This window comes from Cenococcum geophilum (assembly GCF_001692895.1).
Source record: "Cenococcum geophilum 1.58 unplaced genomic scaffold K441scaffold_58, whole genome shotgun sequence".
Classification (NCBI taxonomy): Eukaryota; Fungi; Ascomycota; class Dothideomycetes; order Gloniales; family Gloniaceae; genus Cenococcum; species Cenococcum geophilum.
In genome coordinates, this window is record NW_027137616.1 from 48,475 (window position 1) to 116,848 (window position 68,374).

The following is a 68,374-nucleotide window of genomic DNA, read 5'->3' on the forward strand; positions in this document are numbered from 1 at the left end:
CCCGTTATAGATGTTATAGATTATAAGCAGGACCTATTTGTATATATCACCACAGAACGCTATACCCCTAAGGAATTCTACGGTGTTATAATCGACATAGGCGCCTCTAAGAAGTCTACTACAGGCTACGGATAATACCTCGTATATAGGACCACCGTAAATAACAATACGGATATTAATATTATATAAACTAGGGCCGTAAACATCCAATTCGGCATTAGCTTAACTGTATTAATTAGATTAGTTACAGTTAAGACCCTAATTAGCCTAGTTAACTTCCACATAGTAAAAGCAGACACCCCTTTCTTACTTTGCCTTGCGGATATAGATAGGTTACAGGTCTACTATAATAATATTATAGACACTTTAACTAGCCCCGCAACTGCCCCAGGAAGTAAGTATATTACCCTACTAATTATATAACGATTTGGACACCCGTTCCTTATATAGGGAGAGACTTTACAGACCTACATTTAGAAATCTTTTGACTATAACCTGTGCTACCTTACCAGTACTGAAATCCACCGTTTATACCGCCGTTTCGGCTACCCGTTAGCCGAAAAGCTATATAGAGTTCTTAAATACTCTGGATATAACAACGTTGACAGGAAGGCAATCAACCACCTGACCAAATACTGCTCTTTTTGCTAGAAATACGGACGTTCCCCAGGCAGATTTAAGTTTACCCTTCATAAGGACCTTAACTTTAACCACTTAATGTACGTAGATATTATATATATTAACGGCAGCCTAGTATTACACATAATTAATGAGGCAACCTACTACTAAGCCGCCCGTTAGTTGTAAAATATATCCGTAAAGTATACTTGGGATATTTTACGGACCTACTGGATTAATACGTACGTTAGACCTCCTAAGTATATCACCCACAATGCCAGTAGGAACTTTATTAGTAAGGAATTCTAGCAGTATGCTATAGCCATAGCTATATTAATAAAAGCTGTTCTAGTTAAGGCGTATTAGTTTGTTAGGCTTATTAAGCGAGCTTACCTAGCTCTACGGAGAGCTTATTAGATTATTATAGATAAGTATAAGGATATCTAAAAGGAACTGGCTTTACAGATAGCCGTAAAAGCTATTAATAACACCGCTAGCCCTAACGGACTAGTACCTACCCTTTTGGTTTATAGAGCCTACCTAAGGATAAGCAACCTAGGCCCCCCTACCCTGTCTATTATAGAACGAGCAGCTATAATACGGAAGGCAATAGCCGAAATAGTTAAATTACGGGCTAAATAAACTATTAATAACGCCTTATACTACTGTAACGGACCTAATATAACCTTAGTATATAACCTCCCGCTTAACTCTAAAGTCCTTATATGGTGTAAAAGCGGTAATTGGAATGGACCTTACCGTCTACTAGCCGTAGAAAACGAGACGTGCTGCGTATAGCTTCCTAGCGGGCCAACTAGCTTTAGAAGCACGTCCGTAAAACCCTACTTTCGGCCCGAAAACACCCATGACGTTAAGCTAGATAAACTAGAAGCAACCGCCGAACTAGATGAACTAGAAACGACTGCCGAATTAGATAAACTAGAGGTACCCTTGCCTACCCTAGAGGTCCCCTAGAAACCCACTAAACCTACTAAACCTGCCGTAAAGCGTGGCCGAGGACGCCCCCGTAAGAATCCCGTAATAGAGAACTACCTAACCTCCGCAGATATATCTGCAAAGTAATCTCCGCCTGTAGATATATTAGTTCTAGTATAAGAAACCCCTTTTACGGATTTACGGCGTAAAGAGATTAACGGACTACTTAAAAAGGGTATCTTTATAATTATAATGGAGAGAGATATTCTGTAAGGCGTCCGTATATTTAACTTACGCTTTATTAACGAGATTAAGCACCCTAGTACTAATAAAGCCTTTAAGAAATTAAGGCTTGTTATATAAGCTTATAATAACTAAGGAAAGGACCTAGTCCTTACGCAATCGCCTATAATTTAATGGGTTAGTTAACGGATTATACTCGCACTTACGCCTGGACTATAGTAAACTAAATCCGTAGCCCTTTACTTACGGGACATTTTATAAGCCTATATGCAGTCTAATATCTACCTAAGTAGGGATATCTTTATACGACCACCCTATAAGCTTAACCTATAACTAGGAACAATTTTATGGGTTATAAAACCTCTTTACGGAGTACTAGAAGCCGGAAACCATTAGTTTAAGATATACTACTAGCACCACGTTAGTAAACTTAAAATGGAACAGTTGACCTATAACCCCTGCCTCCTATATAGCCCATTAAACGGCCTTAGTATTGTTGGACTCTAAATAGATAATACCCTCTTCTTAGCAGACCGGACATTTGCGGACGCTGAAGAGACTAAATTATAAGAAGCTAAGTTTCTAGCAAAGCCGCGAGAGTAGTTAACTGAGTAGACTCTAATTAAGTTTAACGGAGGCTTAATTATATAAAAGGGCAACTTAATTTAGCTAACTTAGGAACGCCAAGCTTAAAACCTAAAGCTTGTTATAGTAAAGCCTATAGACCTTACTAGTTCCCGCGGAGAGACCTATAAGACCGTAAATATAAAGGACTAATACGCTGTATAGCGTGTAAGAGGCGCCTATATTACTATAGTCTGCTAACCCAAATCTGCCTATAACTTATCCTTTACGGCCTAGGTAGTAAATCCGCAAGAAGAAAATATTAAGCAGCTTAATAAGCGCATTTAGTGGCAAATTAATAATGTAGTAAGGGGACTTACTTTTATACCACTAGACCTAAGTTCCCTTAGCTTACTAGCATTTATGGACGCCTCCTTTACTAATAATAAAGACCTATTATTATAAATCGGCTTTATAATTGTACTTACGGACCACAATTAGAACGCAAATATACTGCACTAGTCTTTAATTAAGTATAAATAAGTAACCTATAGTGTACTAGCTTCTAAACTATATACACTAGCTTATGGATTTAATATAGTAGCCGCAATTAAATTAACGGTTTAGAAGATTCTATAACTAAAGTAGTTACCCCTAGTTTTATACACTAATTTAAAGTCCCTTTACAACTGCCTAGTTAAACTAGGTATAATATAAGAGAAGAGGCTTATAGTCGACCTAATATGCTTACGTTAGGCCTATAAATAACGTAAGATTATGGAGGTTAAATAGATCAGCAGCGGAGATAACCTAGCGGACGCTATAACTAAGGCAAAGCCGTATCAAGTCCTTAAAACCCTAATTAACACAAATAAGCTTAACCTAAAAGTTATAGAATAGGTAGAACGGGATTAATGGAGTACCTATAGTACGCCTACGGCCCGTTAAAAGGCCGTACGGCTTATTATACGGCCTATTCTACGGACCGTAAGCTATTAGGTGGAAAAACGGTGGAAAGCTATAATAGAACTTAGTGGACTCACGTAACCTGCCAAATTCTGCTATATTCTGCCATAGTGGTCAAATCAACCAATTACAATTTTCCATGCCGGGCATAGAAAATCGCCATTAGCTCGCTTAGCACTAGCGCCTTAGCAGCCCTCAAAATCTGACTTATAGCTCGTCTACTGCCCGTTAAAAGGCCGTATGGTTTATTTTACGGACCGTAAGTAGGACTTACGGCTAGCTTAAGGTACCGTTTAAAAGACAGCCTAGACGGCACCTCGGGAGAGATTTCCTATATATTTTCCTTTATGTTCTATGGTTTTATTAAAGCAATTACGGAGGCTGTACACAGGTGGTTTCATTTTTTAAGTACTGCTAGTGTATAATTACAGCACCTATTATACTAAACGCGTGCTTACGCGTTCGGTACACCAGGTACGCGTTTACGCGTTCAGTGCACTAACCACTCGCTTACGCGTCTAGTGCACTTATAAAGCACTAACTAATTAGGGGGGAGGTGCATCAGTATATAGACCACGTAGTCTGCTTTATACAATCAACAGTCACCACCGTCTAAATAAGCATACGATACTATACGTATTTCGTGCCCCTAGACACGACTCACTTATACCATTAAATTGGTACCGACAGTAATGCTAGCTCTACCGCTATTAGAAAATCTCTAATCGCTTAGTCGCCATATATGTTTAGTAATTTAATCTTTTTACAGTCGTTATATATTTTCTCCTATTGCTATAGCCAGGCCTTGAAGTTCTGGTTCTTTAGGCCATTTTTAACCTTAGTATATTAAGTAGATAGGTATAGCTCTTATACTATATTAGTAGGGGCAACCCTCTTCTTAAGGGTTACTAGGGTGTTATATACCGAGTTAATACCTAGTATATAGGTATTAAGGTTCCTAGCTATTATACTAGTAATATAACTTTATAGGGAGGTTAAAGCTACCTTTTACTTCTTATATTCCTTCTTTACTATCTTATACCTCTTATAGAGAATTTAAAGCTTATTCTTCTTATCCTTAAAAGAAGCTATATATAAGGTTGTTCCTAACTTTATATCTTAAGGCCTAAGAAAGACTAGTTTAAGTAAATAGGGTAACTTATCCTGTTTAGTTAAGGGGTTAATATATTTCTATACATCTTCTATTTAAGCTTAAAGCCTAATAAGGTTAATCTATTCGTCTTAATTAGCTTAGTTTAATAATATTACTGTTATAATAATAGCTTAGGTAGGTTAAGAAGTTATATTAAAAGGTGCTTATAAAGACGAATAAAGTATTTAATAAGGGATACAATTAATCAAATTAAGGTGCAGTATAGTAAGTCACCTAGGCTTATAACTTGTTGGAAACATAGGGTGACTTACTAATAACGACTACTCGAGTAGGGTTATAGTGATATTGGTTAATTCTTATTAATAGGAATAAGGAAAGGGGTGAGGAACTTAAGGTTCCTTACCACGCTAGGGCCACGTTGACACGTGACGGCAATATGCTTTATGCGACGGCAACTTGCCTTATTCCCAACACTGGCAACTCTTCTTTTTATAGTTGCTATATATATATATACAAATAGACAGTATATAATAATACTAGATAATATGCAATAAAACTAAACAATATGCAATAAAACCAGATGATATACAACAATGCGGTAGTTGGTAGAATTTAGTAAATAACGCGAAGACGGGTGGGCCGCTAAGACGCTAGTAGTAAGCAAGCTAATGGCGATTTTCTATACCGGGCATGGAAAATCCTAATTGGTTGGTAGAAGTCCATACTGCTACCTAAATTAATTAGGCGTAGCGCTCTTAGTAAGGATCTAACTAATTAAATAACTTTAACCGGCGATCGAAGTTCTATAAGATCTTAACTTCTCTAAATTTCCCTCTTAACCTAACCTTTAACTTATATATGTAGAGTATTTATATTAATAAACGTCTCTAGTACCTTGTTTGGGTTTGCCTTTATTATTATATCTACTAGGTTATCTTAGCCATTAATCTATTAGATCTTAAAGAGTTTTTAACGCTTATAGGACTACCGAAGTGCTATAATATTAATTATAAGACGCTTCCCTTTTATAGTACTAAGCTTAACTAAATACTTATAGAGGGAATATAAGTCGGTATATACGATTATAGGGATAGTAGGAAGTTTAAGCTGGTCTATAATTATCTTAAGGGTAGTTCTAATTATAATTGCCATATTAACTCCACTAACTATTCTATATATCTCTAACGCTAGAACGCTTTAAGTAACGCGCTTGTTTTTAGTTAAGCTCTAATAGATAAGGTTACTATAGATTATAAAGTCATTCTCTCTAGTAGATTTATTTGCAATAATAATCTTATATCCTAACTAGGAGCTAAAATCTTTATTATTTATAAACGATCTATTAACGAATACAAAGAGCTTAGCGGTAGGAAGGTTAATAGGTATATAGAGTAGTCCCCTGTTAAGATAGTTTATTTACTAAAAAAGACGCTTATTTAGGGCAAGAACGTTATTTTTAGTTAGTTTCTAGTATTAAGCGGCAATAGAGAGATTAAAGGAAGCCTTAGGTTAACAGATAGAAGCCATATAAGCTCCGCGAGCGCGTTACTCCACGTATCCTTGCTTTAGAGAATTAATATTAATAACGTTGATCTTCTTACCTTAACCCTTCTAGCGTAGAGCAATAGAGCCCTTATTTAGGGAGAGGATACATCTATTAAAGAGTAATGGTATTACTAAGTTAAGTCTTTCCTTTAGCTTTGCTATAAGGTTTACCTTTACTAGCTTATCTTCTTTAAGAGCTAAGAATTAGTTATCTCCTAAGATGATTATATCATCCGTTTATATGCCAACAATTCTAAATAAAGTTCCTGTAGTTATAATAAGGAAGTAGGGATTAAATATAGAAGTAGTTATTAAAAGCTTCTTCTTATAGTGCTTGCTGTAGGTAGCCCACTAATAAGTTCCTACCTCTGCAATTCCATATAATGGCTTAAGTATAACTATAATCGTATCCTCAGGATATTAGTGGCAAATTTGCTCTAAAAGGTATGCTAGTATTAAGCGCTAAAGGCGCGTCTCTAATTAGGTATAGGCCTAAGTAATATCTTATAGGTAAACCGCCATCCCATTCTTTATTAAGGAGGGAGCTAGCATAATAATAACTTGTTAACTAGCTCGTTAAATTATAGGGGATTATGTAAAAATTACTTCCTTACCGTTATTATTATAACCTTAAATAACTAGCCTTAACTTCTCAAATAGGGTATTAGTAGCTTTACCTTTAATCTTATTAACCATTCTTAACTTAAATATGCGGACTCTATCGAACTTAGTAGGGTCGTATTTCTTGAATTTAAAGACTCCTCTTATAATAAGACCGTTAATCTCCTGCTTATTAGATACTTAGAAAGGAGCTCCTAAAGTTATAATATGGCCTTCCTTTTAGAGCTGTTTTACGAGTTTAAAGTCAGCCTTCTCTTTAGCTGTTATAAAGGCCATTAATAGTTTATCTCTATTCTTAATAGCGGTAATAAATTACTCTTCAAAATTAATAAGATGTTAGCAATTTTATAATCCCTTTAGGTGACCTCTACCGCGTTATAGTTGCGGTATATCTACTATAATTATATTAGAATCGCCTTCGCCTTCTAGAGTACGTTAATTGTGGTTCTCCTTTAGGGTATCCTTTAGGGCATCCTATAAAGGCTTGGAGCTATTATCCCTATAATAAGGCTTAATAATAGTTAAACGGAATTAAGTGGGTCTATAGGGCATCTAAAGAGTATAAGTTTAACTATTAATTATAATGAGTTTATATAGGCCTAACTATCCTCCCTTTTTACACTATATGCGTACCTCCGATTGGAGTAGCAGATTAAGCATAGTTAAGGTATTTAGGCCATTTCTTATTCCTAGTGCGTTATTGACCTAGCACGTGGCGTAGAGACGTCGCACCTCCTTTATTGCCTTATAAATAGCCTTAGCTTATTACGCAATAGAGGGAAATAGTGGAGAATTGTTAGTTATTTAAGGGTAGGCGCCAAAGACTAGTAATATAGGTATGAGCCCATCTAGGCCAGCGGTATTATTAATAGCCTTAATAGCCATCTATAGGATAAGCTCTTTACTAGCACCCTCTAATTCCGAAGAAATAATCTTATATGCGCGGCGTAATAGCGTATAATATTATTTTACTTTTCTGATACTATTATATACCTTAACGGGGACTTCCTTAACCTTAATTGTCATTGCCTTTGCCTATTATCGAAACTCCATAAATAAGAAGTTCTTTCCTACGTTGTAAACGATTTAATTAGGGGGTCCTAGGTAGACATTAATCTAGTATAATTAAAGAGTATTTTATGCGTTCCTAGCTAATATATCTTTTAAAAAGCGTGCGGCTTAGAAGGAGGTTAAGAAGTTAATAACTTAGAGTACTGGCTTACCGCTAAGATATATAACATCCATAATAATGTAGAAGTTAAAGTTATAGTTATCTTTAAGAGTAAACTTAAATCGGCCAGGGGACTTCTAGTTCATTTAGTAGTAGTAGCAGTACTTTATAAGATGTTTAATCACCTTAACCTTAACTTTATAACCTACTCGCTAAAGAACCCTAAGCAATTAGCAAATAGATAGGTGGCTAAAACGACGGTGTAGTTAACGTAACTCTAACTTAGTTAGGTGGCTCTAAGTAACGCTCCTTTTTAGCTGTTAAAGGAGTAACTAAGGGTAACCCCACTTGCGTACAACGGGCACCTAATTATCTCCCTAGATAAGCATATTTTTAAGGTTGTTAAGCTTAACACCTAATTTATCTATATCTTAGATGCAGAATAGGAATAGGGTGTTTGTAGGGACAATGTGGAAAGTAATATATCCTAACGGGGTTTGGACCTTAATTATACTAAGAAAGATTATAGTACCCTTGCCAAAGCAAATTGTATATTAGCCTGCTATTAATTAATTAATTTAAATAGAGCTATTAAGCTACTAAAGAGCTTAAACTTAAGGCTTTCCTGCTGTAGATACTCCTGCGGCTCTAGTATCTAGCATAATACTATAGAAGACGTTCGCTAAGTATCTGTTATTAAAGGAGAACGCGGAACTTTTCTTTAGCTTATTAAAGATATCTAACTTTATAATAGAATGGAGCGTAGATTGGTTATTAAGGATAGCAACGGTTTATGTGCCATTTACCTTACTATACTTAGTGAAGTATTAGTTAGAAGAGTAGTCCTTAATTTCTATATCCATAAGGAGCTGTTCGGCCTTATTAACCTCACCCTTAAGATCTTCTTCGCCTTTATATTGAACTAGGAAGTTTTAAAAGTAGGCCATAGTAACCTCTCGGTTTCTAACGTTTTATACGCTCTGGCGAAACCTATTATATGCCTCCTTTTGTCTATTAAGAGGGTATCTAGTTAACTAGTAATTTGGCTTCTTATAAATATAGCACTTCTTCTAATAATTGCTCCGAAGTGAACCTCTATAAGGACCTCCATAATTGCCTTATAGTTAATATTAATTATACCCTTTACTGTATCCCCTACCACGTCTACTATATATTTAATTAGTCCAGTTATAATTATGTTGGTTGGCCGGGTTGATTAAGGTAGGTTAGAGTTAGGCGTTAAATTACTGTACTTTTTAAAAGTATAGAGCGGTGCTAATAGAGGATTTTAATTAAGTATATACTCCTTTGTAAGTACTTATAGGGTTAAAAAGAGCGAGATTGCATTCTTTAATACCTTGGCATACACTAATAACTTAATCGCGTAGGCTAAGGTCCTCTTAATATAATTTAGATAAACTACGCTAAATTATCTAAAGTTAATTAAAGAGCTTTTAAAGATAATTAAGCCAAGAGACACCTGGGTTCGTAGTAATGATTCTTAAGAAGGTAGTCTCTCTCTACTCTAATATATATTGTTGCTTATTCTCTTCTATTTTAAAGTAGCATCTTATTTTATATATTATTTAGTTAAAATTATATCCTTTTCCTGCTAAACAATTATAATAGAAGGTACTAGCGCGGCCCTTAAGCATAATAGAATAGGTGTTATAATATTAGTTAGGTTTTAGTCCAACCTTTTAGTAACAGTTATAGAAGATACGCAGCTTCGAATTAAGGATGTTATATAGTTCCCCGTTAAACTTCTTCTCCTAGTCTATATAGAGCTTTATAAGCTTTATAAGCATTTTTAAGGTGCCTCTAAGTGGTATTAGACCACATTAAAATTGCATTAGAGATTAAGGTGGGGATTGCTTTATAGGCTACAATAGAGATATAGGGCTTAGTAGAACACGGCGTAGTACCTAATCTTCCTATAGTAGAGTTTAAAGGTTATTAAATCGCGAAGCAAGGGGATCTTACGCTTGCTCTTAAGGGGTAGTAGTTAACATTGCTAGTTAAATTAGTAGATCCTAGGGAGCTAGAGATAGAGGTAGAAGTGATGGATATGGAACGTAAGAACTTATGCCTAGAGCAATGGAATTAGAGCGCGTCTCTATTGGCGTATTGTTTGGATTCCATTATAAGTTAAGCTTCCTCTTAGTATATAGTTGGTGCTTAACCTCTTATAGAGTTCATTTATGCTCTTCTTTTGCGTTAATAACTTGCTCCTGGATATTATCTCTAATAGCACCCCCATCTATAGGGACAAATACTCTATTCTCCTAAAGGAAGTTACGGAAGTCTTATATAACGTCCTTCTTCGCAAGAGCCTATATTTCCTTTATCTATCTAATAAAGTCCTCCTTTATACAACACTATAGCTCGGTATTATTATATTCGCTATCTATATAGTGTACCATACAGTATACTAAGAATCCGTTTAGGTCCTATTCCTCGGCGTTTATAGGGTTAATGTCTGTATCTCACGTCTCCGGGTTAATACTTTTCTCGTACTTCTTTAGGTAGGTTAATGCTATAGTAGGTATAAAATTAATGGGGTGTTGTACGTCAAAGGTAGGTAGGGTTTTTAGCTTTGTAGAATCTCATAGGTTTACTATTAAAAGGTAGGTAATTAAGATGTTGTTAACGCGTTTCGGACATTAACTTTAGGACCATAGGTTTAGTAATACTTCTAACCTAAAGTACTTAACCAAATCTTCGTATATATAGTTGTTTAACGCGTTTCAGACGTTAATTTTAGGACCGTAGGTTTAGTAACACTTCTAACCTAAAGTACTTAACCAAATCTTTGTAAACGTGGTTATTCTATATAATAGACGCAACTTAGTATCTCCTAGTACTCAGTAACACTTCTATTACTAGTTTTCCGCAAGTCTAAGGTAGCACAGTATCGCCGGGATCCATTCCATATAAGCGTATATAGCACCCCTATACAAGACTATCTCTTCTATTCAAAAACCTAGCTGCTCTATAGTTAACTGTATATTTAACCACTAATTAGTATTAGAAACACAGGGTAACTTACCAATAACAACTACTCGAGTAGGGTTATAGTGATGTTAGTTAATTCTTATTGATAGGAATGAGGAAAGGGGTGAGGAACTTAAGGTTCCTTACCACGCTAGGGCCACGTCGACACGTGACGGCAATATGCTTCATGCGACGGCAACTTGCCTCATTCCCGACATAACTGTTAATTAGTAATCTATATACCAATAAGTAAGTAAAGAGTAAAAACTCTGTCTATTTAACTATAAAGAAAAGAAGCTATTTATATATAAGGTAGGTATCTAAAATAGGAAAGGGAGGGGGGGTATATAACTAAAACGGGGGTAGTAGTATACCCGGAATGAGAATAAGGATAGGGTAATAGGCTAAATCTAACTACTATAGTACGCTAATTATAACTTACTGGTACTATAGCTCTACCTTTTTAAGATAAGCTTTCTCTGTCTTTAGCTTAAGACGCTTTTAAACTTTAGTGCCGTCTATACCCTCCCTACTTTAGTTAGAGCCCTTTACCTTTACTATAGTAAGGAACTTATAAGGGTTCTTTTTTCTTAGCATTTTATAGAGAAATAAACAAGGTAAGTAGAAGCTAAGGTAAAGAAGAAAGGGAAGAGGAATATAAAGATAAGCTTATAGGAACGGACGGGTAAGCTATAAAGCAGTAGGTAAAAAGAGAGAGAAAAAGAGAGAGAAGATAGGATAAAAATTAAGCGGTAGGTAGGTAAAATGGAGTAAATGGACGTAACTAGAGGAGATTTTATGGCAAGAGATAAGGCACCTCCTCTTTAACCAATACCTTTGGGGGCGCTATGTTATATATAGGCGCAGCTTAGGATAGGCGAATGCTCTATTTTAAGGGGGACCCAGTTTTAGGAACCCTGTGGGCCTAAAACGCGGCCCTTAAGATTGTTATATAGAGTTAATAATTTGCATTGGTAAGGACGTAGCGCTTTTAAGGCATGATTGGTTAATAAGATGGAGGAGCAGCAACGTAACTAAGCAGCCTGAGCATAACCTGAGCAAGAGGGTGAGCAGCCTGAGCGGCGGGTGAGTCAAGGGTGCTTGGCGCCTGAGTATAGCGGCGATGCTGACTAACCGAGTCGGATTCCGCCAAGGGGAGTTTTGGTCTGTGACTACCACCAAAACCGCCCGATTCTCTAAGATAATCCAACCTCGAGACTGCCACCCGCAGAGAGGATATGGCAATTATTATCTCGAACCATACTCTACTGCCGGAATACGTGTCTGATAATCCCTCTTAAGATGAGGACAAGTCATCTTTGCTGCAGTCTAAAATGACATATCGCAATGTCTTGCAAGGAAGTCTCTATATGCTAACACTTCCCGAGCCTCTCCGTGCGCTCGGGTATTCTCTGTATGTCCATTCAATCTTAACTCGGAGATAATGTCGTAATTTTATGAGGGAGTTCCTCTACGATGACTTCATCCGGTTCCTTGGCCCTGGACTACCATGCTCTCCGTGTTAGATGGGTCGCATCGCGTCTCATCTTACAGCCCATTCTCAGCCCTCTGGCATATTTGCATGTATCATCTTATATCTCGGTGCCTTCCCCGAGGCATTCGGTCTTCCCTGCTTGTGCTGTGTCGCAATCTTACCCTTTCAAACACAATGGTCGCCTGCGTTTGTTCTTCCTCTGGGTTCCTAATCTATCTTTTGTTGGGGTCTTAATCCTCCCTTTAAGTAAACTTCTTTATCATTCTATGAAAGTTCGATTGCTATGGAAGCCTCTGGCACTGAGATAAAACCATCGCCGAAACCAGGGAAATGGCAAAATCGCTAATACATTCACACTTCAAACGAAAGAAGTGAACTACAACATCTTTAATGAGATCTGGCAAAGTAAGTGAACTGAACTTTGCTTTCAGGTCTGAACTCGCACTCCTTCATCTTCCTCTGCTTTCAACTTCCAACCCACCCTCTCACCTCACCCCCTCGCAAACCTTTCGTCCTGGACGCGATTCCATTTTGCTTCATCTAAATCACCAAGCAATTTACAAGACCCTTCACAGCAAAATACAGGACAACTACCCACCGCCTCGCTTTAGTCGCTTTCAATCAGTCGCCTCACGCCTCGCGCCTCACAACGTGCATTCTCGACTTCTCTGAATTATGCCATCAGATGATGATGCCATATCTATCTCTGACGATGAGGACGCCATTTATATATCAGATGATGAGGATGGGTTTCAGAGTCCACGTAAGTCGCAATCATCCTTATGTGCAGCTTCTTGGTGACCACTATCAATCACGAAACAGAATTTCAAGATAAAAATCTCATTTGCCCTTTCTGGGGAGTTGAGTATTCGTCCAAGTAGAAGCTAAAAGTTCTGTAATTCCTCAGCAAAAAAAAAAAACAGAAAGCGATCTTTGTACATCTTAAGAGCTTTTGTTGACTCTAGCGTTTTATCTCCTTACACTTGGCCCATGACCTTAGCTCGTTCTATATCTTGTACACACTAGAACGCATTGAGCTCGTTCAACGATCCAGCTTGATACCAATCACTATAGCGAGGAAACTAGATCTTCGGTTCTAACCTTTCGCTAGCAAACCTCGATCCTCTCTCCATCCATGACACGATCACTTTATCCGACGACGAAGACAACGAGCTCGGATATGAAAGTGATTTAGAAGAGTTGACTAAGGAGTGTTATAACGATCGCATTGCACGCGCTAAAATCGGTGAATCTCTACCTGCAGTAATCGGCCAGCATTCTTCCACCCCGAGATCTGCATCTACAGGTTCCCAGGCCCGCAACTTGCCTCCCTGGTATCCCTTCGTCGAATGCTTCACGCACAGGCTAGATAATGGTGTGGAGTTGAGAGTGGGCGAAACGGTGGAACTAAAGCGAGGTGGGCAGGTGCCTTCAAGTCAACAACACAGTGGAGACTTCATTCGGATAAAACATATAATTCGAAACTTAGAGACGGATCAAGTTACCCTCCGCGGACAGCGATTTCGTCGAGCTAAGTACTTGGGTCAGATTTTTGACTGGAAACTCAACGAGGTTGTAATGGTGCTTAATGTTGATGAAGATGACCCACGGCCCGCTTTAGTACAAGGGATGGAAGATATCCAAACTAGTGAAGTTGTTGGCAAGAGAGATCTGATAGTCACGAACGAGGAGTACCCAAGGCTGAGCTTCCGTGAGGACCCTCAGTCCAAAACCGAACGTGCCGTGGACCTCAAAGAACGTATCTTCAACCACGGAAAGCTTGTCTGTCGATGGGTTGAAATCTCATCATGGAGGACAAGGGCTACTCGACAGACCAGAGGGCAAAAGGCGTACGGTGGAATAGTAAGAAGAGTCTATTATACCGAAGCAGATAGGACTGGCAAGCGTGTTAGTGGTAGGTCAGATGCCTCTGTAGGCTCTCATTTTAACCCCATACACCTTGAAAATCAAGACGTTCAAGCCATGTCCTCGTCTTCTCGGAAACGCGCGCTGCACCGGTCTCCGTTAGTCGAACTCCTCGACCAAGCCGAATCGCCACCAAAACGTCACCGTGCCACATTTGGTCGCAAGTATAAATACCTCTTTGCAGATGGTTTTCATGGAGCAGGAGGCGCATCTCGTGGGGCAAGAATGGCTGGTCTACATATCGCGTGGGGCTTCGATAAGGAACCATTGCCATGCGAGGCATACAGACCAAATTTTCCGAACGCGAAAAGCTTTCAAATAGGAGCAGCTGACTTCCCTCCGCCGTCATTTAATCCTCTATGTCCTTGTATCGGCATTCTCCATCTTTCTCCTCCGTGCTGCTTTTTCTCGCCAGCACATACTACAGCAGGTCCGAACGACCAAGACAACCATGACGCTTTATTCACTGTTGGCCCACTTCTCAGAAAATGCAATCCGCGTATTGCGACATTGGAGCAGACGTATGGCTTGCTGGAGCATCACCGGCACAGCTTCAGAAGGCTCGCTCACGATATAATCACAGCTGGGTACAATTTTCGTTATCGGAAAGTCAACTGTGCAGAATACGGTCTTGCTCAAAAACGAAAACGTTTGATCATTATTGCGGCACGCCAGGATATTCCATTGCCTCCGTTCCCTGAACGCACTCACGGGCATTCAGGAACTGGGCTGAAGCGGTTTACTTCCGTCTACGATGCTCTCGAGCCCCTCAGGACGAATCCGAGAACCTGGGACCCGTACCATGAGCCCGAAAGCAAGAAACCACTAGATAAACCGCCTTACGACGCAAGAAACAGTCTACTGCCTGGATGCATCACTGGAGGTGGAGGACAAAATTTCCACTATAGTGGTAAACGTCGCTTTACCGTTAGAGAATATTCGCTTCTTCAAGGTTTCCCTATGTCCCATGAGTTCGCTGGTAGCAGCAAAGCTGCCATGCTACAAGTCGGCAATGCCTTCCCACCAGTTGTTGCTTCAAAGTTCTTCGAGCAATGCGTGAAGACACTTGAAGACTTCGACAATGGCCTCATAACTGCTCATGATCCTGTCATCTCGGAGGACCTACCAGAACCATCCCAAATCACTCTTCCCAGACGTTCTTCGGCCACAACGCCTAAAAAGGAGAAGCCGAATGAGGCTCTTCTCCACCGCTTTTCTACACCGAGACGCAATGCCGCCTCACGCCACGCCATCGAGCCAGCAAGTCTAACGCGCTCAGTTAGGGCGGTTACAAACGCCCGAGCGCTGCGTCAGCAGCTGACAGAACGCGAGATCATCGACCTGACGGACTAAACGGCCCGTTCCCGGTCTCGGGAGACCCCTGCTGCCATCAAGGATCATTTCAACATCTTCGCTTGAGGATTGCTGACAGTGTCGGTCCCTGTAAGACCTCGCCATCGTTTGTCGCTTGATTTCCCGTTTCTCACCGATCACGTATGGAATGCACCGTGTTTTCCGAGAGATTGGAGGATCCTGCTTACCGCTATCCGCGCCCAACCCTTCTCGTTCGTCCACCACACGCGGCACTGCATGAACGTCGTGTTAACCTTTTGCCTATTCGATTTCCCTTGCTCCTTTGATTCGGAAATAGTCCTACTGATCCCCGCATTACGCTACAGCCTCCTGTTCTATTTCCGGAGCTGACCCAGCAAGCCGCTCTCGCGGTACACACCTTTTTCTTTTCGTAGCATTGAGCGTTATGCATATCCACTAGGTGCAGCGCTTAACGCAGATCTCACTCAGTAGCTTCTGGCATTTGGGCACATTGTTAGGCATCCCCTTGTTGGAAGCGCCGCTCAGGATACCCCAGCGTTCTTCTGGCTAGACAGCACAGTGAATAGCATATACAACATATCGTTTCGTGGACAAGGAGCTTAGTGGAAGCAACACGTACGACATAATAGATATTGAAATATTCATCCATCCATCAAGGAAGTGAAAAACGCAAAGAACCATGCCACGAAACCTCCCGAAACTCCACACGCCATACGTATCAAAATGAGACAATTGTCCAAAGGAATGTGTGGACAACGCAAGAATTCCCATAAAAGACTTCGAGGATAGTAACCAGATCTCTCTAGTGCTGCTGTAGAAGGATAATTTGTCCCAGCCATGTCTCAACACGTCTCACCTTTCAAATATAGATTAGCATATCTAAGCTCCCTCCCCCACCGATTCGGCTTGTTTCACATCCTGATTCTTCAAAATCCTGTGCATTCTTAGAACCTGTGACGTGTTAGAATACTCACGTGCCCAAGGACCTTGCTAGAACGCCCTATAGTAAAATGCAGAGTAACTTATTAATATCTTGCATGCCTTATTTCTTGTAAGCGATCTAGACGCCTAGCCGGGCCCGCTGTCATACCTGAACTCGGCCCTAGTGCCGTGGCTAAGAGCTTCGCTCGAAACACAGCGCGGTGTTGGCGGATGGGGGTATTTTTGGAATCTTCGTTTCTGTTTGGGAGACTGTCAGAATGGAAGCATAGGCGCGAGAACTGGGTTGTTGCATGGGTCGTAGTCGGTCGCATTGAAGTTCCGATTTGAGATAGAGACAAGTTGTAATAGGCTTTGGTGTAGACCGGCGGTGCTTCTGATTACCAGTAATGTGCGTCGCCGTGAAAGGATGTTGTTTGATGATGCAGGGATGGGACATGATGGAATTATCCTTCGTGGTTCGTGTTGCTTAATTCTAATTGCCAAAGAGCGCGTGACATCGATCGTCATGTAGTTCGAGGAGGTGTATGCCAAGCTCTAGCTGTCCAAATGTGATAGTTTCCATTGTAGGGATGAAAACATCGCGAAGAATAGTGACAGCACATGAATATGTCGTGAACGCTGTGTTATAGAGTGAATTGTTGCACCTCCTGGAATGAAGGCATACCATGGTGTTCTCCTTGATAGAGGAGAATATAGTCTAGCCTGTGGTTGATTGTGAGTGTAGTAAAAAAATTAGAATGATCTTAGTGGGGTGTGATTGGTCCAAATTAACTCGCTACCGGCCGCGCTACTGCCGCACCGCATACACCGCCTCTTACCTGTTGATGTTGGCGATCAAACAGCATAATTTCATACGTTTTTAAGTACCAAGCACGACCATTTTAACGTATTTTTAACGTATTTCTACCTATTTTAGGTACAATCCTATACAGAAATGGTATAATTCCGCGCAATTTGATCAGCACAATCAACACGCATTTACAACGAGATCAGTACTGTTAAGGTAGCCGTTGACCGCTAACTGGCACCAAAAGGACCAGTCCTTTTGGCAGCGCCAATTAGGACAATATATAGCCTCAAATTCCGGTCAACAGTAGCTCCTCTCATCTAGACCCTGATTGAGACGAAAGATGACCCAGTCAGAATATCTTTCCTTGTTCTTAAGCTCGGCGTAGAGTTTGTTGCACACCTCTTCCATTTCCCCCGTCAATTTCAGTGGTAAATCTTCGTATTGGCCACAGGTAAAGTCCAGCTTCTCCGCTAGGTCACCGAGCTCGCTGTCTACAATGTCACGGTCTTGCTCCAGCCCTACGGTCACATCCTTCAACAAGAGGTCACGGTTCTCGTTATTTTCAAGCCGTTGCCTCGTCCGACGAGCATGCTGGATTAGGCTGGCAGAGGAAAAGATTCTGTTCCCTCTCTGAAGCAGTTAGCGTGTAGATCTGTAGCTTTTCCGAGAGTTGTTTCTGCAGTTCGGTAGACGTGATGGGTTTAGGGAACGACGATGGGCGTTTGGGTTGACCTGTAGGAACAAGGATCAAGCAAATGTGACTACTGTGTCAGAGAACGAACGGGGGCGTGGCTTGGTGTCTATGGATGCAGCGGTACAGGCAAAAATATGCCACGGGGAGAGGAAGGGGATTTTATAAGGATTCAACTAATCCCAATAGATTGTCATAAATGACCAGCCAGAGGGCGTTTTTAACTCGAGATGGCTAATATTCCATTGTGTGCTGCGAAGTTTTGGCGCGAGGACGATGCAATGCTGAATATCTCTGTCGAGCTTCTTGGGACATACTTCGGCGGCGTGATGCAATTTGAATTTAAGACAACCAAGTAACGAAATGACGCAGAGCCAGATAATCGAGACACGAGTTGTGAAGCAAACTGGTGAAGCAATTTTCAACAGGGAAAGAGATGCCGAAGGAGGAAGTATGTCGTTGGGTTTGCCTACTTTGGAAGTAGGTTTCAAAGTAACTAGGAATCGAAAACTTTAATTTTGCTTTTGATAGCGTGGATAGCATGGACACATATTGACCATCGTCTATCGCCTCATTTAATTCGAGTAGTTCATTGGCTAAGTTTCCTCAACCCACCTGCGTATGCCACGGCCATTTCTAGAGAAGGTATGGAAACCGGCCATGATTTTTTTTGGACAGTTCGAGACCATTGACGAATGCTGCCATGAAGAGAAGATATCTCATCGCTGGGATTGGACAGCCTAGGCTAGCGATAAACTTTGTTGTTCTTACAATGCCTCTTCTGAGTCAGTACACGAACTTGGGCGGTGGGAAGTTCCGCTGGTTGGTGTGGTCTGGGACGTGGTTGGTATAGGTATGGATGACGGAGGACGAGTGGCAAGCATTGAGGATGCTTTCCTCAGGGAAGGCACCTGATCAACGCATCCTAGTATAGTCAATGAGGCGTCTCAAGAATGTGGATGTCTTATGGGTCTGCTTCCAATGTTCCAGCCAAAAGCCTCTCCAACGCATAATCCTCACCGCTGTGACTTGGACAAAATAGGCAGGTATATGTAAAAAATTTATATAGTGCGGCGCATATTCGCTGTTCGCAGTTCACATTCTTGTGCTTTATAACGTTAAAAAATCGATATCAGACAGCCACCCAACCGAGACATTATAAGAAAGAAGGGGCACGACACAAAATTGTAAAAATCGCAAGATATAGCCAGTTGACACCATCGTCACCACCCCAACCACTCCATTCCGATCCACGACACAAACCCTTGTATGGAGCATGAAACAGATCTCCACCGGCTCCACCGTAGCCAATCTAAAAAGGCAACGCTCCACCACCAACCAGAGCATGCAAGCCACACGGAAAGATGGAGGATAAAAAGACCAGTAAGACCCCAGGGATGCATCCGCGCTTGAAAAAAAAAAGATCTCCGCCACCAGTTTTTCGCCCCTTCCGCCAAAAGCACGCCACCCAAAATTAACCATGTGAATGGTAAGAAAACCGGTGAAGTAAGCGAGCTGACGAAGGACCCCAGCTCAGCGACGCCAGCGCATTACAAGCAGTTCCTCACAGCCTCACCCCAACTGGGGAAAAGAGTCCGTGAGGAGATAGATATAACGGGATAAACGAGTAAAGTACCAAATTAAGCAAGCAATGCGCAAAACAATAGAAGTCTCATGTAGACTTGGCGGCCGTGTGATGCAAGTGTTGTGAGTGGTGAGGGCGGATGAGGCGGGCCTGCATTCGTGTTTCGAAACAAGAACACGGCAAACGAAACTTAAATCCTATCCTTGCACATGTGCCACCAAAATGCTTGTTTGGTTCACTCGAGCGTTGATTTTGACTGGGAGGGAAAAGACAGACGAGTGAAATTCGAGGAATTTTGAAAGTAAAGAAAGGGACATGCATAAAAATCGCTGCAGATATACCACCCACCCACGTGCACCAGCCATCCACGAACCCCAAAAAGGCATGATTGAGGCGAGGCGAAAAAATTCCAAATAGCAAAGAAAAAGCAATGTAGCCACACCGTACCGGGCATTTCTGGGCAGCTCCAACTGTGGCCGTGAATTTTTTGGCGGAGATCTTGCACTTCGCCTTCTCTTTTCGTCAAACGCAACCCTGAGCCTCAATCTGCCTCACCAGAGATCCAGCTCTGGAAAAATCGCCCGGCTTTTTTCGCACATTTCGTTCAGTACCCTCCCCTTCGCACCTCACGTGCTCCATTAGAAAATCCCCCCTCATTTTTACATTGGTCTCCTATTTAGGGCGTTGAGCATATCACTGTCAGTCGAGCTTCTTTCTATATCCCCGCTCACAATGTCAGTGATACGCATGCCCGGTCTGCTGCTTGGCTGTGACGTTGGAGGAGGTGGAGTCCTCCCTTCGGAACGAACCGGAAGTGGACGGAGAGCACTGTCGGCGGGGAAAGCCGGGTAAGGAGCTGACCCCGGCGTACTCGGAGCACCTTGCGTGTTCGGGGACGACGAGGTGCGACTCGGGTCATAGGAATACGCGCTCTGCGGCGAAGAGCGGCGGGGTGGTTGTGCAGAGTAGTACGGTTGGGCTTGCGGTGGCGGGGCAGAGTGGTATGACGCAGAAGAGGACGCTGGAGACACAGCGGCGGGTGTTAGAGCGGTTGGGTCAGGATAAGTGTAATCCGGGCCGGGGCCTCGATGAGCGGGGAGCTGTGACGCTGAAGCAGGATTTGGCGGGGGAAGAGTAGGAGTGTGCGGCTCGGCGATGGGCCGCTTCCTGCTATTGTGCGCATCACGGCTACTCCAGTCATCGTAGGCACCGCCCAAAGGAGATGCGTATACAGGGCCAGGACCTGAAGCAGAAGCAGAATACGGACCTGTCGGGCTGGGCAAAGGATAGCCCTGCTGGCGCGGTGCAGGAGGGGCATATGCGTCCTGTTGATGTTGATGTGAGGCAGGCGGGAGTGGTTGCCCGTATGCGCCATACAACGTTGGAGGAGCTTGCCCGCCTCCACGCCAGACAGTGTGCGCGGGCACAAATGCTTGAGTCTGAGCTGAAACTGGGGTGAAGATGCACTCTTGCGCAAAACGAACGCAGTTTGTGCAACGCCCATCGTCTGAGGCCTCAAATCCAGAACAGCGGATCTAGGAAGTTTTTCTATAAGCTAAAAAACACCCCTTTGAAAGCTCAAAAAAAACCCGAAAAATCAGAAAAATCATCACTCACTTTGCGTCTTCTGCAGTAGCGGCAAGCTATGGCGGTTCTCTGCCGCGGTGCGGGCTGCTGGGCATAAGCCATGTGAGGAGGGCCAGGTCTATATGGGTCTGGAGGTGGAGCAGCACGGCTCCATTCGTGCGGAGCGGGAAGACGGTAGGGAGGTTGAGGTTGTAGAGCCGTCATGTCGGGTCGTGGTTCTGCCGGAGGAGGGAGTGAGGTGGTAATCTAGATGAAGTGAACGTGAGTCAGCATGAGAAGAAGGTAGCAGGCGGCGCAGCAGGTCCGGGAGACGCGTGACCTAAGACGTACATGAGAATGCGGCGGATATGTGCCGTTTGTGGGTTGTGAGGATGTTGGAGGCTGGGAATTCCAGTGAGAAGGAAGCTGACCTTGGCCGCCTGGGTGGTGTGGGAACATTTGCAAGTGTATATGGGCCGTGAGTTGCCGCCACCGCCGCCGTGCCTAAATTTCCACCTTACAGCTTTGACAATGCAGCGTCAATCATAGCCCTAGGCTGAGTGAGAATTGGGAGAGAGGGTCTTGGAGGAGGTGGAGGTGCGGTGGTGGTGATTCGATGGGCGGCGTTGTATGGTTGCACAAAACCGGACGGGCCGCACGACAGGCGGGATGCAGGTCAAAGAGGCAGTGCACCGATGCAGGAGCGCCAAGCTCGAACAGGGAGGCGGTCGGTGGAGAGGGAGTGGGGTAGGAGGGAGGATATTATGCAGCGGACCGGGCTGAGGCTGCTGGAGGGCTGGGAGGCTGGAAGGCTTCTCGAAAGGAACCGCGAGAGCGTCGGCGGTGCGAATGGAGACTCGTCGAGGATACCGGGGGAAAGGAGGCGAACGACGATCCAGCAGAAAGGTCCTTGGGTTTTGGGGGAGACGGTAGCGTCCACTAACTAGAACCCCCAAGAAAAAGGGCTCCCGTCTGTTATTATTAACGGTGCTCGTCACACTCCGCCTGCCCCCGAGCGGAACCACCAGAAGAGCAGCACCATCTGTGCTCTGGCTCGCCTGGCAACACTGGCAGCACTGGCGAGCACTGGCTCCCTCGCGCCCTCGCACGCCCGCAGCCTCCCTGGCCTTCCCTGTCACGCTTGAGGCGATCCCAGCCCGTCACCCGGAACGCCGCCGCGGATTCGCGGACAGAGCCAGCTCTAGCGGGCTTGTATTGCGTTGGCGCCGCGCCGTGTGCTGAGCGTCGGACGGGGGCGCTGCTCCTGCTGAGGGTGCTGGAGCCTTGCTGGCGCAGGTGATGGCTGATGGTGTTGGCGAGCGGTCAGCTTGGGATCATCGCAAGGGCGAAATGCTCAAATGCAAGGCTAAGGGAGAAGGCCCGTAACGGCACGCGGTAATGCCCGCATGCACAGCCAGGGCTTTGCCACGAGGAACTCTGCAGGCGCCCACAAGCGACTGATCTCCACCCCCAGGCCACCCCTCAAATCTCTGGCTGCAATAAAAAGGCCTGGCAGCCAGCAGCTGCTGGGCTTTTGCCGGCCAACGCTGTGCCGCACTCGCAGCGCTGTGCCCGACCGACCCGAACCATGTAGCGCTCATCCACCCCACAACGGCTTTGGAAGGTGGAGGATTGCCTTTCGGGCTGCGGGCCAGCAACCAAGCAAGCACCAAGCACTAAGCAGCACCAACATCAGCACCAGCACCAGCACCAGCACCAACACCAGCGCCAGTACCAGCAGCAGTACCAGTACCATCAGAGCACCAGCTAGCAACCAGCTATTTTGTGCGCGCTCCAACGGCACCGCGCGCTCTGACCGCAAAATGGAGCGGCTTTCCGTCCCACTGTTGTTGGCGCAAACCCTATCACGGTTTCACTACCATTCGACGAACCAGCGTGACAACCACGGGACGACGCGGTGGCTAGATTTCCGGTTTGACCGGTCCTGAGCTCTTGACACACCTTTTGCTCCTCTCCAGCGCTGCCGGCTCGGCTCTGTTCAGCTGCTGCCCGCCCTTTGCTCGCCCTTCGCCCGCGTCTCGACCCGCAAAAACGGGCACAGAGGCGACTATGCGAACCAAAGAACTCCCCAGCACGTTTCGAGTCTCAGACTCACTTCCGTCCGTGACCCTGGTAAGCGGGTTTTGGCCCAAGGTAGCAGGGGTACCTCGGGCTTGGGCGCTCGTTTGGCTGTGTTGCTCGGTCTGACGCCGAGATTTGACAGACGTCCCATGCAGGTAGGGCTGCCGCTCGTGCAGGCCTTGAAAGCGGCCGCGGCCACCAATCCTGGGGAGCTAAAATACCCTGGTCGCGTTGGTGTTGCTCGTCCAGCCAGTGAGGAGCCTCCGCCGGGCTGATCAGGCAACTTTGTCGTCAGCGAAGGAGCTGAGCGGCCTTCTCGAAAAGGGTACACTATGCAAAATAGTGCCGACGACGGCCCGCATGCGTCTTTATTGAACAGGGGAGATGACGTACAGATCTGGAGTCGGGCTCGAATCACTACTGAATCTCACGGCTGGCTGGCGTCTTAACTGCTCGTTTAGCATCAAGTGGCACCGGGGCTGGTCCGATTCAGAAGCCTTGGAGTGCCAACCCCTCGAGCAATGATTCGTCGCTGGTCCTGAGAGAACCCCCAAAAATGCTCTATAATAGTGCCGGCCTTCCCGTCGCTGCACGCTTTTTCGCGATGGATGGCGAGGAATGCTTGGGGCGAATCTTGGCCGGGTGGGTGTGGACTTGGCTCTCCTGTCGTTCTGCGGGAAGAGATGGATCGGGATCTTGACAATCAATGATATTAAGGCGAAGGTACCCACAGCCGTTGGAAGTTACGGGGCCGCTTACTCTGACGGGCAAGTTTCCTTGCTGCGGCGGTAATAAGAAACCAATACGGACGCCGATGCTCTGCAATTATCGGGCTGTGGGTGTCAATACTGGCAAGTCGAGGTCATAAGATCACTGGGCTCCGTCAGACTCGAGCACTATCCTGAGCTCATCCGTGCTGACCGCGACCTCGTATGCACTGTGCCACCAATCAGCAAGAATTAGTTTCAGCAATGCGGTCCGCCTCTCGATGGTGAAGCCGAGGTAATGGCGTATTGCGAGGCAGGGCGCGCGTTGGAGCTTCTTTGGGGTAACAAGATGAGTGTGTTTTTGAGTCACGGCTAGCGATGGTTTGAGATTGAACATGGGACGGCTGTTATAAGTATAGAAGCGCTTATGGAAGTTTGTCTGCTCTTTCCCCAACGAGACATCATAGAGCACGCAGGCAAGGATGGGTCCAAGTTAGAATTTGTACGGCTTCATTTGATACAGCGCCGAAGCATGGGATGCACGCCCCGGGAACCAGTGCTGAAACTGGTGTGCCACAAGATATGGCGGAACGGGTAGAGATTTCACGTTGCATAGATGCAGCCTACATAGGTGCGGTAAATAAAGGGCTAGTGTCGCACCGCAGCATCAAACGAGAATCTTCCGGTGCCTCTCTTTGGCCGTGTTGAAAGAGCCAATATGAGCAGTCGATCTGGCTAAAGGTACCCTAATTCCCGGGCAATCTACGCACTGGGTGCCTGAAAGCGCGAGTATAGTACATGTTCCTGCCTTGGTGGCACATCTCACGATGCTGCAATCTACGCGCCTTCGCGAAGTCGCGGTTCCCTTCCGCCCTTAATTCACTAGATCCTTAGTGATAGATTATTCAGGATTACCTTCAAAACGCCTGCCTACAACGCCGCTAATGGCTTATTTTCAAACCTGGTTCGTTGCCCTGTGTGAGATTGACATTTAGGTCTTGTGACGCCATCTTCGGTCTGTGTTTGGGCCTGCCTTTCGGGGCCTGCTTGTTTTCCTGTGCCTCGATATCGCCGAACCGCGTTTGCCCTCACCAATGCAAGGAACTCTGGATGCAGTAGTGCATCATACTCATGTGCAGCAATAAGGCGAAAGACGATGGGGCTTACCGGGCCCGTAATTGGGTCGGACAAATGTTGGGTTCGAAATGATGCACGAGATCCCCGCCTTTATCAGCTGCGGGTAGGCACATGTCTCCCATGCTGTCACCTAGCCTTCGTTTGCATCATCGTTCTCTTTCAATCAAGACAGTCCATGGACCAGGGCTTCATGCACAGCGGGACGATCTTGAACGAGTGACAGTCGGAGCGGCACCACCTTCTCGCGACGGCGACGGAAGCGAGGATGGATGCAACAACTTGGACGTTGGTCAGGGGCGATGGGGGGGGGGGGGAAATTGCAGTGCGCGGTGCGCGGTTGGGGATGGGGGCGGTTGGGACATGGTGTTTGGTGAGAATTGACAGACGAAGCGCCCGGGATGCATTAATAGAAACAAAACTCACCGCTCAACGCTGACTTGATGCTAGACGCCGCACACTACTCAACGGCCGGTCGCTAATTCTGGCGATGCTGGCGATAGCGCAGTGGAGGAGCCAGTTGCAGAACAGATGCAACGAAGGGCCGGCAATAAATTCATCAGCACGAAATGCGGCCCGTCCCTCATACGGTGTCACGTCCTCAGGAAGCCCTTCGTTCCGGGTGAGCCGAGAGGGGTAAGACGATGTGGAGAGTTGGAATGGTTCAGCCGACCCCTGCTGCAGGCTGACAGGGAGGCCGGCGAGCGTGTCAAGAGGCTGACAACGGTGGTGCTGCGAGGGCGAGGTTGCGATGCGCACTCCGCACGCTGCACGGCACATCATTGCATCAAGGACCTGAGAGGTGCACACACAAAAGCAAAAGGCGCAAAAAAGGTGCTGGAGAGGGCTTGGGACATGCCCATCGCCAGCACCCACTCGCACCGCTGGCCTCACTGCTGGGCTTGCTGACCTTCCCCATTCACGCCCACTACTGATCCCAGGGAGACAGCTGTGGACGGCAAGGCCCGCTAGTTCGATCCGCCCCGGTCTCTGGGTCTCCACTCCGACGCCGGCAGAAATCCTGATCCCTGACGCCCGGCGAGGCGGACTAAATCACATGAGCAAAGAGCGATGCGGCGCTAAGAACTTTCTGCAGATAATGTGCGCCACATCCGCGGCGGCCGCGGTAATTGGCCGAGGGCTGCAATGTGAATGCGCCTAGGAGGTGCACTGGCGTGGACTGGCATAGCCCATCGCCACGACCGCGACACAGTCCAGCTGCCATGATTCGGTTGCATTGACCACACCACTGCGAAATTTGGCCTCTGCTCCACCCCCGGGTCCCAACAAGAGAATTTCAAAGTGACAAGTCATATTTGCTAGCCGCTGCGCCGCAATCCTTGCATCCCGGCTCAACCCTCATGTTCCTCCGCTCCACTGCTCTCGCCGTCCTCGTCGTCGTCGCTGGATGCACTGGGCCCGTCGTCGGGCATGACAACGCTGTTGAGATAGGTGATCTGCGCTCCTCGCCTCAGTTAGCGACCACTTCTTCAATTCCTGCATGTAATGCGCCGTGCTTGGAGATGAGTTGGCCAGCTTCCCCCGCCCGAAAGAAGCCGGAGCAGGGTCTAAAATGGCTCCATTCGATGGCTGCACTGCCAACGCACCAAACGCCAACAATGAAGGATTCGTTTGACCTAGCATCTCGAGGGATTCCGGTCAAACTGTCTGCGTTTCTTCTCCATAAACACGAGCTATGACCTGACCTGGATCGAACGAAATAAAGAAATACTCACGAACGGTAGCATGCATGAGATCTGTTCAGCAATGCGGCCCAGGCCCTTAGCTCCGATTACTTCGTCATCAGCCAGCTTTCTGCCGATAGTGTAATTCCTGAGGCGAAGGAGGTCGATATTTTGGTGGTCGTTTTCGTATCCCTGGTTGTTACATTTTTGTTAGCTTCTTTTCCATCGATTGGAATAATTTGCGAGCGCCGTCTTCTTTCTCTCTGGAGAGCCTGTATTATCTGCGACTGTTTAGAGCATGTGGAGTTATGATAACTTCTGGCGTTCTGGAGCATCAAGATTGGGAGGTGAAGTCCAAAAATACTATTCGCCGTTCTCCCCCTTTTTTTGGCATTAGGAGAATAGGTGGCCTCTTAGTAGAACAATATCAACTTCGTCTTTTTGTCCGCTTCTGTGGTCCTCTCCATGTAGAATGTTGAGACATTGGTCTTGGCATGTATATCTAGTACGTAAGAAGTTGGCAGTGGTATCTGGAACCGCTCCGCTGGGACAGGCAAACCAACATCATTATCAATTTTCAAGTCTCTCAATCTCATGATTTCACTTTAAGGGAGTGACGCGATTGGTGACGCGCCCTCTTACCCGCCGAATTTAAAGAAACAGCAGCCAATGGCCTTAGGGAGGATTCCAGCAGGCTTTATCATCTGGCGGTAATCGCATACTGTTCTGGTAGTAATGAAAGGAGATGAGACAGACTAACCTTAGGTTTTGTCTTCAGGGCGTTCCCAGCATTCTGGCCAACAAATGCCTGCACAACCATCTTCTCATTTTCGGCGACTCCTCCAAAGAAAGCCTCACGAATCCGCGCATCTGTGAGAACACGCTTGATCTTGTGCGGTTTTCGATCGATGTCGCGTCTCAAGAGACTCAGTGGCTCTGCAGCTGGACACCACAGTCCTCCTCCTTTTAGAAACAGTGCGTCAGTAAAGGCTCAATAAACAGTAAATGACTCCAAAAAAAACACGTATTGGCTTTGTCTTCATGGCAAGCCTATCAATTCCTAAGATGTGTCGCCGGGAAACCTTTGGTCGTCTGTTGGCTGATCCAATCGCAACGCGTTAAGGATACCAAGCATAACTGGTGAGAGTAATTTGCATCGAGAAACCTCTACAGGTATTCAGAGCTGATTCGAGAATTCCTCCGCCAGTTTGGTGATAACCGATGCCTGTTGTTGATGTAAAGACGTGTTGACCTTGTTGGCAGCAGCCTTCTGCGCGATCGGAGAACGCACCAGAGCGGGATCTACCATAGTACACAACCCAAAGCGTGACTAACGGTACAGCCTCTAGAATCACTCCATTACATGCAGAATATGAGGCACAACTAAGAGTCAGACGTTGGTTACACAACGAAGGCCGCTTGGGACACCACCAACCAGCTCCGCATACAACAACACCCCAAGTATGACCCTCTGCATCTCGGTGCACAATACGAGCGCCTCTATGAATTCGAACCCAACTACTGGGCAGCGGATGAACTGCAAGAATTCCGCCGCGCCATGGTGACGGCAATGTAAGGACTACACCGTACGGATTCCAACCCTATCCCTTCGCACGTTGGTTTGCGTCCTACGGTATCGATAAGGGCCTGGCCAATAAGAGGCGCCCGTTGGGCGCCCGTGTGTACGATGTTCCTAGGCTTGGCGCCAAGTGTAGGACTCCAACGTGCGAAGGGATAGGATAGATCCAGGACTCGGCTCCGGTCGACAGTGAGGCTAGTGATTTGTACAGGCCCACTCGTGATATGCGTGGACCAGGTTGATTTGCGTAACATTAATCGCGCCGGTGCCGCAGGGGACTACTATATTTTGCCGCATGCAGAGTGCTTCAGGGGCCTTTGCGTAGATGTATGGCTTCATATGCCATTGCACCAGTATGGCGAACACTTTTAAGAAATTAAACTTACCAACGAAGCTCTTACCAGGGGCTATCTGTACATAGTATGCTGCATATGGGCCCTTTCGGCCGGTACGTGACCTGTGTGATATTTAATTGCTGCAAACTTAGCGAATCTATGCTGTCCTTACCAGGCCGCTGAGAAATGAGTCTAGTGATAATGATTAGTAAAACCCTGTGCAAATATGGGATATCGAAAAGTGCTAGCCTTATATGGAGTTGGGTCAGAGGTGAAACGAATATCTCGGTATATTCGGAAGATCTAGCTTAGTGTTAAAAGCGAGGAGCCTTGTGGATAGGAAAGTAAGAGGTACTATGTCTTTTACGGGAAGTTCGGGAATGGTCTCGTCGGCTTCAACCACCTTCTGTGTGAGACACTCAACGAATGAGGTGAAGTCTTTGAGAGATGTGCGATAGTCTGGATCATGCACTAAAGGACAAAAATATCGTTAGCTGCAGGCTAATGTGAGTGCTCTCTCTTGCATTGCAGTAGACTTAGAAAAGCACTTCTTTCCAAAATACGTGTCTCCTTGGCTGCGCATATAATACGGTCTGGACGCTGGTGATGCAATTACGGGAAGTCTTACTTTTAAGCCATTCTCGATCGTTGTTGGCCGCCAGGTCTTTGAGAAATAGCATCGTGTTTGGATGTATTGTATCGTCTGCATACGGCGTGGCTCCGGCTTCCCTAGCTTTCGGCTTCTTGATGATGAACTGGATTCCTGGAGGGAGCTTTGCACCAGGCCTCTGTAGTTCCTTGTCCTTAGTCTCCCCACGGACTGCTACCGCGGTTTCTTTCTTCGGTATGCCTTTCTTGCCTTTCTTCCGTGGCCTAACATCCTCTTCACTGCTAACTACCTCGTTATCAGATTCAGAAGCAGGTGATGATAAATTACTGCTCGCGGCTTCTTCTTCATATCCAGACTCTTTCTCAGTATCATCCTTTTCTTCGTTATCGGAATCGTGCTCAGAATATGCGCTTTTTGCAGAGGTAGCTTTGGCACGCTTCGATTGTCGCGTAGGGGTAGTCTTCGCGGGTGCTGGTCGCTTCGAAGAGTTTCGAGGGGCTGAAGCTACCGATTGTCTTGTAGATTTTCTAGCCATTGTTTCCAAAACGTTGTCTCGGGTTCCCCAGTGTGCGAGAGTGGTGTTGTAGATAGCTTGGAATGTAAGACGGAGGTGTTTGTTCCTTGAACCGTGTCCGTGCTCAATGACGACGTTTCGCGTTTCTCACGAAATTCAATCTTTAGCCACAGCAAGCAGAATTTGCCCGAGCCATGCCGTCTCAGTTCGAGGCGAAAAGGATTAGGATCCTCCGGCAGCTTGAACTACCCACCAAGGAATATAGTGACCTTTCTCCTAAAGGATCGATCGATGAGGGAATCCGCGACCTCATCGAAGAGATCAATCGCTGTGATGAACTTGTAACAACGAGCAGCTGTGCGGGAAGAATTAGCGTGTTCCTAGAAGGCAAGAAAAAAGATATTTCTGGGATAGAAACGCTTGATGGGAAAGACGCGCCTCTTGCTGGTCCAGGTGGTAAAGGAGGGGGCGCGTGGCTTTTTATTTCTCACTCTCCGGTTGCAATACCAAAAAATATATCAGACTCCAATTTCTTGTCTACGTTTGACTTGGAATTTCCTAGTAAAGTGGATGATCCAGACCATGAAAAAGGTCGAAGATATATACATATAAAATTTGAGGCTATGGTAACTCCCAGATAACCATCAAAATGTGCGTGAGCTGACGTTTGACTAGATATTACATGTTCTTACTGCTTCATTGGAAGGTGCCCAACGAACCCTCTCCGCCGCGTTGAGTGCTGGTTTTCGAGAAAGCGGTGCAGTGGGTCTGTCTTCTTCTGGTCAAGCGGAAGTGAATCCAATGGTGGCAGTGCGATCCGCCGGCCTTGCCTTCGATTCGATTATTGGCTACCAAAATGAGGAAGGGTTAAATGTTTCCATGGTTGATGAAAGGCACCTCCGAATGCTCATGGGTATTGCAAATGAGAGATTCAGGATCAACACAGAACGAATAGAGAGATTCCGCTCCGCTCTACTTAGTCAATTCAAACCGCCCCAAACAAATGTTACTAAGTTCTTACCCCTAAAGCCTATCAAGGCTGGATACGAGGATCCTGAGGCTAGAAGACAGCGCAAGAAAATGGAGGGCATAAGTCGACAGGAGGCAATGCGAATCGAGAAGGCTAGTACGAACTACCCGAAAGAATCGGACAGTAATCTAAGTCGTGAGATCAACGGCATATTTGATTGATCTGAATGGAGATTTTCTTCCAACCATGTGGCATACAAGAGTCAAGTAGGACAAAATATTGTGTCAAACGTCAGCTGAAGCTTTATTGAGAGGAGGACATTTAAAAACTCTCCGGAACTTTTCAGTGGACTTACAAGTATTCTATTTTATACCCGAAACGACCAATGGGAGCGTTCCTCCAAATGTCTCCGAAAAAGAAGACTGGACCGGGGAGTTTCACCAATACTGATTCCTCTATTTATAAGACAGAATTTTGGCCCAATGTTCTCAATTATCATAAGCCTTTCAATCAAAAATATTTCTTTATCGCTTTTAGGCCTTTTTTCGGTCTCAACTTTTCCGACTGCTTCCGCCAAAAACCTAGCAGCTATCACTATGGCTCTTGCCGAGGCAAATCGGAAATTCTTCGAGTAAGGTGATTTATTAAATACCACTTCATCACTAAAGTCTGCAATAGTAGCTTGACAGATACGTATGATGACGCTCCATGGAGAGCCAAGGCCATCACTCAGATCACCGACGCTGTTCGCGAACACCTCAATTGGATTGGTGTCAACTGGGCAAAACCGGAACCCAACGCCGGAGTTGAAGAGGCTGAAAAAGTTCGGCTTCTTGATTATGCCTGTGGCACTGGTTTGATTTCCCGCGTAATTCTCCTTCCTATTCTCTTTCCCAATCCATCCTATTAGCAATGCTAAACCCATGCTTAGGCCCTCGGTCCGTATGTAACCACCACTACTGGCATTGACATCTCCCCGAACATGGTCTCCGCTTTCAACAAGCGCGCCACTGATGTTGGTATTCCCCAATCCCAAGTGTCCGCTGTCGTCGGCAACCTGTTCACACCTGAGTCATCGGACGCTCTCGCCGAGCCTGAGTACTTCAACTTCGACATCGTCGCTGTAGGGTCCGCCTATCATCACTTCGAAGACGTTACGCTAGCTACCAAGCGCCTTGTAGAGCGTCTCAAACCCGGCGGTGTCCTTTTCATCATAGACTTCATCCAAGGAGCCGGAATGGATCATTCCCACGAGCACGGGCATCATGGGTATGTACACCACGGTCCGAACAACGACCACGGCCATGGCCATGCACATCACGCTCATCACGGATACAGTCACACTGATATTCCTGAAGACGTGTTAAAGGAACTCCCGAAAGAAATGATCGATTCCATCAAAGTTACCGACTTTGACGAGGCGCACGTGCGCGCGTTCTTTGAGGAGGCTGGCCTTGTGGAATTTGCCATCTCCGTGCTGGATGAGAAGTTGTACATGGAGTATAGTGGAAGGAGTATGGAACGGACTGTTTTCTTTGCTAAGGGAATGAAGCCAGTTGCACAGGATATCTAAGTGTGTCGGCGGACAAAATAGGATTGAACACAGAGTGGCCCGAGTTGTGTCTGCTTGAGAGCGTCAAGGAATTTCAGGGCAAGTAATTCTATTGATTTCTCAGTTGATATTAGTTTAGTGGCGGGGATCCTACACCACCAATTTAGAAGTCTTTGTAGCACTCCCTGTTTAGCGCATGTATGAGCCTCAAAGCACTTTCACCACTTTGCACTACAATCCGAACTTACCACCTAGGGGACTCCAAACCTCACTCTTTCTCAATCTCGTAGCATAGAGCTCCCCATCCCTTCTCCATTTCTTCGCTCAACTCTCAAAGCTCCTCAGCAGTACCCCCACACACTCGCGATCTCACAAAGCTTCTCAAACTTAGTTTGCAATGGAGCCTCGTAATCATAAAACAAATTACTTTTATCATACCTAGGTACTCATACCGCAAGGCCAAGATGACCATTGCAATGCTGCAATCGCTAAAGTGCTATGTACAAGAAGATCCTCACAAATTGACTGTCACCTTCTCCCTCCCCGCCGCTGCTCCCGAAATATACGGCGCGGCAGTGATCCCAACACCCACCCAACTGATTCCTTCCAAACGCTCAGTAGAACCCCCAAATATCCTGAACCACATATCACTCCCAACCTCCTCAAAGCACCGTTGAAGAAACTTCCACTCTGCATACTTAATAAGGAATACCATCATACTCACCATACCCAAGCGCCAGGTTCATATTCTGCAGGCACTGCGTGGCAGCGCCTTTGAGCAGGTTATCAATGGTGGCGTTGACCACGACTCTCTTGCCGCTCGAATGCACCGCGAAACCGCCGATCTCGACGCCGTGCTTCCCGGAAATGTTTTTCACAAGCGGGGACTCGCCGACGACCTTGACGAGCTTCTCGCCGGCGTAGCGGTCTTGGTAGAGGTTGCGGATGTCGCGCGATGTCATGTTTTGTGACAGCGGGATGCTGATTGTGTGCTGTTTTGAAGGTTAGCTCCAGCCAGTGTAGTGATCAAGAGAGGAGCTTTTTCCGCGGCGACCTAACTTACATGAATGCCCTGGAACCAAACAGCTACATGCGGGATGAACGCCACGTCAAGACCCAGCTGGTTCGAGATCTCCCGCTCGTGGATGTGATCTGTTAAGCTATATGGAATCAGGTTGTTCTCCAGGTTCTTAACGTCGTTCTTCGGGCTAGGTTTCGTGCCCGCACCAGAATATCCCGAGACACCAAAGACAGTTGGCTGGCCACCGATGAATTTGAGGAGCGGTGCAATACCCAGCTGCGCAGCAGTTGCATAACAGCCAGGGTTAGAGATGCGAGTAGCGTTAGCAATATTGCGACGGTCAACAAGCTCTGGGAGACCGTATGTCCAGGCGGGATCAAAGCGGTAGTCAGCGCTCAGATCGACGATTACAGTATCTGGCTTGCCGGCTTCATTAACAGCGTCAACGAAGGGTTTGCACACGCCGTTGGGGAGCGCCATCACCCAGCAATCGACTTCGTCCTTCTCGGCCATGCGTTTCACGTCATCAGGGGTGAGGTTCTCGTAGGTGATGCTACGCTTGGTGTAACCTTCAAGCTTCTTGCCCGCAAGCTCGCGCGAGGAAACGTGGCGAAGATCCATGTTGGGGTGTTTGTTAAGGAGATCGATGAGGGCCCGACCAGTGTAGCCTCGGGCGCCAATGAGGGCGATTTTGGAAGGCCAGTTTTTGCTCTTGAACTTGATGCCGTACGGAGGGTTAGGGTTGGTAGTCGTGGCAGTCGAGGCGGCTGAGGCATATCCTCGAGAGGGTGACGGTTGGAGCCTTGCGGATCTGAAGGCTGGTCTCGTGGATGACCCCATTGTACGAGCGCTGGTGGCGCTTGTAGAGTAATTACGCACCTGCTGTTGGTTCTTCAAACTGGCAGCATAATCAGCAGCGCGACGGAGCTGTGCTTCAAGGTTGTGGTCGCCGAACATGCGTCGGCCATGAAGAGAGAATTCGTTCATAAGCGCGACAACTTCTGTTGGGTTAGCAGGGCCCCAGAAGCAAAATACTTCGCCGTCACGGCGTAGAGTACCATCAGCTTTGTCCTTGAACCAGCCAATGTTCTCATCCTGCGCATCCACTGTCCAATATAATCGAGGATATTTCTCCTTCAGATGTTGGAAGATGTTGTCCGAAACATTTGAAAGCCACGCATTCTTCGTACATGTGAAGGTTGAAAGCTGTGCCATGCTTTCGCCTTCCTGCGGTGGGAAAACGACACCTAGGGCACCCATCTTCTCATCAAAGAATGCCTCGAAGGGGCGAGTCTTCAGGCTCTCAACGTAGCGATCAATCACGGCTGCTGAGTCCAGACTCTCCCGGTCTCTTAGAAGAGCTTCCTTGAGCATATCAATATCCTCGAAATCCTCAAACTTGGACGCTGTCTGGACTCTTTGTCCTCGTCGGATCAAAGTTCCAGCTCCAGTATGACTGAACAGCTCTTTCTCTAGATACTGCGGATGAATAATGGCGACACTTGATGTTCTCGGCAGGTCATCCAGAAGTTGCTTTACCTCTTTGATTTTTAATCTTGTACCATACTTGACCCATGGTTGCTTCATAAGGTGATCATACTCTTCGTCGAGATTGATAGCAGAAATCAATTTCCCGGTGTTACCATCAAATAGGCCACCCTTCTCCGACAAATATACTATCTTCAGTGGCTCCAGCGCACGCGCTAGATCTCCAGCTACGACATCTGCATTGACATTGAGGATTTGACCGTCTTCGGTTTCTGCCATGGAACAAAGAACTGGTACTTCCCCTGCCCTTATAGCATCATCAATAGGCCTCGTGTGGACATCCGTGATTTTCCCAACGTATTGCCATTTGTCTCTGTCCAGATAGTCTGCCGTGAGCACTCCAGCCGTGATAGGCCGAGCTGGAACACCCCAGTCTTGCCTCAATCTCAACACCAGGTCCATGTTGGCCTTAAGGAAGAGCTTTCGAGCAATTCCCAATGTCTTCGGGTCGGTAACTCGGATACCCTCCTCGAACTGTGGCTCGACACCTGCATCTTCAAGAATCTTGTTCAATTGAGGGCCCGCCCCATGAACGACGACAGGGTACAACCCCATCAAATAGAGATTGCGCAATGCCCTGCAGAGAATTTCTGCATGGTCGGTGAGAATGGCTCCTCCAACCTTGACAACGGCAAACTGTTGCGACGAAACGGATTTGAATTGGGAGAGGTATTGTTCAATCTCCCTCCTGGAGCTTACACTTCCGAGCAAATTGAGGAATGCTGAACGTGTAGAAGCAGTATCCCGACTGTCCGAGATAGAGGCGTACGACCGTCTGCGGGTGGATATGAGAGCGGCGGAGAGGCATCGAGGACCTCCAGCTAGAGAGGTGACTCTGCGTGAGGATCGTGCTGCCAATCGAGCACCGGATCGCACAACGCCCTGCATTTTGTCGGCGGGCCGCTTCGGGGATTGAATCACTCCTGGAGGTGAATTGGGGGATTTGAAAGGCTAGCAGGCAGTTTTGAGGTGGACCTCTGGCTCACTCTAAGGTATTTTTCTGCGTGGCCGTTATCGCAGCCTTGGCAGCTCCCCACAGTCACCCGGAAGCGGCGCTGGGGTCATAAGGCTTGATTGGCCCGCAACTTTGAGAGAATTTTCTGCATGGTCTCACCCAACAACAGAAATTTTGATACACGCATGATCCGCTGTGACTTTCCCCCGCCAAATCCATGTCCATTACTCTCCCCAATTGCGAATATCCTTGCTGAAGATGTGCGGTTGCGTGCCCATGCACCTTACCACTGCCTCTCTCCGCAGTCATTTCGTGTCAATCTCTATACGCAAACGCATATGTAGTTACTCTCAATTGCAGCCATTTCTTCGGAACGACACTCAACGAGTTTCTGTGCGTATGACGCAGATCTCCCGAGAAAAAAGGTCTGAATTATTGTGCCTTTCGAAACAGGCCTAGATCGATAAGGGCGCAAGAGGTCCTTCTGGACTGCCTTGAATGATGAACCCAGTATTCTCCAGAAAAACCAGAGGTCCTCATCGTGCTTACTTTACACAATTGTGTTGGCTAACTCTAGGCGCTTTGCAATCGAAAAATGGGCTTGCTGTTCCTATACTTACCTTTAGTGCTTAACCTCATGACAACTCTTTTTCCCAATTGCGACTCTTATATTGTAAGGAATCTAGAGTCACTTTAAACCTTCACTAGAGCAGCCAGTGTACGGAGAACCTTGACTTCAAAACTACCCAAGGCGACACTGGCCTTCAGGACCTCTAACCCGGAAGCAAAAGACAAGGAGCACGACCCAACTTCCACGAGCAGAAGACTGGGAATCGGTTGTTACAAGAATTATTCCCATCACTACAAGCCGAACATGAATGCAGGGAATGACAAAAGGAAATGGAAAAACCCAACGCTCCCAATTTCGCCGAGAACGTAAAGCTTACAATAACTTCCGGGTTGCTAATAGCCCAGGAGTTTATCATCGACCAGCAGCCTGTGCAACACCCCACGAATGGACTATGTAACACTCCTACTTTCTCCCCCTTTGTGAACCACTTCGTTTAAGTTGATTGTGAAAGTGCTTAATGTTTGGTAGCAACGACTGTAGGAGCCGATTTGTTAGTTGCATTGTCCACCGAATGGGTGTGCTTTGGGAGAATAAAGACTTACCGGACGGAACAATAATAACAACGAGTAGGATGATGATGCCCACGATGAGGCACATGCGCATCTTCATGTCCTTCCACCACATCTGCTTCCGCACTCGGTTTGCGCCGCGTCGGAAGCCCTGGGCTGATACTGCGAGGTTGTCGGTTTTGTCTTGCAGAGAATCTAGTCGGGCTCCTCGTTCGGAGACCTTGTTGATATTATCGCGCATAATTCCGACAGTGCTGTCGATTTCCTGTAGATATACGTCAGCTGAGTGGCTTGGCAATATAGCTCAGGTTGCCATAGTTTGGTTCTGCGGAAGCCAGTCTCTGGATCCGTCTCGATGCTGAGCTCCTTTGAGAAAAGCAATACGCTGTGGGGTATTGATAGTACTGGAGACCTTATCAACTGTAGTAGGATGCCTCAAGACTTTCGGTTGCCGCAGAACATCCTCGAACGCATTATTCCCCTTTCCATGCCACAAAAACAGGCCAACAACAATGAAGCTCGGTGTCTGAAAGCGGCTTGGATAGGGACCGGGCGTGTGAGGGAAGACGTTGTGAGGTAGAGTTATCGCAGTCGCAATGTCGTTGGACGTCTCAAAACGTTGGAGGTATCGCAATGTCCGTCTAGCCCAAGAAACGCTCCACAGTGCCTCTCATAACAAAAATGCATGTCAAAACCTACCGCTTGAAGTGCCGCTGTGCGATGGTTGCCATTCTGGCCAGCACCGCCGGCGTTGGCGTTGTTGGCGCCTCCAGAGGGAATGTACGGATCGTAGGGCTGCTCACGGTCGGCCATAGCTGCTGTTCGGTGTAGACGGAATGGAGTGACGGAGGTGTTGAGTTCAGTCGATGATGAATCTGGATGCGCGACTTTTGATGGATAGTAAGGTTGGCTAGCGGATGGGTCGTGCGGGTAAGAGTTATCCGGCGAAAGCAAAGTTGCAGGTGTTTGGCGAGCGAGGTGGTTTGTAACTTCTTTGGTATGGGTGAGGTTTGAGCTGAGGCTGAATGTTGAGGGCTAAGTCCAATCTCTGCAAAATTGCGCTTGGGCCTCGAGCGAGAATTCGTGTTCACAACAGAAGCACGACTTTGTGTTTAAAATAATGCCTCTGTCGCTCGAGAAGGTACTCCGTTGCCACTTTCCGAGCAGATCACGTGGTCTGAGCCTCTCTCATAGTACGTACGGTGTTCCGGGCGTGCCGTCACTTGAAGGCAGGTAGATGTGGCAATGGTGCACGCTTACGCAGCGCCGAGCTTCTAATTCTAGCCGTCGGTTGGTCACAAGCTGCTCGCAGATTGTGGGCTTGGAAGGACTGAAGCACCACTTGAGACAGTTAACGCAGCAATCAACCCACTGTAACATTGTGTAAAGAACGAGATTTGCATTGCTGCTATGACGAAATGCCTCGTATTCATCCCTTTTACAGTATAGCGGACGCTGACAGAGTCTTTCAGAAAGCTCAAAACAGCTCGTGTCCAGCTTTGTATACGCCGACTTGGCAGGTCCTTGGCGACAAGAAGATTGCTTCCCCCATCTCCCCTGGATTTCAAAACCCATACAACTAATCCAAGTACCAAATGTACACTTCAGCACCGAGAACACTCGCTCAACCCCCAACTTCGCAGCTTTCGCATTTCTAATACCACTTTTGGCGGTGCCGTCGAACTTTCCACACCACTCCCCGCCTGGCCATCTCTGCCGCTCGCCGTGCCAACTTTGTCGCTCGTTTCGATCGTGATCAGTCTTTGTTCGCGTAGCAGGATCTCCTCGTTTGACGACTGAAATAGGATTGGGAGGAGAACCTGATTATATCCATCAAAGAACAATAAACACTTTCGTTACGGACCTGTCCGGCGCTGCGCGTTGACAGCGTCATCGATCCGTCGGTTTCTCGATTTTAAAGGTTAGATACGTGGGTTGAGGGTTGAGTCCTCACATTTTAATACCGGCATAATGAAGTTCTCAACATCGGCCTCTGGGGCCCTTGGTGCTTTGATACTTTCTGCGTCGGGTGTACATGCCATAGATTTGGATATTACCTCTCGTGGTATGATTCCTTCCGAGAATCCTTATTTTAACCTCTGAAAGCTAATGTTTTTATGCAACACTCAGATTCAATCAAATCAGCGGCTACCCAGATAGCATATGGTATGGTAAAGTGGTACACTGGTAACAACACAGGAGATGTCCCTGGCAATCTTCCTTCTCCGTACTACTGGTGGGAGGCAGGCGCCATGTTTGGATCACTAGTCGATTACTGGTATTACACTGGAGACTCAACATACAACGACATTACCACACAGGCTATGTTGTTCCAAGTTGGACCGGACGATGATTATATGCCCCCAAATCAAACCAAAACTGAGGGTAATGACGATCAGGCTTTCTGGGCCATGGCGGCAATGTCCGCTGCAGAGGTGAAATTCCCGGATCCTCCCGCAGATAAGCCTTCATGGCTTTCCCTTGCTCAGGCAGTTTTCAATTTACAAGCCAACCGATGGGACAACTCGACCTGCGGCGGCGGTCTGCGATGGCAGATCTTTACGTTCAACAACGGTTACAATTACAAAAATACAATTTCGAACGGATGCTTCTTCAATATTGCTGCCCGTCTTGGGAAGTATACGGGCAACTCGACCTACACCAATTGGGCAGAGACCATGTGGAATTGGGTCGAATCTATTGGTCTCATGAGCGAGGACTATCATTTCTATGACGGCTCCGATGATACGATCAACTGCACACAAGTCAACCACATTCAATGGACGTACAATGCGGGCGTGTTCATGCTTGGGGCTGCCACGATGTGGAACATTGTAAGTCTATTCGCATTATTTGCAGTTCAACAGCTGACATGAGCCAGACCGGTAACGATATATGGAAGACGCGCACTGCGGGTATCATCAATGGAACTTCAGTCTTCTTCTCGAATGACGTGCCAGACGTCATGTACGAAGTAGCTTGTGAGACAAACGGAAAATGTAACGTCGATCAACGATCTTTCAAAGCATATCTCGCACGCTGGATGGCTGCCACCACCAAAGTTGCGCCTTGGACGCATGATCTAATTATGCCAAAACTGAAGGCATCTGCTCAAGCTGCTGCAAAGCAGTGTAGCGGTGGCACAGATGGCAAGACATGCGGTCTGAAATGGACAACTAACGGGGTCTGGGATGGCAGCTACGGTGTTGGCGAGCAGATGAGTGCGTTGGAAGTTATTCAATCGCTTCTTATTGACCAGGTATCCGGTCCACTCACAAACGAAACTGGCGGCACCAGCAAAAGCAATCCATCTGCTGGATCTCACGGTGAAACAAACCCATTAATCCACTCTCTGACGACCACGGGCGACAAAGTTGGAGCAGGCTTCCTCACAACGATCATTTTGATTACGATACTTGGCGGCGCGTGGTGGATGGTTGCTTGATTGCTTCGAGAAACCAATTTTACTCCCATTGAACTCACGGTGCGTTTTCTTCTTGACTTTAACCGGCCTAGCATTCATACATGGTTATTGGGTAGCCCACACAGGAGTGGGCTCTGGTGTTAATGTACTCTTTTTCCTGTGACTCTCATCCCTGCCTGATGCCAGCTGCGTTGACCGGGTGTCTTACTATATCTAAACTGAGTGACCGACATCTAACGTCATACACTTCCTTGCCGGGGTTGTCGAATCAAGCAACATGTGGAATTATAACGGAACTAAATTTGTCACGCTCGTTCAAAGTCTTATCCACTTCGCAACGGGCCCTCTTAGAATGTTCCAAGATGAAAAATAGAGCGTTAAATTGACCTGATGGCTCTTTTATACAACCAATCAGGTCTCATCATGCTCTGACATACTTTCATTCATCCTTTTTTTATTTCCAAATACAAGCTATGGATGCGACCTTTGCTTCTACAATCTGGGGCCTATTCAATGTGCACACCCAAAGCCTTCAAAACGACTTTCCTGCTATTCCGCCAAATGGCTTTGAAATGAGTTCCACGCTTCTCAGATGTTCCTGCTTATCCAGATGTCTTTCTCCAATCATAGCTTACCTCGACAGAATTATTCTTTCCAACTGTCCCGTGAATGAAACTAAACAAAACACATCGAAACGATACTCAAGCTCTCAGGAAGCACTCGCATGGAAGAGTAGCAGAGAGTCGTGTAGTGCAGCCATGCGCAACAGCACAAGGTAAGAGCTTAAATTAAAGCTCTCCCAGCTTCCATGCAGTTCCTTTACTATACTAAATTACTTCCATTAAAATCAAAAATTTAAATCATTCGAGATTTCTTATAAATGGTTGCAAAGCATGTTTAGCATACGGGCTCATTACTGCATTACCAAAGGCAGATTAGTTTATCTTGACTTCAATCACCTTCCTCCCTGCCATCCCATGATGCATTGTTCTCACCGACCTTTGAATTGTTTACACCAAAGTATGAGCTGTCCATGGCTCTCGGCTACAAAACGATCGATCTGCTCCGTCAGATTCTTTTTCCGCACCTTCATCACCATCTTCATCTGCAAAACGATTCGCGTTGGCAACATCTCTATCCCCTGCATCGATTATTCGGCTGCCTGCTAATGGGCCTTCTTCACCGTCCATCAGACCCCATTGAAGAATCCTAGCTTGAAGCTTGAAGAAGGTTATCTCGCTCTCATCAACCTGCCTTCTGAGCCCTCCTTTCCACCGATCTTCTCGGCAAAGAAACTTCACAAACTCTAGGCGGCTCTTGAAGACACTCTCAATCAAGTTACCCACGGAGAGACTCTACTCTCTGATATCTACGATCATCACTCTACAAGGTACTCCGTCACCGATCCACACTACGCAGATCAGGCACAAGAGGAGACGAAGTTGCGTTCAGCCGTCTCTCCCTTCACGCATGTGCGGATATCCACGCACTACTGGGGTATCAAGCTCACCTTCAGCGACGAGCACGCAAGCAAGCGAGAGCCCTTCTTCGCCTGCAATTGAAGCGCTCTTCGCGCAATCAATAGGATATCCACATCCCGAGCTTTGGGCAGCCCAAACCGCCGCCAGGATCTTCGTCCAAGGCTTCCTCATCGGGTGTCTCATCAGTGCCACCGTCTGTATTGTTGCCGGTCTCTAGTGGTTCTTTTAGGGTGGAAGAACGCTTTGGAATGCAATCAAACAGTGCTGCTCTACAACCTACGGTTGCTGTCAGCAGCCGAGACATCCGTAGCGCAGGCCACGCCAGCGCAAGACAAACTATCCAGGATCTCGACGACGACCCAAACGTCATCGAACTCACTGGTATACAATCACCTAGTACCGACTCACAATTCGATTCCAGTTGAGTCTACTGCGCTCTACCCTTGTCAACGGCATCCCTTGGGGTCTATTGCTACTCAAGGGTTGTCGAAAGCCATACCTTGGCATCTCTCGAACAAGGTCGCAGGACAAGTGTCTTCCTCCGACACCCCAACGTCCATCCTCCAGTCAATCACCCTCAATTGCGTTAACTATACCTGTTGAGATGTCAACCACCACAACATCTCCGGCTACGATTTCACCTACTTGCCACATTACAACCGCACCTGCTATGGATGCTCTCTATACGACGATGACGGCCGCCCTTTGTCAGGATTCCCCGAGAAAATTGAACAACCATCGCATGCGAAACTTTTGGCCCAGGAGCCAATATCCCAAAATATATATTTATCATCGCCCTTGCCATCGCTGCCCTACTTTCTATTTATGTGCTGCTTCGTCTGCCTTAGAAAACGGAGACAGAGACCGCTCATCATCACTGGACGGGGCTGGAAGCACCCACAACATCCCAGGAACTGCCCCAGTCCAAAGTCCAGAAGTCAGAAGTATCGAGCGTCCAGCAGGGGTTCCTGTTGAACTATTAGACGGCGGAACTGCCTATCGTCCAGGAGAAGCCTCGGCTCCCGCCTAACCTGAGCAGGGAGGTGGGAGCACCATTCGCATTCGCAGACGTACCTTGGAAAGTGGAAGCGGAAATGTCATCCACGAAGAATAATGCTCAGCCCGACATCCAGCAGCAGTTATACCAGGAGGCAGAAAAAAATTCACTACTCTAAGATCAATCTCGAAATTCTCCTCCTGTCCGCCTGGGGTACTCGAACTTGCTTCTTTTTCGTCATCCTTCTCCTACAACTTTTTTTCCGGAATATGGTTGCTCTGGTGTGAAAACGTCTCGTTATCATCATCCATTCACCAGCGAAGCGTCGTCTCCACCGTCCACTTCTGATACTGTTTCCAAATATTCTGAGATGAAGATTGAAAGGGAAGGAAGTAAGCTCCACTGGTGGGGGAACCGTCGTAGATCTTCTGGATTAGGAACTAGGCATAGTTCAGATGGTTCAGCAATTCACTGGTCGTCATCTCCACAAAATACTCCCACCATCAAGGGCACATCCACGCAAGAACAAAAGGAACCCCCAAAATCGAAGCACAAGGAGAGGAAATAAATGTTTATGGCATTAGTGCTTGGCCACCAGATGCAGATAATCACCTTGTTCAGGCGCCTATCCCGGAGGCCATTCTATTTAAGCCACACGCCCCAGCCCCCCGCACACGCCATAACCTAGCTATTCAGGCTGCTTGTTCCGTATACCCAACACCGCTTCCGGTACCTGTACCACTGCGAAAGCCACTCTGTATGTAGCGGAAATTCAGTGTCTATCAGCCACTCTTTGTGAATTCAACATCACAGCAAAGTCCTGCCCGAAATGAGTCTTCCGAGCAAGCAGATTCATATTCGTCATCAAAATTGTCATGCATTCCCGAAAGTGAGGATCAAATTTCTACTCCAGATCCTACGCTGTTGCAGACACAACCTCATTCCATCACTCAACCTCTGCTACAGCTAGTTGTATCCGTAAAGATAGTCGTTCTTACTCTTGTCGCTATCCTACAACTATTGTTGGATCTCTTGCTTATAGTCATCCGTTACTTCACACCACGCACAAAATAGTACGGGGCGAAGGCATAGCCATGAGGGCCGCAGTACAATCTTGAGTGAGTCGAAGCATGGAATGAGGCACGGAACCACTTCTAAAGTGTTCAGAGAGTGGTACACTATGTATTATTCTTTTTTTGTTTACGTTTTGTATCGCGTTGCCTTATTTAAACCTTCAAATACGAATACGAGGCTTTATTCGAATGCTTTTTAAATGATGACTTCCATGGTGAAATCTGCAACTACGAAAATGTCTTTGAAATGTGCGGCTCAGATCTGGTTGTCGTCAATCCAATGGCCATCAGACCAAGCGATTAACTCTCCAATGAAACACAAAGTAAACCTCATGCCAACTACCCCTAAGGCATTTCCGTCGAACGGTAATTAAATGGCATAGTTAACACGATCCAACAGTTTTGCTAGCGTGTGCAACTATAAATCACGAATCTACAAATCGAGACGTTTCTTAAGAAACGTTACAATGTCATCAAATTCCTCCGGTTCTTTTACCCAATGCCCATCTCTTTCAGCGCCCGAGTACTCCTTCCAGTCAACCCGAACGCCAATGCTACTAAGAATATCACTTGCCTGACGGCCAAGCGAGATATCGATCGCTTCGTCGTCCGTACCATGGCCGATGAATACTGGAGTGGATTGGACCGAATGGACATTGGATTCTGCCTGTAGGGGTTCTTTGATACCAAGAATTTCCCGGAAAGAGCGGATAATATCCTGAGCGCGCATATCCGGAAGATCTTGTCCATCATTCATGCAATTAGCCTTCTCTACCTTATTTGCAAAGGGCAACCAAGGGCTGAATCCGAGGAAAGCTCCCAGCCTTCCCTTATTCGTAGCCACCCCGCTCAAAAGCGTGCACAACGAAGTAGCGCCTCCCTGGCTAAACCCGCCCAGTGCCACCTTTTCGGATTTCCCTTCTAACCTATCTACTTCGTCTTCCACGACTCCCTTTATGAACAACACGGACTCTTTCAGTCCGGGTTCCTGCAGGTCCTGTCGCTTGTTCGTATCCGTCAGGGAATAGAGATCGAACCAAGCGGATTTTTTCTCTTCAGATGCTGTGCACCATCGTTGACCAGCAGATGGAAAGACCCAGCGACAGGTTGGCAGAGAGGAAGCGAGGTTCTTACCTGCATCGGAGGTGTGGTGGGAGAAGATGTCGGATGCGAACTGGGTCGCGGTGCTGCTGCGTCCGTGCAGAAGGATGATAGTGTGCGTGTGCGGGTGACCTGGCTGGGCATCGACAATGTGGAGAGGTGGGAAAGGCATGTTAGTTGAAGACTCGAAGTTTTGGATTCTTTGAATAGTAAGAATGGTTAAGTTTGAAAAGTCCCTAAAATCAATGATAGTTCGACATTTATATTTATTTACGCGCTCTATTGTCAATAATTAGGCAACCGTATTCGTTACTATCGTATTCATGCTTATACGACTGAATGCGAAGAACTGCCCCTCTCAGCTACAATAAGATGGTAACTAGCTCTGGTCATTGGAGAATAAACCAAATTTCATCTCATATTGGCTTCTAGTGCTGTTCCAAGAAAAATCTGTTATAGTCGCAACTAGTCCCAAAGTTTATGGGTGGTGTTTCACAATTAATATTATCGACCTATTACTTACTACCCTCTTTATTGCCTGCACCTATATATAGTCTCTTTCCCTTCATATATCAATCGACACACAAGTTCCTGATCTGGTATTTCTAGTCAATAAATACCAAATGCATTAGAGTTGCTTGCCAAGACCTGCTCACTTAGTCATGTATAGAGTTGGACTTTGATTGACTTACCTCAGCGAGCTCAGACGTGATTTTTTTAGCTAGCGTCGGAATAACCTACGCCGTCTTCCGAATTGCAAAATCACGTCTGAGAGGGTTTGGCGAGTTTTGTTAAAAACGTAAGCAAAATCCGTAAAACGGATATTGCGGATATCTAAATTTATTCATTCAACACAACGCGTTATTATTAAACCCCATAGTCACATTTTTTTTAGACTTAGGGCTTCTAAATGGTATTAATTTTATTATACGGCTATTGCTTGGTCCTGACATTAATTTCGTCAAAGTTAAAAACGCGTTGTTAAAAGCGTAAGCATATATTATATCTTATTGAATAGTCTACTAATATAGATAAACTATACAGATATATAGATATCTACTACTTAAAGCTATTGCAACACCTAGTAGGTGCTATAGTTTGGGTCCTTTCCTTAAAATATCCTCCTTGGCCGGAGTGTCTCTGCTACTACTAGGGGCAGAGCCTCGTGCAGAGCCTCGTGCAGAGCCTTAGTAGAGCTTCGTGTAGAGCTTAATGCAGGGCTTCGTGCAGAGCTTCGTGTAGAGCTTCGTGCAGAACCTTAGCAGAGCTTCGTGCAGAGCTTCGTGTGGGGCTTCGTGCAGAGCTTCGTGCAGAGCTTCGTGCAGAGCTTCGGTGCAAAGCCTCGGTGCAGAGCTTCGTGCAAAGCTTCGTGCAGGAGCTTCGTGCAGAGCTTCGTGCAGAGCCTCGTGCAGAGCTTCGTGCAGAGCTTCGTGCAGAGCCACGTGCAGGCGTACAGACGTGTAACTGTGCAGACGTGCAGACGTGCAGACGTTCGTACGGGCGATTAATTGCAGAGACGTTTGTAGAGACGATTGTATGGGCGCTCGTACGGGCGTTCGTACGGCAATTGTAGAACCTTCCTAGTATATTAGCGCTGCGTGTTGTAGAGCTTTGGAGCTCTATATAGGGCTTCGAACAGAGCCTCGAGCAGAGCCTCGGGCAGAGCTTCGAGCAGAGCTTCGAGCAGAGCTTCGAGCAGAGCTTCGAGCAGAGCTTCGAGCAGAGCTTCGAGCAGAGCCCCGAGCAGAGCTTCGAGCAGAGCCCCGAGCAGAGCTTCGAGCAGAGCTTCGTGCGGAGCCTCGTGCGGAGCTTCGTGCAGAGCTTTTGCAGAGCTCCGTGCAGGTCTCCCCCTGAGCTTCGTTCCGCAGAGCTCTCGCAAGCTCTACGCAGAGGGCTGGCGGCGTGGCGTAAGCGTTCAGCGTTGGTGTTTACTGCGCGCTCGGCGGTGCAGAGGTAGAATTAGGGCCTCTACGGCGACGATTCCTCTTAACGTCGCGCGCGTATAAGGAGCTGAAGATCTCATAGCTTTATAGAGTAGGCTTTTCTCTAATTTGGTGTAATTTTTATATCAACAGGTATTGTGGGAGGGTAGATCAATTTCGTTAAAGTTAATGAGGTCTTCTCATATAAACCGTGTTTAGGTTTTCTACAAATCTCGCCAAAGGCCCTCAGACTAAGAAAACGATTACCGTCCTAAATCAGCTTAGCGGACGGTGCGGATATTCCTATATCCGCAATCGATTTCTTAGTCTGAGCTTCTGAGGTAATTGATTGACCATCACTTCAACATGCCACAACGTCTTTCCGTCTCGACATTTGCTCCTTGGCATCGCTCACAAACTAACTGACCCACTAACTTATTAGTTCATACAGAACTCGCACGGCCCCAATGCTCTTCGTTTGAGCCCGTTGCGACCTCGTTTGCACTGTCTATTTGCCAACAACGAATTCAACTGAACTAACCTTCATCTCATGACCTCACCGCATTATGCCTGCTATAATCCCAGATCTAATATACTCGATGCTATAGCTGCGCTACGAATGACTCTATTATAAGTACTGGATATATAATCACTCTTCCAACACGCAAGTCAAAACACTTCCCTTTTTCAGCTTTCCGTTAATTAACTCAACTCCTAACGCGTCACGATACTCATCCTAAGCTATGACAAAGGCCTGCACAGTATGTTCCAAATCCTTCGCCAGCGAACAAGCCTTGCAAGCGCACATGAACGCCACTAAGCACAATGCTCGTGCGAATCTTCAACGACAATCAGAATCACCAAAAGCCGACCTTCAATTCTATTGTGGCATGTGCGAGAAAGCCTTCGCGGAGAAAGCCTATTTGCAACAACACATGTCCTACCATGTCATGCCTCTGCTTTCTTTCAAATGCAGCAAATGCCAGAAGTTTTTTCCCACCTCGGAAGCACTACAACAGCATCCGAACGCCTCTTCTCCTTGCGTTGGTCTCTCTGGGAAGCAACAGGCTCCTCCTGCGAACCCAAACCCCGCAGCCAGTACTTCTTACAGTTGTTCTATCTGCGCTCAGTCATTTAATAATCCTAAAGCCTTGAAGCAACATTCCAAATCTTGCTGCAACGTTTCCTATAATTGTGAAGACTGCACGGAAGTCTTCAGAAGCCAAGATGCTCTCAACAGTCATATCCGAGCTATTCACAGCGTTCCAAGAGCGTCCCAGTCGTATGATCGTATCGAGAGCAAGACGATATTCAAGCCCCCAGGAGCTTTGAATGCTCATAAAGGGTCATCCGTGAAAGCCCCGGTTTCTCCTTACAGTTGCTTCGCGTGCGCCAAGTTTTTCAAGAGCGAAACAGAAGCACAAAAGCATATGGCCGAGGTTCATGGCGTATGTTCATCTGCACCACGAAATAATCTACAGCATAGGCCCAGTATTATGCGTGGTCCTCCTGCGAAGAGCGCCAATTTTGGCCGCATAGGTAGGACTGAAGAAGTAAGGCAGCAACCGACTACCTTACATCGATATCCAGCGAGTTCTCTGACTTTTGCTAATGCATCTCTTGCCCGCCCTCAAACTCAGAACCTTTCTCCTCCCCAAGTTCGGCCACCAGTCTCCAATTATCCGGAGAAACCATCTACAGCTTTACATCAAACAAACAATCTGATTGCGGTTCGGGTATCACAACTCCAGTTGCCTGAGGAACCTGTATACGCCAGTTCGGGTGAAATCATATACAGCAAGAATAAGTGGACCGGCATCCCAGTACCGCAACAGGAAACTGCACTCTCCTTGCTAACACAACGCTGCCATCTCCCCAAGTTTCTACAGAAGATTGAATATTTGCCGAGCCCATACAATGATGAGGAACCTTTGGATGACCAAGAAGGAGTGCAGAACTTCGAGCGTTCTCCTTCTTCCAACAATCCAAAACGCAAAGCAATTGTCCTCTCTTCTCACAAAGCTATCATCTCGGGTGACAAGAGCGAAATTTTACTTCTTTCGGCAATTGACTATATCACGGGCGAGGTTTTGATCAGTCATCTGGTTCTTCCTGACGGGCAAGTCGATGATTGGCGCTCATCAACTACAGGAATCACACTGTCTGTAATGACTGATGTTATAAAGAAAGGCTTCGCGGTGCTGAATGGATGGAGAGCAGCTCGCGAGGCACTGTGGCTACTAATAGATTCCGATACCGTTCTGGTAGGCCATACACTCCGCCACGATTTAGACGCTTTGCGAATGATACACGGGTGCGGTGTAGATGTGGCTATTTTGGCGCAGAAATCGACAGGCGGAACCCTCAGCAAGCGGTACACGGAACTCGACAATCTATGCCGAGAGCTTCTGAAAGTCGAATTCCAGGCTCGCAGCGAGAGGGGGCTGGATTGTCTTGAGATGGCGTTTGCAACTAGAGAGCTCGTGCTGTGGAGTATCAACAACGAAGCAAACCTGGCTGCTTGGGCCAAGCAGAAATATAAAGATCAACAGAGACATGGAGCTCGTGGAAATGGCGCGAAAGGAAACTGATTTGGAGAAAGCTTGGTCAATGGGTAGCCTCGGGAATCAGGAGCCAGAGAGAACAGTTGCAGATAATTCTCTTGACTCTCTCAATTCCCCACTTAGCAACCGAGACACGAGGAGTTAGGAGGTAATTGGAGATGACCTTCCTACGCGTTGGCAAAATCTTGTAATTACATAAGATACTCTGCTCACATTGGAGGTATGTAATGATGGGATTGCTGGCGCTTCTGTGGTTGGTTTTATGAGGGTTTAGGTTTCTTTTCCCCGGATCTGTGCTAGGTCTGTAATAATATGGACGGTGTATTAGCGGCTCACTGGGTAGAATTTCCGGCATTTGCCAGAACTCATTGAGGGCTACTCAATCGCGTAAGTTATTCACACACAGGATCTCGCTACGGTTAGAATCACGGTAGTTTGTCCTTTGTAGGTGCTTTTGACTATGCCACAGCTATGTCGCAAAGTTAGAAGGGCCTTTAGACATTATATGCCCAGTATGCTCGATGTAGTATATGCTGCCGTTCAAAGGTAACCTCAAGGCCATTTCACCTCTTTTTTTCCTCGGTTTCTTCGGCATTCTCTGCCACATCGACCATAAATGCACCGCCTAGCAAGATTGCAGGCTCTTTAATATCGTGGTGCTCGTAACTAGTTGCCAGTCAACACTCTCGTCCCTAATTAATGGCAATATCTCGAGTGTTCTGCATCTCCTCGTGGAACTCGGACCACTCACCTTAGCGTCCCAACACCACCTGCTTCTAATATTAGTGATGGATTATCCGATATGTTCTTGCCAATCCACCGTGCCGCGAATGCTCGTAGAATATGACCATGAGCCACGATTAAAACGTCCCAAGGCCCGGCTTCCTTCCGCGGCTTCCCGATTGCAGAGCCGTGAAATCGCGTTCGAATATCAGCAATAATGCGGTCAAGGCGGCGGGTTACATCCTCTGGGGACCTAAAGAATCGATCTTGCATCAGCACTCCATCCGCGGAAACCCGAGCCTCTAGTCTCGTCACTGGATCTACGAAACATTTCACCCAACGAGAAGAGGCAGCTCACTCTCCGCCCTCGCATCCATCCCTCCAAATATCCCAGTCTTCATTTAACCCCTTTTCCTTCCTCCTCTGCCTTATCACCGCCGACGTCAGCCCCTCGTAGTCGCCATAGTCCCATTCACGCACATCTTCTGTGACCTCAACCTTCGCACTCGTCCGCACATCCGCGTCCTCGTCTCCGCGCTTGGTCTGCCACGGCATGGGGTCGGGACAGCCGAGTGAGAGCAGCTCGAGGGTGCGCTGGGCGCGGCGGCGGGGGGAGACGTAGCTGTTGCATTGCCGGGCCGATTTAGCAAAGACTTTCAACACGGTGCCTAAATGAAGCGGGAAGGGTGGTTCGGTTGGAAACCGTGCAATTGGTACGGGGGGAGGGGAGAGCGGAGCAGCTTACATGTGCGCCAGATTCTTCGGCACAATCAGCCGGTCATCGCCCACCAGCGCCTTGCCCGTCGCGCGCACTCGCTTCTCGCCGTTCGCGGTGAGTGGCAGCTCTGTCGTGCCGGTGTGTCGGCCGTTGAGTGACCATTCTGTTTCGCCGTGACGGATGACGAAGACGCGGGGTGTGGTCATTGCAACACCATGTACAGGGGGTTGAGATGGATAAATGAGGCCAATTGGGCGATGTGGTTTATTTAATCAGGAATTGGCCAGAGAAACGAAGGAGTAATGACGAGGCGGTGTTTATAGAGTAAGGGTAAGCTGTGGTATCCTTTGCACCGATGGCGTCCTATAAAATGTGGCCCGTGCACGCAGTCAAGAACATCAAAACTTTCTTGCGCACGCTATGGACAAAAAAGTTAGCAAGATGCCTGCACCCACCTCTCCCTACCTAAATTTGTATACGCACGCATAAATGCACTTATACGGCTTATAGTAATTAATTTAGTCGTTATTTTAAGGAGTATATAGGCGAGATATAGTGGTAATGGGTGCATTCATGCGTGCGTATACAAATTTAGGGTAGGTGCGGGCATCTCGCGTATTTTCGCAGTCCTGGTAATGCGGCAGAACGACTTACCGCCTATATATAATTGGTGCGCACGGGCTACCTTTTATAGGACGTTATTATCGGTGCAAGGGATAAATAAAACGCTTTAGGGGCTTCGCGGATCTCCAGCGATGACGATCTGGCGGGATGTTGAAATGCCCCACCATGCCAAGCATCACGGCGACTTGACTGCTTTTGTGTGGTCAGTCAGCCTTGTTTAAGCTTGGTAAGCCATTGTAATAGCTGATACATCGAATTGCGCTTTTTTTTTTCACAAAGATATTTTCTAATGCAAAGTGCAACCTCTTTATCCAAGAGCGGAATATCCCTTGCAACGTCAAAATGGGCCCTCAGGTTATCGATAAGAACTAACAAATTAGATTAGCTGAATCTGGTGCCTGTTCTTAGAAATAGAAGGCTGGTAATATTTATAATATACTACACAAAATTAATATATAACGTCCGTCCCTACGTCGCAAAACCCACCGTACCGGAAAATATGAGGGGTACTTTGACTTTAAGCAACTATAACTCTGCGCACATGTCGTGCTTCACTATAATTATATATAAATCGTATACTGTAGCTACTCTGCAATATTCGAGACCCTTTATATCTATAAATTACGCTCGCATTGTCGCCTTCGCGCCTTGTTCGCAGAGAGCCTCCTTTTAGGGCGTAATAATGTCCCTTTACTACAGCACCACCATTAAGCTCTTACCACTTACAAAACTCATAACAGGGTCTTATCCGAGCCTAAGAACTTCGTTACGATGTTGGGAAGTCATCATTAGCCTTGTGTCTACTATGGTACGCAAATTTATGCAAGGTCGCCACGCGGGTCAGTACCTCTAATTAAAGCGATCACTAATTCCGGCTAGTGCAAAACGACTCCGCACATTCCACGTGATATCCAGGAAGTAATTTACTTACGTCAATCAACCAACCTCAGCCATGCGTCTGGTCAATCAACTCAACTCTCTGAAAATGGCTACAGAATTCGCCACCTTACAAGGGTCTATCCAGAGTGGGCCGGCCGTCCTCCCTGCTAGCGTGATCGAGGCGTTCGTCTGCCTCTGGCCGGACTCAAGTGGCAAATATTTAACACGTAATTCTGCATGTGGAAATCTTGTCACTTGATCTAAAGTATGCTCGAAGCTTCGCTGTGGCAAATTAGCAAGCTATATATTCGTGCTGATCCCCGGCCCTCTATAAAATAGAGAGAATAATAAAATATAGTAAGTAATCATGATATAAATGTTCTGGCCTTAGAATGTGTTAAGCTCGTTAAGCTCAACTTTGCATATCCATACCCTTCCAGTTCTAACACCAGTACCAATCATCTTCTCTGATACCACTGAACATGATGGTCGATACTCTAAGGGTAGCCATATTATGTTCTCTGAATTGTATGTTATCCATACACCATCTGCGCTTAAGGCTAGGCCTTGATATTGAGGACTCTGAGGTTCTAAATGGGATAGAAGGGGTCTCGAACCTAATAGAGCGCTAATTTCAATAGTGCCAATATCCGTTTGAAGATATAAGTCAGTGATGTCAAATGAGATGCGGAAGAGTGCCTGGCCAATGATGAGCGTCTGGAGGCAGTCGCCACTGCTCGCATCCCAGATCTTGACCGTCTTGTCGGCCGACGCTGACGCTAGCCTGGCCGAGTCGTGGGAGAAGGCTACTGACCTGACCCAATCGCTATGGCCCTCGAGCGTCTGGAGGCAGTCGCCGCTGCTTGCATCCCAGACCTTAACCGTCTTGTCGTCCGACGCTGACGCTAGCCTGGCCGAGTCGTGGGAGAAGGCTACTGACCTGACGTAATCGCTATGGCCCTCGAGCGTCTGGAGGCAGTCGCCGCTGCTTGCATCCCAGATCTTAACCGTCTTGTCGTCCGACGCTGACGCTAGCCTGGCCGAGTCGTGGGAGAAGGCTACTGACCTGACGTAATCGCTATGGCCCTCGAGCGTCTGGAGGCAGTCGCCGCTGCTTGCATCCCAGATCTTAACCGTCTTGTCGCCGACGCTGACGCTAGCCTGGCCGAGTCGTGGGAGAAGGCTACTGACCTGACCTCATCGCTATGGCCCTCGAGCGTCTGGAGGCAGTCGCCGCTGCTTGCATCCCGACGCTGACGCTAGCCTGGCCGAGTCGTGGGAGAAGGCTACTGACCAGACCCAATCGCTATGGCCCTCGAGCGTCTGGAGGCAGGCACTCCATTGATCCCCTATAGCTGGCTTTATTGAGATCCACTTTGGTTCTTCCCCCTTAAAATAACTCCTTATAAGGCTACGGTCTGGACTAAATATAAGTGCAGATGCGTATGCTTGAAGAGGGCTGTTCTGTATCGCCTGAATGTGATACATAATAAACAGGCGCGCATCTTGAAGAAGTTTTATAAAGCTAGGTGCATCTGCTCTTCTCTAGGTTATATTAGCATATATTATATAGAGCGTTGCTACTTTAGTAGTTACCTGGGCTAAAGCGTTAAGTTTCGCCATTGCAAGCACACCCTCTGACATGCTTCTACAGAGGCTTAGAGCCTCGAGCCAGTGAAGGTATTTCTTTCTTATGAAATTCTCGATAACGCCTCTGTCCTGAGAGCCGATCCCGTGATTTGCAAAGGAGTTGGGATTCCAGTTACAGAGGTGATCGACCCAATAGATACTCGAGTAGCGTAACGCCGCTAACGGGTCTGGGTTTGGCTGTTTCACCCGCTCAATAGGGCAGCCTAAGGCACCTAACCTGTAGATGTCTCGTCGCAAAGTCCTAGACATAACCTTAAGTGATCTTGAGAAGATTTCATGGTGGGTCTCTTCCTTCCCAGAAGGATAGATCTCATTGGATACCTTTTCGACCAAAAAGTCCTTCACTGACTGATGAACGAAGGAGACGGTGTGTTCCCGAAGTGTCAGAAAGGATCCACAAAGCCCTATAATCTCCGCCAGAGCTTTGTAACTACCAGAACTTCGAGCAGGCATATCGACGAATGACGCCAACTCGTCCAATGTGACGGGGCGGTACACAGCCGAAATAAGAGCCAGTATACTTTTGCAGAGCTTAGCATATTTTAAACTGCAGATCTGGTCCAGCATCCGCTTGTACAGGGGATGGAGTCCAGGTGGAAATGTCATCGACGTTTCTTCAGCATCCCATCCGGGGATATCAGCGAGTTCTTGGCACACCAAGGCCACCCAGAGGAAGGTGCCATTTGCGTTTGACAACAAGTAACGCTGGACAGCGTCCCGCGTATCATTGTCGTATTCATTTTCCTTCGCCAACTGATCAACCTTGCACTGGATGTACGAGGTAACAGCTGCAGATACAGATTTTTCATTCAGCTCAAGACACAGTCTGGTTCCCTGTGTCGCAGTATTAAGTTTCTTCTCGATGCTCGGCCAGTTGCGGCTAGAGACTATCCACTTGACACGAGGAGATGTAGTCGTCTTCTTGACGATAAAGTCTGACAGTTTCGGCAAGTCTGTTACGCATTCGTCGAGCGCATCGACAATTAAATAGGTGCTGTTCAAGTTCGGGTCTTGTAGAACGTTGGTGAAGATCTCAGACAAAGCGACCCAGGCATTCGAGTCCTCGAAGAGGGCTTTTCCGGCGCTATCATACTTCTTCCGTACATGCGAAATGAGAGATGGCTGTTGGTTAACAAGTAAGTAGAGGAGGCCTCGAAGCACAGCCGTGGCGGTGTTGATTCGCGAGTCCGTGGCCTGGCAGAAGAAGTACGACAAAAGATGTGTTTTGGCCGTCGACTTCTTCAGCTCGTTAATAATGCCGCAAAGCAGCATAGTCTTGCCCTTGCCAGGATCGCCCTTAATCCATAGTAGTCGGCTCTGCTGGTTGTCACGCCATTGTTGGAAGTCGGAATTTTCGAGAATCCAGCGGTATGAGTCTTTCAGTAAGCCGTCCTTGGTGTCCTCAATACGCTTCTTATCATCACGGGGATCAGTAAGGTGTAACTCTTGGACACATTTTTCCCGCTTGTCGATCACCTCCCGGAGCCGCTTGAATGCATTGGTCGCCCCTTCGCCGTAGAAAAGAGGTATTTTGACGTCGAAAATGCCTAGTAATGAGTACACTTTATCTTCTGCAACCGATGTTTGGCGGCGTTCTATCCATAAAAATCGCTCATCCACACTGAACTGAGACAAAGGGGCTCCTTGAAGCGCTGAGGCAGGAACACCCGTTATCTCTTGAATTTGTTGCTTTAGAGAACTCCTGTCACTAAGTCGCTTGCGTTCGCGAGAGAAGAATTCAACCGAATAAGGGGCAAGAAGCTCTTGGAGTGTCCAACCCCGAGTAAACCATTTGCTTTTCCAAAAATCCGAGTCCCACGACTGTGGATTAAACTCATTGTTGGTGCCGAAGGGGGGGCTGGGGACGTCCGATAAATAGACGTAGCATCGAGTCGCGTTGCGGTACCAGCGATACATGGAGTTGATAGCCTGGGAGAGTTCGGCGTGATTTGCCTTGTTAATGCAACAGGTGTCGATCCAAAAGTATTGTAAGGCATCTAGTCCCGCCTGTTCTCCACAGAACCGGATCTTCACATAGCCAGGCTTATCCTTGCCAGTACCATTCATCAGGTCTTCGAAGGTGACCTCCTCGGCGTCCGCTCCCCATGTATGCGAAAGTATCGCATAGGGAGGAATGGCCCCGTCGCCAAACTGAGTAAGACTGAAATCGCCAGTGTCGCTGCGTCGCAAAAGGCGCATCGCTTCGCATGGAGCTGGACGGGGGCAAGCGGTAGGGATGGATCTCGGTCGGGTTTAAACGTAGCAGCCTAACTGAAGAGATGAGCAGCGCAACTCGCTCGTCCGATGAGAATATCAGTCCTAGCTACTAATGTTAGCGAGCATGTAGGAAGATTGGACGCTGAGCTATACTGAGGAATTGCATCTAAAAGCGAGACAGCGCCAGGCTGCTGGGATCTAATTCCGCTATGCGTTAGTTTTTGAGGGAGTTAATAAGCCCAGCTCGAGGCGGAGGAGGCTGATCGCACAGCCCACAGTGTGGCGCGGTAATGCTGAGAGGCACTGCAGCAGGAGGCGAATTTGCAAACGACTGACTGATTATGCTTATATCTTGAGAAGTGGACGAACACCTTAATGACGCTAGCAGGGAGGACGGCCGACCCGCTCCGGCCACAGGGTTGTAAGGTGGAGGTTGCTCTGCGACGACGAAATCTTTTGAAAGAGGAGGATATTCATCCCGGACATTCTTTTAATCAAATCCTGGTCCTTCGTTTAGCTAGTTCCCGCTGCAAGGCGGCCCCTGCGGCCCACCAAACGAAGCCCCAGAGCCCCGATAGCTGCTTCGACCCCTAAACGCGTATCAGCAACACCACCTCTAGACCCGCCAGCAGCTCCACTAAGATGTATAAAGAAACCGAGCGCGAAGGTGCAAGAGGCCTAGCAGTTGCTAAGGACACAAGCCGCTTAAAGATTAGTATAGTTTAATGGACATGTCTATGTGGCTAAGCGAGCACTGCAGCAGCACCCCTACATCTCAGCAACACTAACATCATCAACATTCACAAAATTGAGCCTTGCTTGCTTGCTTTCCATATTAGTCTCATTTAAGAGCTAATGCCTTATTTACTTAATTTCTAATAATTAATTATTGCTGTTAATAACTTAACAACCTATATACTTATCTAAACCTTTATAAATTATCCGTAAAAACCTTAAAAACTTAACTAATAATAATACACTTAACGAGCTAAACTCCTTAGAGGTTACCTACTAGTCTCCCTTACCTTCCCCTATACCTTTAGGCGATACGCCAGCATCACAGTCTCTATCCTCTATAATGGCGCCTCTCTCTATAGCTTAACGTAAGACTTTAGCCGCTAAAAAAGCCGAAAAATGGCTTTAGTAACTATATAAGGAGGACCTAAGGATTAGAAGAGCTTAGGTAAAGAAGGTTAAGGACTAGGCAACTAACCGGAAAATAAGACTCCTTTAGGAATAGGAGGACTGTACCGAAATACTACGTATCTAAAAAGAATAGGAAGATTGGGCGACTAAACTCTATATATTAAGCCTTGCTATAGTAATAATAAGATTAGCTATAGTAGTATTATCCTTAACCCTAATTAATAAACTAGGTAAGTTACTCCTATTTATAGCTAATATTCTAAATACCCTTTTCCCTGGCGTCCCGAATAAAGAGATACTTAAGGTATTTTAGGGTGCTTTTTTACCTAATAACCTCTTTTACCTCTAGATATACTAGCTCTAGTCTAAGCCTTAGAATAATATCCTTATTATTAACAGCGTCCTTTCTATAAGACTAAAAGAAGGGATAATAAAGAACTACCTATCCATTAAAGTATAGGTAGAGGGCTTTCTTAACTATATAATAATTTTAATCGTTATATATAAGAATCTTTTAGTAGATCTTATTCCCTAAATACTTACCTTCTATAATTAAGTTATCTAGCTATCTACCACCTACTAAATTGCTCCCTTAATAACTATAGCCTTAGAGTACCACTTTATAGTTATTTAAAAGAACTAGTTAGAGCTAGCTGTAACGGCGCTATCGCACGTTACCTGCCAAATTCTGCCATATTCTGCCGACCTATAATTGGCCCGCCTAAAGCTAGCGCCTTAGCGGCTTACCCTATATATTTATTTATATTGGTCCTAGCAACCCCTTTTCCTTCTCTTTAGCTTAGTATCTTCGTAATATAGCATTCATTTAAGCTTCGGTTTAGAGGCATTTATTTAAGCCGTAATATTATACTAAGCTCTCCCTACCTTGCCTAGAAAGGCCTTAATAATATCCCACCCTAAAGAAACTTCGTCTGCAACAACGTATTAACGCGCTATACTTAGACACTAAAACAACTCTATATTGCCTAGGAAGGCCTAGATAATATCCCACCTTATAAGCCAGATAGGACTAGACCTATACCCCCAGAATTAAAACTAAAGCGTATAATACTAATAAACCTTAGGAAGCTAACAATGGCACCTAAAGTAAGCTTATTTAAGAGAGCTGCCTTTATCTAAGAGGAACCTAAGATCTAATTAGGATCAGAAATTAAAGATAATAATAATATCGTAGACATACGCGAGCAGATTCGCGCCCTCGCAGCTAGCTAAAAAGCCGATTGTCTTAAAGCAAGAAATATATAAGAGACCCTATAAGAGATCCTAGAAAATCTTACGGCCCTATAAAATAGCCTAGCTTTCCTTTCTTAAAGCCCTAGCTAACCTATTTACTTTACTAAATATAATATACTAGGGAGTACGGATATAATAACAAAGCAATTAAAGTCCGTTAAGCTCCTTAACCCCCTACTACTATTTAACGGGATAGACCCTACCTTTAAGAATTAAAGGATTTAAGTATAAGGAAAGCTCCGTATTAACCACAACCATTTCCTTTTTAAAGAAGCTAAAATACTCTACCTTTTTAGTTAAACCACTAGGGACGCCTAATGGCACCTTTAAGCTAAGTTTAAGGACGACTCCCCTGTCTAATTTATATCTATTAATAAAATAATATGGCACCTAGCAGCTATTTATATTAACCCAAACAAAGTACAGGATGCCTATTATAACTATAATTACCTAATAATAAAACCAAACTAACCCTTTGCCGAATTCTAGACTTAATTCCTATACCTTATAGGAGAAGGCTAGGTTCCCCTTAAGAACTACCAATTAGACCTATATAATAAGCTAATAATCCAGCTATAAGAAAAGATTGCTATAACCTTAAATAACCTACCAACCCATAAAAGACTCGCAGCTTATTACCTATTATTAAACTTAAAACTAAAGCAGATTAACGCCTACCCTAATTAGCAGAAGCGACTCTATAATAATTAGAACTCATTAGCTATACCTATAGGAGCTAAAGTAGAAAGATAAGTTATAACTGCTCTTATACTAAAGGCGGTTATAACTACGCACCGGCAAGCCTTACCTAACTAGCTACGTACCACACTATTAACTAGTATTCGCTATAATACTCTAATTAACCCTACCTTAGCTATATGCTTTAACTGCAATAAATAAGGTCACTTTATTTTATCCTACCCGGAGCTAAAGGATATAGGCGATATTAAGGAAATAGAGGAAGGAGAAACGTCTAATAAGTTAGGAAAAGAAGAACCCTAGGGAAAGACTTCCCCCTAGGGTACCCTATCGATCTTAAAGAGATTAATCTTAGTTAGTTAATAGGTAGAAAGCATTTCACGGTTCTATATATAGTATCTTAAAATAGATATGGAGTTAATACAACCGCCCTTATTAATACTAGAGTAAATAGCTTCGCCTTTATAAATACTGCCTATATAAATAATGTTGCTAAGTTTCTAAATGCAGAAGCCATCTAACTAGAGAAGCCTGTCTAGGTAAAGGGCTACAATAGCTAAGCCAGTTAGCCCATTACCCACGTCTTAAAGTTATATATCGCTCTTAATAGACGACGCTAATATAGTATCCCCTTTTATATCCTAGACCTAGGGTCCTATAATATAATCCTTAAACGAAAATAGATATCCTATTTTAATATTTGGTTAAATATATAAAAAAAACGGTTTATTTAGCCGGAGGATAGACTAAGGTTACCCTCCTTTATTAAGGAGATCCAAACTAACCGCAAGATACTAGCCGTAAGGGCTAACCCTACCTACCAGCAGAATATCTGGGCCCGTGACTTAGCCTTTACCTAAGAGGACGCCCGCCGCGAAGCTAGAAAGAACTCTATACCGATAAAGATACTCTCCTAAAGCGCTATATTTAAAAAGGACTCTATATATAAAAGCGGGACAGATAATAATATAGATAATATCTAAATTATATAGATCTAACCGTTATGGAAAAGAACGTATTAATAGGATATAAGGGATAACCTCTAAAAGATACAATAGGAGCTAAAAGGAGTAATAATAACAATAGTACCCTAGAAGTCCCTAAAGTCACATACGCCCCTATTATTAGTTAACCCCCCTACCGTAGATATTGCCGTAATTAGCGCTATAGCGTTCCACTTTAATATATACCGGAAGGATAATAAGGTCTTTATAACGAGCCTATATAAAATTAACCAAATTATTAATAATAGAGAGGAAAGGCTAAATAAGAAAACCAATAAGGAACTAGTTAAACGCCTCCTTCCTACTATTTATATAGGCTATAAGGATGCATTCTTAAAGGCGGCTTTAGATAAGTTACCCCCCTACCAGACGTATAATTATAAGATTTAATTAAAGGCCAATAACTCGCTAAGCTATAGCCCCCTCTACTATTAATTAATAGATAAGCTAAAAGCAATAAAGTAGTACTTAATTAATAACTTAGATAAAGGGTTTATTAAGCTAAGTTAAGCCCCTTTTACTTCCCCTATCCTATTTATAAAAAAGCCTAATAGAGGCCTTAATTTTTATATTAACTATTAAAAGCTAAATACTATTACTTAAAAGGACCGGTATCTTATTCCTTTAATTAATAAGACCCTTACACATCTAAGCTAGGTAAAGATCTTTACTAAACTTAATATCCGCTAAGCTTTCCACCAAATTAGGATAGACCCTATATTTAAAGATTTAACAACATTCTATACCCGCTATAGTTCCTATAAATATAAAGTTCTTCCTTTTAGACTAATAAACGGACCGGCTATATACTAAAGGTATATAAATAACGTTCTTTTTAATTACCTTAACGAATTCTATACAGTATACCTAAACGATATTCTTATATACTTAGATAACGAACTTAAGCATTAAGTTTATATTAAGAAGGTCCTAAAGAGGCTATAGAACGCGGGCTTATAAGTTAATATTAAGAAATGCGAGTTTGGGGTAAAACGTATAAAATACCTTAGGTTTATCGTAACTATAGAAGGAATTAAGGTTAACCCTAAGAAGGTAAAGGTAATCCGTAACTAGAAGCCCCCTTATATAATAAAAGAAATCCAGTCCTTTTTTAGTTTTTATAATTTCTACCGCCGGTTTATCTATAACTACGGAATTATAGCAAAACCTCTTATACAACTAACTAAGAAGAATACGCCTTTTATCTTTAATAATAGCTGCATAAAGGCCTTTAAAGAGGTAAAAAATTAGCTTATCTCTTCCCTAATCCTTTATTACTATAACCTAGACCTTAAATTAATACTAGAAATAGACACCTCTAATAGGGTTATAGCGGGAATCCTATTACAGTTATATCTAGACGGCGAATAGTACCCTATAGCTTTCTTCTTAAAGATAATAAACCTAGCTAAGTATAACTATAAAGTATATAACAAAGAAATACTAGCTATTATTTAATTACTCTCCTAATAGCGCGCAGAGCTTAAAGGTATAAACTCCTGGATTAAGATATATATAGATTATAAAGCCCTAGAGTACTTTATAACTATAAAGTAGCTTATAGGGTAACAAACCTAATAGGCTAAAATACTCTCCTAATTCTTCTTTACGATTATATATTATTCTAGCAAGTAAAACTCTAAGGCTAATGCCTTAACCTAAAGAGAATAAGATATAGGACCCTAGGATAAGCTAAAAACCCAATATTAGACGCGCGCCCTCCTCTATCTAGAATAGCTTAACCCACAAATTCTTAAGGAGTTAGACTTCTAGTAAAACGAGCTAGCACTAATAGAGGAGTCCTTAGATAAGCTAATAGGGCTAATTAACCGCCTCCTAACTATAAACCGCATAGCTAACGCCCTAAGGGCCCTTCGCGAATAAGCTGTAAAAGGAGACCCTAATTTTAAGATAGAGGAAAGATTGCTCCTATACTAAAAGCGGCTTATAGTCCCTAACATTAACAATCTATAGACTAAACTAATCCGCGAAGCTTATTACTAAGTCTCTATAGCATACCCTAGCAAGAACAAGACCCGTAAAATTATTAATTGCCACTACTACTAGCCGAGAATAGTTATAAATATTAATTAATATATACGGAACTATAAAGACTACTAGAGAGCTATAATCCCACGGGATAAAACCCTAGGACTACTTAAGCTACTCCTAATACTAAAGCGCCCTTAGCAGTATATCTTTATAGACTTTTATAAACTACTTAGGGACCGTAACGGATATAATATAGTTATAGTTATAGTTAACTACTTTAGTAAACGCCCGTTTTTAATTCTATGTTATAAGAATATTAATACCAAAGAGGCAGCCCGGCTATATATTTATTATATCTACCAAATCTATGGACTACTAGATACTATTATATCCGATTATAGGCTATAGTTTATATTAGCCTTTTAGAATAAGTTTACCCGGATTTTAGGCATTAAGCTAAAGCTTTCTATGGCTTATTACCCCTAGATAAACGGTTAGACAGAGATTATAAATTAGTACCTAAACTAGAGGCTTAGGCCCTTTATTAACTATTTTTAGAATAACTAATCTAAACTACTACCCTTAATAAACTACGCGCAAGCAACCCTACCCTATAACTCTATAGGGTTTACCCCAATTTAGCTAGAAATAGAATACTTACCCCGTATAAGCTTTAACTGGAAAAGGCTAAAAGAACCCTAGACTATATAAGAGAAGCTATTTTATACTAAAGCCCAATAGTACGCTAAATAATTAGAGGAGGCCTAGACGGTAGCCCGCAAGAACCTAAAAAAAGCTTAGAGGTTAATAGAACAGCAGGCAAATAAACACCGTTAAGAGCCTAATTTTGCCCCTAGTAATATAGTCTAGGTTATAATAAGGAATTAAAGAACCGAATGACCTAGCTATAAGCTGGACTACTAAATAGCAGGACTATATAAGGTTCTTAAAAAGATAGGTAACTTATATAAGATAAAGCTCCCAGACTTAATTAGGGTTCACCCTATCTTTTTGCTAGATAAGTTATGAAAAGCTATAAACAACCTATTACCTAGACAAAAGAACAAGCTTTCCCTACCAGTTTAAGTAAACGGTGATAATAAATAGGAGGTTAATAAAATACTGGCTTACAAAATAGTATAGGGAGCGCTAAAATACCGTATTTAATAGAAGGGCTATAATCCTAACCTAACCTGGTACCCTACGTAAAACTTTATAGGCTACCCCTAAAAGCTTAAAGAATTCTATAACTAATACCCTAATACGCCTAGACCCCTAAAGTACCTAGATAAATAGATGGAATGCTAGTATAATAAAGATAATAAGTTACTGGAAGAATATAGGGACAAAAATGCCCTAAAGCCCTAATACAGCTATCTGCCAAATTCTGCTATATTCTGCCGTTTTCTGCTAGTACCGTAAAATTTTAGATATCTAGGAACTTTAACCGCCGGTTAAAGTTGTCTAATTAGTTAGATCTGTGCTAAGACTTTTAGCGGCTACTCTTTCTAGCCTAGTGCTTCCACTTAGCCTACAATTGCCTTTTATACTTAATTAGGACGGACTCGTGTCCCCTTTATCTCCTTATCTTATATTTTTATAATCCTATATTTATAAGCCTAGTGCTACCCTATTTTTCTAACTAAGCCTAAGGGCAGGCTTTCTTTTAAAGAGGGGGGTAATATAACGGCGCTATCGTACGTTACCTACCAAATTCTGCCATATTCTGCCGACCTGCGATTGGCCCGCCTAAAGCTAGCGCCTTGGCGGCTTACCCTATATATTTATTTACATCAGTCCTAGCGACCCCTTTTCCTTCTTTTTAGCTTAGTATCTTTGTAATACAGCATTCGTTTAAGCTTCGGTTTAGAGGTATTTATTTAAGCCGTAACACTAGCTAACTAGAAGATCTCTAGTAACTTCCTAAATATCTATTATAATCCTAGTACTTATAAATCCGCATCTATTTTAAAACGCGTGTAAGTAAGTACTAATATCTTAAGGACCTGTTATAGCTTTAATAGAGGGAAGTATAACCTAGGTAAGGATTATAAGTTCCCACATACTTATAGTAAGTGCGGTGGCCTGTATACTATAAGGAATTATAAGTAGTAATTACTAGAGGAAAGTATTAATAAGGAAAAGGAAGAGGAGGAAGAGGATTTTATTAAGCTATACCTATACTCCGCTAAAACTGTGCTCTACCCTTATAGTATAGGTAGGCTAAATACTATACTATTATTTCCAGTCTTTTTGCCCTCCTCTCCTTTATAGGACTCTCCCTCCCCCTTAATTATTTAAGCGTGGGGGTATTATCTATCCTTATACCCTAGCAACCTCTAATATAATATTATTAGTATCTTAAAGTTCGGATACTAGATTAGGGCAGACCTAAAAATTAAGCTCTTCTCCTAGAAGAACTAAGCCTTAATAGCTATAAATATAGTCCTAATCTTAGAGAAGATTAGCGCTAATCTAGATATAGGTAGGATTGTAATAGCAATATCTCCTATTATATTCTTACCGCTAGGTTTAGTACCTAAAGTGGATAAAAGATAGCGCCGTATTTATAACTTATCCTTACTATTTAGCCGATCTATTAATAACTTAATCCCTATAGTATTTGCCACACTATAATATTTAACAGTTAATTAGGTTCTCTAACACGTTATATATACAGGCCGTAGTTATATAATTATTAAGAGGGATATTAAGGACGCCTTTTAGAATATCTTACTTTTTATTAAAGCTTAATGCCTTATAGGGTTCTCCTAGAAGGGTATAGTATATTTTAAACATTACCTCTTATTTAGCCTTTAAACTACACCCTTTTTATTTAATCTTTTTATAGAGGGATTTTACTAGATACTTATCTAATATATCCTAAACACCGCCTTAAAGCACTATCTAAATAACTTTATCTTTATACTCTTTAACGCTTTTATCCTTCCTTAATTACTTAGTATATATAACTAATTAAGTAATAAATTAAGCATTCTACGAAACGAATTAAAGAATATTAAAGGCACTATGGCTAAAGTCCTAGGTTATATTATAGATACTCTAAAGTCTAAGCTATGTCTTTCTCCTTTAAAATAGGCCACTATAATTAAGGAGATTAATAAAGCGTTAAGTGGTAGATCCCTAATGCTAGTTTAGAGTTAAAAACTAGCTAGTAGACTTGCTTAAAGCGCCTAGGTAATTAGGCTTAGGCATTTATATAACCGCTCTATTTAGGAGTTTATCTCTACTTTTATAAAGGTAGGTAGTTATCCTCACTAATAGCTAATAGCTAAACTTCGCCAAGACTTATTATAGTAGAGGGATGCTCTTACCCTTTTAAATGGTATCTTTTTCTTTAATAATACGGATTAAAAATAATTTTATCTTTTTTTAGATATATCTAAGATTCTTAGTTATAGGGCCTTCTTCTTTCTTAAGGATTTTTAAGGGATAACATAGCTGCCCTATTTGGTATCTCTACCCTAAAATAATTCTTTAAGCTACTACCCTAATATAGAATACCGCCTTGCCCTAATTAATAAGCGGGAGGTTTAAGCAATTACAACCTTATTCTAGCTCTAGGTAACGCGGTAGGAGTATAGCTTAGTCTATATCTATATAGATAATACGGTAGCACTTTTAGGATTTTAGAATACGGTAGTAAAAGGATTAAGTAATTACCCGCTCTATAAGATCCTCTAACTAGCCGCAGCCTATAATATTATGCTTTATATAGAGTAGGTTTCCTTTATAGAAAACGGGCTAGCTAATACTTTATCTCGTTTTAATTACGATAGGGTGTTATTACTATACCCGTATTAGGATACTTCTAATTTACCATTACTATACGCTTCTTTATTATATTTAATCTAACGCCAAAATAGGAGACTTAATCCCTCTTAAAAAACCCCTACCTAATTTCTAGATTAAGGTAAAAGCCCCCTTAGAATGCTTTAGCTAACTATTATAGTATAGCCTCTCTAATAGAATAAGAGATTTATATTATCCCGCAATTAAGAGTTAGGAGGGCTACTATAACTTTTATAGAGCGGTAAAGTACTTAGCGCCCTTTTACTACCTAGGAGAATAGATTACCTAATAAATCTTTAGTAATGCTAGTCTAGGAATAAGCTATATTAAGCCTACTATAGTTAGAGCCTATATCTCCGCAATTTAATCCTACTATATTAACGCTAATTATAACACCTCCGTTTTTAATAATCCTATTATTAAGAGGATCCTAGATAGTATAACATCTATAAATCCCTTTACTATAGCTAAAAGATTGCTAATTACTAAAGATATCCTTGCCTAATTAGTTACCCTAAATGCCTAATCCGTTAAGGATCTTAACTTTAACGCTGCCGTTACTACAGCCTTTATGGGATTCCTTTATCTAGGCGAGATTACCTACACTAAGGCTTAGAAAGATAGCCACGCCTTTTTTATTATAAAATATACTAGAAATAATATAATACTAGTAGAGGACTATATAATATTATATCTAAAGCATAGTAAAACGGATGTTAATTACTAAGGAGTCTTAATTATAATTACCGCTTTAGGGTAACCTAAATACGTAATTTAAGCTATAAAACACCTATTTAAAAATAACCCCTAACCCGGAAATGCCCCTTTCTTTTACTTTAAGAGATCGGCCTTTATAAGCTATATAGTTAGGAATAAGCTAAAGTATAGAGTTGCCGCTCTTAGCCTTTACTCTAAGCTCTATAACGGACACTTATTTTAGAAAGGTGCTGCTTAATACGTTTAAGATAACGGTTTTATAAACAGCTAAATATAGCAACTAGGCCGGTAGTCCTTATAAGCGTTCTAGCTTTACTGTTTATTATCCCTAAAAAACCTATTCTAGCTAAGTGTAAACTTCCAATATAAAACGCTAATACTATTCTTATTATTACTCGCCCTAGATATAATGGGCGAAGGTATTTAGGTATAACGGCGTATAGGAGTGCCTATTTTAGCACTCTAATATATTAACTTAAATCTCTCCTTTTCCCCCCTTTTTTATTTTTTATTTTTTCTTCCCCCTACTCTACCTTGTGTGGTATAGGCGCTACGCTTTTAGGTCTATAGGTATTATATTTAGTTAAGGCAAAGTAATCCCCTATAAATGGCCTTACGAATATACCTATTCTTAATTAATGCCTTTAAGCCCGTACCCACTAATTAAATTAATTAATCCTCTTTTCTATAAGTGTATAAATAATAAATAGATATGTCTATGTGGCTAAGCGAGCACTGCAGTAGCACCCCTATATCTTAGTAACACTAACATTATTAATATTTACAAAATTAAGCCTTGCTTGCTTGCTTTCCCTCCCACCTATACCTTTTTCTTTAGTTATATATTTTGGGCTTTATAAATAAATACTGTAGTAATATGCTTGCGCACGGGTCCATAGGCATCACGTTTAGTTAAGGTAGGGCAATCCCCTATAAATGGCCTTGCGAATATACCCATTCTTAATTGATGCCTTTAAGCCCGTACCCACCAATTAGATTAATTAATCCTCTTCTTCGCAAGCGTGTAAATAATAGAATAGTAGATAACCGCACTATAAACTAAACTATAAGCTACGCAGTATATACTGCCTCTATTCCCTATAGTAAGAGTCTCTATCTTACCTAAACGTAAAGGAGGAGGTATTAATTGTAATAAATTTTATTAACTTATTAAAAGCCTTAAAGAAACTATAGTATAGTAAAGCAATATTATTATAAGCTAGAATAGCATTATTAAGAGCATTAGAAATGACCTAGTAGACATTAAATTAGAATAGTAAAGCCTTAAAAAGTAAAATACTAAACTCTAAAAGGCTATCTAGTCCTTATAAGCGTAACTGAATACTCCCCTAGCTCTAACACAATTATAAGCGTTAGTAGCGGCTAGTAGAGGCACGGCAGGGTTAGAGATAACTTTACTATAAATAATAAGCGCTAGAAAC

At 44.7% G+C, this 68,374-nt stretch overlaps 14 protein-coding genes across 14 annotated transcripts; 7 read left to right on the forward strand and 7 right to left on the reverse strand.

Annotated features, from left to right (window-relative positions):
• Positions 1-12,942: 12,942 nt before the first annotated feature.
• On the forward strand, positions 12,943-15,546 carry K441DRAFT_699951 (S-adenosyl-L-methionine-dependent methyltransferase; the record flags this gene model as incomplete). Its single annotated transcript, XM_067653208.1, has 2 exons — positions 12,943-13,030; positions 13,379-15,546. 2 exons carry the CDS (start codon positions 12,943-12,945, stop codon positions 15,544-15,546), a joined length of 2,256 nt encoding a protein of 751 aa, XP_067498730.1.
• A 4,649-nt stretch (positions 15,547-20,195) lies between these two features.
• On the reverse strand, positions 20,196-21,561 carry K441DRAFT_690116 (uncharacterized protein; the record flags this gene model as incomplete). Its single annotated transcript, XM_067652357.1, has 3 exons — positions 20,196-21,071; positions 21,154-21,369; positions 21,454-21,561. The coding sequence occupies 3 exons, from the start codon at positions 21,559-21,561 to the stop codon at positions 20,196-20,198; spliced, it is 1,200 nt and encodes a 399-aa protein (XP_067498731.1).
• A 4,554-nt stretch (positions 21,562-26,115) lies between these two features.
• On the reverse strand, positions 26,116-30,146 carry K441DRAFT_699955 (uncharacterized protein). The gene is made up of 8 exons (XM_067653209.1): positions 29,253-30,146; positions 28,980-29,095; positions 28,874-28,927; positions 28,797-28,816; positions 28,676-28,746; positions 27,471-27,673; positions 26,762-26,902; positions 26,116-26,482 (listed from the first exon to the last, which is right to left on the reverse strand). Exons 1-8 carry the CDS (start codon positions 29,767-29,769, stop codon positions 26,378-26,380), a joined length of 1,227 nt encoding a protein of 408 aa, XP_067498732.1. The 5' UTR covers positions 29,770-30,146; the 3' UTR covers positions 26,116-26,377.
• K441DRAFT_690118 (uncharacterized protein) lies at positions 29,943-30,939 on the forward strand (the record flags this gene model as incomplete). The annotated part of the gene is made up of 2 exons (XM_067652358.1): positions 29,943-30,374; positions 30,424-30,939. The coding sequence occupies 2 exons, from the start codon at positions 29,943-29,945 to the stop codon at positions 30,937-30,939; spliced, it is 948 nt and encodes a 315-aa protein (XP_067498733.1).
• Positions 30,940-31,314: 375 nt separating this feature from the next.
• K441DRAFT_584644 (S-adenosyl-L-methionine-dependent methyltransferase) lies at positions 31,315-32,291 on the forward strand (the record flags this gene model as incomplete). The annotated part of the gene is made up of 3 exons (XM_067644554.1): positions 31,315-31,349; positions 31,397-31,586; positions 31,650-32,291. 3 exons carry the CDS (start codon positions 31,315-31,317, stop codon positions 32,289-32,291), a joined length of 867 nt encoding a protein of 288 aa, XP_067498734.1.
• A 516-nt stretch (positions 32,292-32,807) lies between these two features.
• Positions 32,808-35,802, reverse strand: K441DRAFT_667857 (bifunctional acetylglutamate kinase/N-acetyl-gamma-glutamyl-phosphate reductase). Its single transcript, XM_067649908.1, has 2 exons — positions 33,334-35,802; positions 32,808-33,262 (listed from the first exon to the last, which is right to left on the reverse strand). The coding sequence occupies exons 1-2, from the start codon at positions 35,725-35,727 to the stop codon at positions 32,969-32,971; spliced, it is 2,688 nt and encodes an 895-aa protein (XP_067498735.1). The 5' UTR covers positions 35,728-35,802; the 3' UTR covers positions 32,808-32,968.
• A 1,077-nt stretch (positions 35,803-36,879) lies between these two features.
• K441DRAFT_690121 (putative snare protein Snc2) lies at positions 36,880-37,747 on the reverse strand (the record flags this gene model as incomplete). The annotated part of the gene is made up of 3 exons (XM_067652359.1): positions 36,880-36,899; positions 36,968-37,199; positions 37,634-37,747. The coding sequence occupies 3 exons, from the start codon at positions 37,745-37,747 to the stop codon at positions 36,880-36,882; spliced, it is 366 nt and encodes a 121-aa protein (XP_067498736.1).
• Positions 37,748-38,905: 1,158 nt separating this feature from the next.
• On the forward strand, positions 38,906-40,379 carry K441DRAFT_584571 (glycoside hydrolase family 76 protein; the record flags this gene model as incomplete). Its single annotated transcript, XM_067644553.1, has 3 exons — positions 38,906-38,999; positions 39,065-39,768; positions 39,816-40,379. 3 exons carry the CDS (start codon positions 38,906-38,908, stop codon positions 40,377-40,379), a joined length of 1,362 nt encoding a protein of 453 aa, XP_067498737.1.
• Positions 40,380-40,605: 226 nt separating this feature from the next.
• K441DRAFT_283006 (uncharacterized protein) lies at positions 40,606-41,678 on the forward strand. The gene is made up of 2 exons (XM_067640937.1): positions 40,606-41,133; positions 41,293-41,678. Exons 1-2 carry the CDS (start codon positions 40,832-40,834, stop codon positions 41,525-41,527), a joined length of 537 nt encoding a protein of 178 aa, XP_067498738.1. The 5' UTR covers positions 40,606-40,831; the 3' UTR covers positions 41,528-41,678.
• Positions 41,679-42,250: 572 nt separating this feature from the next.
• Positions 42,251-43,038, forward strand: K441DRAFT_283008 (uncharacterized protein). The gene has a single exon (XM_067640938.1). The coding sequence runs from the start codon at positions 42,444-42,446 to the stop codon at positions 42,867-42,869; it is 426 nt and encodes a 141-aa protein (XP_067498739.1). The 5' UTR covers positions 42,251-42,443; the 3' UTR covers positions 42,870-43,038.
• Positions 43,039-44,013: 975 nt separating this feature from the next.
• K441DRAFT_667865 (alpha/beta-hydrolase) lies at positions 44,014-45,244 on the reverse strand. The gene has a single exon (XM_067649909.1). It carries the CDS (start codon positions 45,180-45,182, stop codon positions 44,343-44,345), a length of 840 nt encoding a protein of 279 aa, XP_067498740.1. The 5' UTR covers positions 45,183-45,244; the 3' UTR covers positions 44,014-44,342.
• Positions 45,245-47,307: 2,063 nt separating this feature from the next.
• Positions 47,308-48,182, forward strand: K441DRAFT_645212 (uncharacterized protein; the record flags this gene model as incomplete). The annotated part of the gene is made up of 2 exons (XM_067646787.1): positions 47,308-47,763; positions 48,028-48,182. Coding segments are annotated over exons 1-2 (243 nt in total), but the record flags the coding sequence as incomplete, so codon positions are not given.
• Positions 48,183-49,672: 1,490 nt separating this feature from the next.
• K441DRAFT_619824 (phosphoglycerate mutase-like protein) lies at positions 49,673-51,485 on the reverse strand. Its single transcript, XM_067645896.1, has 5 exons — positions 51,439-51,485; positions 50,965-51,416; positions 50,578-50,841; positions 50,248-50,472; positions 49,673-50,162 (listed from the first exon to the last, which is right to left on the reverse strand). Exons 2-5 carry the CDS (start codon positions 51,141-51,143, stop codon positions 50,060-50,062), a joined length of 771 nt encoding a protein of 256 aa, XP_067498742.1. The 5' UTR covers positions 51,144-51,416; positions 51,439-51,485; the 3' UTR covers positions 49,673-50,059.
• Positions 51,486-53,555: 2,070 nt separating this feature from the next.
• K441DRAFT_283179 (HET-domain-containing protein) lies at positions 53,556-56,393 on the reverse strand. The gene is made up of 2 exons (XM_067640940.1): positions 54,037-56,393; positions 53,556-53,985 (listed from the first exon to the last, which is right to left on the reverse strand). The coding sequence occupies exons 1-2, from the start codon at positions 56,287-56,289 to the stop codon at positions 53,644-53,646; spliced, it is 2,595 nt and encodes an 864-aa protein (XP_067498743.1). The 5' UTR covers positions 56,290-56,393; the 3' UTR covers positions 53,556-53,643.
• Positions 56,394-68,374: the final 11,981 nt, after the last annotated feature.

What these genes read in the sequence shown, in the direction of transcription:
- K441DRAFT_667865 (XM_067649909.1), bottom strand. Translation starts at nt 45,182, where the DNA reads ATGCCTTTCCCACCTCTCCACATTGTCGATGCCCAGCCAGGTCACCCG.
- K441DRAFT_283179 (XM_067640940.1), bottom strand. Translation starts at nt 56,289, where the DNA reads ATGCGCCTTTTGCGACGCAGCGACACTGGCGATTTCAGTCTTACTCAG. An exon ending in AACTTAACGCTTTAGCCCAG is followed by an intron (nt 53,986 to 54,036) that starts GTAACTACTAAA and finishes AATATAACCTAG; the next exon opens with AGAAGAGCAGATGCACCTAG.
- K441DRAFT_699955 (XM_067653209.1), bottom strand. Translation starts at nt 29,769, where the DNA reads ATGGCTAGAAAATCTACAAGACAATCGGTAGCTTCAGCCCCTCGAAAC. An exon ending in CGATCGAGAATGGCTTAAAA is followed by an intron (nt 29,096 to 29,252) that starts GTAAGACTTCCC and finishes TTTGTCCTTTAG; the next exon opens with TGCATGATCCAGACTATCGC. An exon ending in TCTCATGCATGCTACCGTTC is followed by an intron (nt 26,483 to 26,761) that starts GTGAGTATTTCT and finishes CGAGGAGCGCAG; the next exon opens with ATCACCTATCTCAACAGCGT.
- K441DRAFT_619824 (XM_067645896.1), bottom strand. Translation starts at nt 51,143, where the DNA reads ATGACCACACCCCGCGTCTTCGTCATCCGTCACGGCGAAACAGAATGG. An exon ending in GATGGATGCGAGGGCGGAGA is followed by an intron (nt 50,473 to 50,577) that starts GTGAGCTGCCTC and finishes TCGATTCTTTAG; the next exon opens with GTCCCCAGAGGATGTAACCC. An exon ending in GGTGGTGTTGGGACGCTAAG is followed by an intron (nt 50,163 to 50,247) that starts GTGAGTGGTCCG and finishes ACTGGCAACTAG; the next exon opens with TTACGAGCACCACGATATTA.
- K441DRAFT_283006 (XM_067640937.1), top strand. Translation starts at nt 40,832, where the DNA reads ATGGATGCGACCTTTGCTTCTACAATCTGGGGCCTATTCAATGTGCAC. An exon ending in GCCATGCGCAACAGCACAAG is followed by an intron (nt 41,134 to 41,292) that starts GTAAGAGCTTAA and finishes TACCAAAGGCAG; the next exon opens with ATTAGTTTATCTTGACTTCA.
- K441DRAFT_667857 (XM_067649908.1), bottom strand. Translation starts at nt 35,727, where the DNA reads ATGCAGGGCGTTGTGCGATCCGGTGCTCGATTGGCAGCACGATCCTCA. An exon ending in TTTGGTTCCAGGGCATTCAT is followed by an intron (nt 33,263 to 33,333) that starts GTAAGTTAGGTC and finishes CCTTCAAAACAG; the next exon opens with CACACAATCAGCATCCCGCT.
- K441DRAFT_283008 (XM_067640938.1), top strand. Translation starts at nt 42,444, where the DNA reads ATGTCAACCACCACAACATCTCCGGCTACGATTTCACCTACTTGCCAC.